The 72,089-nt window shown below is 36.6% G+C and overlaps 3 protein-coding genes across 3 annotated transcripts; all 3 read left to right on the forward strand.

Moving 5' to 3' along the window:
• Positions 1-1,850: 1,850 nt before the first annotated feature.
• On the forward strand, positions 1,851-21,224 carry LOC107015633 (AP-1 complex subunit mu-2). Its single transcript, XM_015215961.2, has 11 exons — positions 1,851-2,177; positions 2,854-2,994; positions 6,210-6,272; positions 6,368-6,544; positions 6,615-6,718; positions 18,652-18,759; positions 19,128-19,224; positions 19,320-19,417; positions 19,549-19,690; positions 19,794-19,916; positions 20,854-21,224. The coding sequence occupies exons 1-11, from the start codon at positions 2,049-2,051 to the stop codon at positions 20,950-20,952; spliced, it is 1,281 nt and encodes a 426-aa protein (XP_015071447.1). The 5' UTR covers positions 1,851-2,048; the 3' UTR covers positions 20,953-21,224.
• Positions 21,225-32,088: 10,864 nt separating this feature from the next.
• LOC107016671 (uncharacterized mitochondrial protein AtMg00860-like) lies at positions 32,089-32,583 on the forward strand. The gene has a single exon (XM_015217071.1). It carries the CDS (start codon positions 32,089-32,091, stop codon positions 32,581-32,583), a length of 495 nt encoding a protein of 164 aa, XP_015072557.1.
• A 755-nt stretch (positions 32,584-33,338) lies between these two features.
• LOC114076877 lies at positions 33,339-40,370 on the forward strand. Its single transcript, XM_027916576.1, has 2 exons — positions 33,339-33,654; positions 40,270-40,370. The coding sequence occupies exons 1-2, from the start codon at positions 33,339-33,341 to the stop codon at positions 40,368-40,370; spliced, it is 417 nt and encodes a 138-aa protein (XP_027772377.1).
• Positions 40,371-72,089: the final 31,719 nt, after the last annotated feature.

Raw genomic sequence — 72,089 nt, forward strand, 5'->3', positions numbered from 1 at the left:
TGGATTTACCTCATCATTCCAGCACCTACTGGGTTGGGACATTACGTAGAATCAGTCCTTATTCATTGAAAATGCAACTACTAAATCAAGTTGGTCAAATTCAAGTTTTGAGCAATTGGCTAAGTAGTGATCCTCCTTGTTTCCTCTACAATTGTGTAGTCATTATAAATCATTATTTATTGAACAACAAGAAGAAATTCTAATAATATTTGAACGGCCTTACTTTACTTACTTTTTTGCATGATGCTTGTAAAGACCCCCCNGTTTATCCATTGCGAGAAGGATGACATTAGTTCAGTTGGACCCTCGCCGTCAATGTTAAAACCTTCAAATGAATATTGTAGCTTCATATCACAACTGACAACTTCAAGTTTCTTCCGTTTCTTTTTCGCTTTCGCTTTTTCTTTTTACTTCACCTTCTCCTTCTCCTTCTCCTTCTCCATCTCCTCTGCCTTCTTCTTCTTCTCCTTCTCATGTTTTGTCTTCTTTTCCTTCTCCTTCTCTTCATTTGCCTTCTTCTTTTTCTCCTTCTCCTTCACCTGTTTTGCCTTCTTCTCCTTCTCCTTCTCTTTATTTGCCTTCTTCTCCCTCTCCTTCTCCTTCTCTTTATTTGCCTTCTTCTCCTTCTCCATTCTTCTCCATTTACTTCTCCTCCTTCTCCCTCTCCTCCTTTGCCTTCTTCTCCTTTTCTTTCTTCTCAATAATCATAGAAAGTGTTTGAGAAATAGATTTTTTCAGCCTCCTACATTTCAAAGGTTGTGAAGTCTTATTGGATCTTTGCACATCAATATTATAAGATATTTCCTTAAAAATATCAGTGAGTTTTTTTACACGCCTAATAAAATAATCATGTTGCTGCTCACATTCTTCGCATAAACAAAAAAAGCATTTCATGTTAGAAGAATTAGTTGTTGTCACAGATGAAACTTCTTGTATCATTTCATCTACAAGGTAAATAAAAAAAATTGAGATTTTACAATTCATTATAAAATAATAATAACAGTGTGTTGCAACCGATGGATAGTCTGTTGCGATAGATTATCATTATGTTGCCACATATGTACCTGCTGTTGCCCAACATATACATCTTATGTAGCAACAAATGCATCATATGTTGATACATCTGTACAAATTATTGCAACATTTGAATCTTATGTGGCAACAAATGACGAACATATCACTAATTTAGTGGCAACATACGCTAAATATATTTTGAATGTCTGAACAACACTATATTTCAAAAATCATATCAATAAAATGGCCAAAAAAAGAACAACAACAGCAACAAAAAACGACTTTTCACTTAATAATAACATTACAGATACAAATTCATTTCCTCAAAATAAGGATTTTTTGAGTTGACTGATTTTCTTTAAAAAATGATAAATAATACACACTATTAAGTCGATTATTCATTTTTACACCTGCATAATATTTTATTGTTCATTAATCCAAGATAAAAAATTCGAAAATTGTAAAGTATTTAAAAAAAATAACTTATCCATTTCTAGTAGAACACAATTACAGTTCAGAAAGATGAGAGAGTAATGGAGGATTGGAGAGGAAGAGTAACAACTACAGAGGAAGAGTAACGATGAATTTTCGAATTTTTAAGGAAGAAGATGAACAATACCCTAAGAGAGGAAAAAAAGAAGAGAGAGAAGAGAGGAAGGAAGATGAATTTTTTTTTTCTTTTAAATGATTTGGTTTGAATTATAAAATAATTTTTTTTTGTATTTTATAAAACATTAAATTTTATTCAAAATATTAATTTGATCCTATAATTAATTAATTACATTTTAAAGAAAATTTAACTTCTTTGATCAATCCGTCACCAAAAACAAAAACACACTTATTTGACACATTTTCTCAAATGAGTTCACTTACAATGAATCAATAATGTGAAAAATTGAGTTAGCTGGTTGGAAAATCCATCTGGAACTATAGTTCAATCCTAACAAATTACAAAATCAATTCTCAATCACCTCCAGATCTCATCGGAGATCGCTATATTCGCCGCGAATTCTGATTCGAGATTGTTACATCACATGGCAGGGGCGGCATCGGCGCTGTTCCTACTTGACATCAAAGGCAGAGTACTGGTTTGGCGTGATTTCCGTGGAGATGTCTCGTCCGTCCAGGCCGAACGATTCTTCACCAAGCTCCTTGAGAAAGAGGTTTTCTCTTGCTCTTTTTTCTGTTATCTCCAGATTTATTTGTCAACAAATAGTAAAGACAGATTTAGAATGTACAAGACTCAGTTGGTTCGGAATTGTAACTCGACAAAGAAGGAAATGCCACTGCTCGCTTGAAGCAGTATCTTTTCACTTTTCTTACTTTATAATATTGCCAATTGTATTTAACTTGGAAATGTAAGTTTTCCCCCGAGACTAGAATTATGCAAATCAATGCTTTTACTGGAGATGCTACATTTTAAGTCTAAATAGACTTTATCTAAGTCAATGCCTTTTAGTGGGAATGCTGCATTTTAATACTAAATAGAGTAAACAGGAATGAAAGACCGTTTTATAAGTGGTTTGGCCCGTTTGAAATCTTGTAGTTTGGTGTGCTCGTTGAAGCTTCTATCTGAGTTTTTATGCAAGCATGTGTGTGAATGACTTTCCATTGGTTAGGATGCCTCTTTTCTAGATGATGAAAATGTTGTGGAAAGAGAATCAAGTTAGGAAGTTATAGTTGAGTTGATACAGATTTCAATAGTTTCTTCGCATTCTGCAGGTTTATATTGATCTTCTTCTTGTTTCTTTCTTAGACAGCTGACTATGAACACTTAGTTGGAGAAGATGAGTTTACTTTTTCTGTCTAATTTAAGTGCTAAATTTTGATCACTTGCAGGGTGACCCTCAAGATCCTGTTGCATATGATAATGGCGTGACATATATGTTTATACAGCACAATAATGTATACCTCATGACCGCATCAAGGCAGAATTGTAATGCTGCTAGTATTCTTCTGTTTCTACACCGTGTTGTTGACGTAAGTGACATTGACATTTGCTTGCTTCACCTGATTTAGCGTAATTTCTATGCATGCAAATACTTCAATCACCAGATCTAAAATTCTAGTACATTAAGTTTTATTGTGAAGAAGAGAGAATAAAAAGTTTTAATCATCTATGCCAAAATTACCTTGCACTAATACATTTACAAAGCCTATTAAACTGCTCTTCTACCCCCCCAACTAACCAACTGTCACCAAAATTTGGCGTTGTGACCTTCGTATTTGAAGCCACAGAGGTCATCCAAAAGAGAGGTACTGTAGTATGAAGAGACAATAGATAGTAACAAAAACAATGGATAGTAGCAGAATACTAGTACCCCTATTTAATACTATGATCAAATAACACGAAACTACAAATATAACATAAATTGAAGAACAAAAAACTACAAGAGTAGTATTACAACTATTAGTAAGGGAAACAAGACAATGCACTCCTACCTACTAGTATGGACGCACTACTACTCCCTCTATACCATTTTATGTGGCACCGTTCAATTTGGCATGGTGTTTAAGGAAAAAAGAAAGACTTTAGAAACTTGTGGTGTAAAAGAATCTTTAAATATTTATGTGGTGGTAAATCATTTCATTAAGGATAAAGTTAAAAGAAATTTGGAAGTTACTAGTTTCTAATTATAGTATTTTTGGATGGACTAACAAGGAAAGGGTGCCACATAAAATCGGACGGAGGGAGTACTTACGAACCCTTCTGCCCTAGTTCATGTCCTTCACACCTTTCCATCCATGGTCATGTTCTCGGTATGCTGCAATTGCACCATGTCGTGTCTAATCGCCTTTCTCCAATATTTTTTCGGTTTACCTCTACCTTTCTTGAATCCATCCATAGACAACCTCTCACCATCTGCACTGGGTAATCATGCATCTCCTCATCACATGGCCGAGCCATCTCAACCTCGCTTCCCACGTCTTGTCTACGACCGAAGTCACTCCCACCTTATCTCAGATATTCTCAGTTTTAATTCTATCTCTCCTAGTATACTAACACATCCATCGCAACATCCTCATTTGTAATGTGAGAGTTCTTGATTGACAAACACCCTGCACCATACAACATAGTTGGTCTAATCACCACTCTATTAAACTTGTTCTTAAGTTTAGGTGACATCTTCTTATCACATTGGACTTCGGATGCAAGCCTTTATTTCATCCCGTGCACCAATATGGTGAGTGACATCCTTCTCTATCTCTCTATTTCCTTGGATAATAAACCCAAGATACTTGAAACTATGTCTCTTATGGATGGCCTATGCATCAAGCCTCACTTCCACGTTAGCTGCATGTATCACATCATTGAACTTACAGTTTAAGTATTCAATCTTGGTTTATGTTGCGTGTACTCTTCATTTTTCCAACCGACCCATCTCGATGTGAGTGGTGTGGGTGTGGGTACGGGGTGCGTGTCGGATTCGGTCAATCCAATTTGGATACTTTGACCAGATCCGAGAAAGAAAATGGGGCAGAAGAGATCAATTTCATGGCCGGCGAAAGTTGACAACTTCTCTCCTTTGAAGTTGTCACAAGGTTTGGTTGCTCCATGGAAAAGAATAGTGAAGAGGCAAAGCTTACAAGAATAGAGTGAGAGAGCAGGCAAAGTTTTTTTTGTACATGAATAGAGAGGACGCGAAGGCTCCATGGAAAGAATAAAGAATTTAAAGTCTTTTCTTGATTAAGAAGAGAGAGCTTTTTTTCTTGAAAAAGAACAGAGCATGTTTAGGGATCTTGGGAGAAGAAAGGACAACATACAACAGTTTAATGAATTGTACTATCCAATTAAAGTTAGACTATATATATATTATATATACATATATATATATATAAATGACTATTTCTTTTTTATGATAAATAAAAGGAATTATAATTTTTTAAAAATTAATTAGTAACAAGTGATAATTAATTTATGTTTTTGAATTTGTACATCTATAATTGATATGCTTTTAAGTATAGATTTTACAAGATATTTATTATTATTATTATTATTATTATTATTATTGTTATTATTATTATTATAATAATAATAATAATTATAATAATAATAATATTGACTAATTTTAGCCGAATCCCCGCACCCGTATCCATACTCGGATTCACACCCCCAAATCTTTAAATTTAAATTTTGCCAAATTTGACTCTTGGATTCGCATCCGTCTCGAATACCCGCACCCAAGTCCGAGCAACTTAGGTCTTGGTTTTGCTGAACCTGAACCCTTTAGATATTGTCTCCACACCTCCAACTTAGCATTAACTCTGTTGTGAGCCTCTTCAATAAAAACTACATCATCCACAAAATAACATACACCATGACACCTCACCTCTTGACTCAATATATCCATCACCAAGGCAGGTAAACACGGGCTAAGGGTTGATCCCTAGTGCAACCCCATCAAAACAAGAAAGTGATCCAAGTCTCCTCTCACTGTGAGTCTTAGCTCCATCGTACATGTTCTCAAAGTGACCTAGTGTACAACATTGGTACACATCTAGCCTCCAATCACCTCCATAGAACCTCCTTGGCATCCTCCATGTGTAAGTCCTTCCTCTCCCTATACTGCTCCACACTCTCTTTACGAGATGAATGACTTTTGTAGTCAAGCGTCCTAGCATAAGTCCGAACTGGTTCTCGGAAAAAGTCACGACCCTCCTCACCCTCATGTGCACCACCCTTTCTGAAACCTTCATAGTGTGGCTTAGCAACTTGATACCCTATAGTTGCAGTTTTGAATGTTACCATTGTTCTTGTATAGTAGAATAATCATACTCCATCTGCATGCTTCAGGCATCTTTGCTGTCTTAAAAATGAAATTAAACAACTCAGTCAATTTCTATGCATGAAGTAAATTGAATCATCAGATTTGAACTTCTGGTAAATGAAGCTTTACAAAGAAGAGAAGAGGAGATTTTTATTATCCGATCCATAATGAATTACCTCACACTAAAACATTCATAGAGCCTATGTAAGCGTTCTTCTGAGTTCTAACCACCTGCCTGACCAACACCCATGCCAGTCACATGACCCTTTAACTATCTTTAACAAATCAACTATCATTATACAGAAAATATCTACTTATTTCAATTGCATTTAAAAACACGTGCTCTTAGTATGCTGGGTTGAGATGAATTTATTTGTTGAGTAGTTTGGGAGAATTATTCATTTGTTTTTATTTGGTTTGTTGCAGGTCTTTAAGCATTACTTTGAAGAGCTAGAAGAGGAATCCCTACGAGATAATTTTGTTGTAGTGGTACAAGGGACATTTGATTTCTTTTTAAAAAAAAAGTGTGGCTGGAAAAGAATCATTAGTACTGGATGTGACTGGAATTATGTTGTCTTGTGCAGTATGAATTACTTGATGAAATGATGGACTTTGGTTATCCTCAATATACCGAAGCAAAAATTCTCAGTGAGTTTATAAAAACTGATGCATATAGAATGGAGGTTACACAAAGGCCTCCAATGGCAGTTACAAATGCTGTGTCCTGGCGCAGTGAAGGGATCCAATACAAGAAGAATGAAGTAAGTTTTGTGTTATATTTAATAGACAACTTTTTTTAGTGGCCTATATTTAGTTTTGTTTTTCTTTCAGGTATTTTTGGATGTTGTGGAGAGTGTTAATATACTTGTTAATAGCAATGGGCAAATAGTGAGGTCAGATGTTGTCGGTGCATTGAAGATGCGGACATACTTGAGGTATGCTTTTCTCCTTGATATAGCTGTATTTATGCATGTATGTGTCACTCTTTGCTTATTCGTACTTGTATCGGTAAAAGGGAAATGTCAGCGTATGATTCCCTAGCATGGGTGGGTGATAAATATTTATTTCATGTCTATAGGTGGTAAAAGATTTTTGACTTTATCCTGTCATGGTAATAAAAAAATCATATTTGCATTCGATCTTAATCCAAGCCAGCCCCAGAAAATTCTACATCAACTGCTTACTTTTCTCTCTATGAATCACCCCAAAAAAAATCAAGTTCCGTACTGGCTTCTTCTCGCCATCATAACCAGCAATGTTCTAGGGTGTGTTGGGCATGGAGGAAAACATTTTCCAAAAAACGTTTTGGAATTTTCTCATGTTTGGTTGGCCAACTTTTTTAGAAAATATTTTCTCTTGGTAAACAAGTTCCTTAAAATTGAAAAATTGGTGAGGCTGTACTCTGGACTATCAATACTATTAAGGTGGAAGTACTGTTTTTAAAAGAACTTTTGCACTATTTTTTCTTGATATGGAAAGTGGTGTTGATTTCCTATACGACGAATAGCACTAAGACAGTGTTAAGATTACATTCGAATTCTGTGCAAGAAAGGGTTGGGGAGAAAAATTTGGGTCAAAATAATAATGAAAACCCCAGGGAAGAACTGTAGTATACAAAAGTTTCTATCACCTAATGTTATCTTCTCTCTCAAAAAAAAGTTTGTATGATCTGTAGCAGGGGTTCAACATCATCTATTTACTCCAATTTACAACAAAAAGAAATCAAAAGTAGATAGTCCAATCTGGTCTTCAGAATGGAGTTGTTACAAACTTCAAAACATTTATTGTTCCTTCTCTCCTGATGCACCACCAAATATGGGCAGGTGTAATTTTCCGTGCCTTCTTCAATCTCTTAAATAGGTACTTTTTATGCCAACGGAACATCATATCAGAGTTCAACATTGGCATGACCTATTCAAGGCCTAAATAATATAAAACATCTACCATATCTGTCAAGTGAAATAACATTGAAGGAAATGATGGTTACTAGACTCTTCCTTTACACACAAATAACATCTATTGACTAGTTGGATGCCCCTCCTTTGTAGATTATCTTGGAATGAAGCAGCTTCTCTGTTCACTAACCACACAAAGCACATTACTTCCACTGGTGCTTTGGAGTTCCACACTTGCTTCCATGGGCCATGTGTGTATTGGTTCTTGATAGCAAAGAGTGATGGGACTTCTCTATGAAACGACCATGTCGTTGCCCCTTCCATATCAAGCTATCCTAACTGTTGTCAAGCTCTTTAAATAAGTTAGAAGACCAACAACTTCTACTGAACTCTCCTTTTCCCTTTCATTTGGATTCCCTCTTAGAAGTATGTTCCAGTTCTCTCCTTCCTTGCTTTGTGCTTCAGTGAGGTTTGTATCTCGTGTTATACTAAAACAAATAGGAAATTGATCTTTGAGAGGGAAATGGCGAATCTTGGTGTCCGTCCAGAAAGAGACTTTTCTGCCATTGCCCACTTTGATACCAATGTTAGCTGAGAAAGCAGGCCTAGAGTCCTGATATTTCTCCATATACCTACTCCTTGTGGTGGACATCCCATATAAGGGGACCATTCATTTAGGAGATCATGTTTTTCTGTTGTAACTTTCCTCCAAAAAGAACTAAGAAGTACGTTCAAAGTTGATTCTCCATAACCATTTTATTTAGGGCCTGTTTGGAAGGACCCCCTGGTAATTGAATTTCGTCTAAATGATTGGGAGGTTGAATGAGTAGCAGACTTACTTCAGGCCTTGAACCTGTTCCTTGGCACCAATGCAGAGTCCGACAAACCAATTTGGAAATTGCATAGTAGGGGAGTTTTTACAGGAAAGTCTTGTTACTGGGAAAGGAACACCAACCACTCTTTGACAATAGGTTGGCCCTGGAAATTAATATGGAAGATCAAGATCCTTTTAAAACTTGCTTGCTTCACTTGGATGGTAATTTGAAGCGCTTGTCTAACCCATGAAGTGCTACAAAGAAGTGGTATACATATCTGCTCAAGGTGCTATATGTGTGAACAAGAGGCTGAAGTAAATGACCATTTATTTTTGCATGGCTACAGATTTGTGGAACATGTTCATTTGTAAACTCGGGATTAATTGGACAATGCCCAGAACCACCTTTGAGGTACTAACACACTGACTAGGAATTGGGAAGAGAGGATCAAAGGAAGATTGGTGGAAAAATGTACCTGCTTGCATTTGGTGGACACTATGGCAAGAAAGGAATGAAATGTGCTTTGAAGGGAGGACTAGCAGTTCCTAGATGATCAAACATGAGATGCCTTAGTCTTTTGGTTTCTTGGTATAAGCAAGACTTAGTGGGGAAGTAGACAGTTTAGTGGAGTTTATAGGCTAACTGTAAATTTTTGAAAATTTGTTTTTGGATTGGAGAGTGATGGCACCCCCAGGGGTTTGTAAATCCCGTCTCATCAATTTCTTGATGAGTTCTTTTGTGTGAATACAAACTTACCTATTTCCAAAACAAAATAAAAATAGGAGAGTGCCATGGCAAGAACCGATAGAGCTGAAGCATAACATTGACGAGTCTTAGGTAGTGTGTTGTGACTTCAATGCACTAGATATCCGTCAGAGAGAACAACTTGTCACAGACTGACCGGTGAGCCGGTGCTATGTCAAATTTCTCATCCTGCATTGAAGAAATGGAGATGTTGATCCTCCTTTATGTGGAGGCTCTTTCACCTGGAGAAAGGGAGAGAATAATATTTGTGCTTCTAGAATTGAAAGATTTGTATATTGTGCAAAGTGGGGAGAGAATTTTACACAGATAAATTTAAAGCAGTCTTCCCAAAATTGCTTTAGATCATAATCCTATTGTGTTTTCCTGTGGAGATGAAGGGTGGAAAAAGTCTTATTTTAAATTTGATACATGGTTATTAGAGGTGGAGGGTTTCTAAGAGAAGGTGAAAGATTGGTGGGAGTCATTTAGTGTGCCTGACAGACCAGGTTATAATTTGGCTGAAAAGTTAAAAATGTTGAAAGTGAAGCTTGAGGAGTGGAGCAAAAATAATAAGGGGAACTGGAAAAAAAGGAAGGAAGAAATTCTCAATCAAATTTCTAATTTGAAAACAATTCAGGAACAAAGGCCCCTCCCTTACAGATGATGAACTGCTGCAAAAGACAGACCTGGGCATGAAATTTGAAGAAGTAGCAAGGAAGGAAGAATTAGCTTGGAAGCAAAGAACAAGAATCCATTGGCTAAAACAAGGTGACAAAAACACAGGACTTTTTCATAGAATTGCTACTTCTCATAAAAGATTCAACTGTGTATGCCAATTGGAAGTGGATGGAGCTGTTCCTAAGGATCAAGTTGTGATCAAAGAGGCCGTGCATAATTTCTATAAAAACCTATACACAGAGGAAAAACAAGTGGGACCTGAGTTGATATTGCAGGAGGCTACAATGACCACTAAAGAAGAAAAAATATGGCTGCAGAGACCTTTTGAGGAAGAAGAGATAAAGGGTATCTTTGAACTTATGTGCAAAGGAGAAAGCCCTAGGTCCTGATGGATATCCAATTTCAGACTGCTTTTTGGGCCCTGTTGAAGGAAGACATCACCAATGCACTTCAATTTTTTTCATTCTAATTAGATTTTTGAGAAGAGCTTTAATGCATCTTTTATTGCTTTAATCCCAAAGAAATCTGGAGCATCAGAGTTGAAGGATTTTAGGCCAATCAGCGTGGTTGGGGGAGTCTACAAGATCATTGCTAGATTGTTGGTTGAAAGACTAAAAAAAGATGGTGTCGAAATTGATCAACAAACATCAAATGACTTTTGTTAAAGGGAGGCAAATCATGGATGCAACACTCATTGCTAGTGAATGCATTGACTAAGTGGTGAAAGGAGGAGCCCCTGGTCTAATGTGCAAATGAGATATTCAGAAAGCCTATGACCATGTGAATTGGTCTTTCCTCTTGAATACTCCCAGGCAAATGGGATTTGGCAGCAAATGGATGAAGTAGATTGAGGTATGTATAAAAGAAGTCAAGTTTTTTGTCCTTGTGAATGGGGAGCCCAGGGGCTTTTTGAATAAAAAAGAGGGCTGAGACAGGGTGATCCTCTTTCCCCTTTCTTATTCTTTTTGGCAATGGAAGATTTTGATAGTATGATGAGGATTGCAACACAAAACAGATAGATTAGAGGCTTTCAGGTCAGAGATAGAGTGGGGGAAGAAAAAGAAGTGTCATATGCTTTATGCAGAGCATATTTTGATTAGCTACATTAGTAGTCTCTTTCTGGTAAATGAGGTCCCTCAGATCCAACAACTAGCAAATATATTGGGATGCAGAGTGGAGCATTTGCCAACCATATACATGGGAATGCCCCTGGGTAGTAAACACAAAACAATGGAGATACGGAATGGTATTTTGGTGAAAACGGAAAGAAACTTGTTAGATGGAAGGTACAATACCTATCCCTAGGGGGTAGATTGATTCTTATAAACTTTGTTCTGGACTCTTTGCCAACCTATGTGATGTCCTTGTTTCTAATCCCAACAAAGGTGGTGAAAAAACTAGACAAGTTTAGAAGGAATTTCCTATGGAAAAGCAATAAGGAGGGGAAGGGTTATAACTTAGTTAACTAGAAGAATGTTCTTAGCAAAGAAAGAGGGGGTTTAGGGATCAGAAATTTGAGGCTGCGAAATGAAAGCCTTTTGATGAAATGGCTGTGGAGATACACTGAGGAAGATGCAACTCTTTGGAAGGAGGTTATAGTAGCAAAATATAGAGAACTAAATCCCCGGTGTACAAAAATCACCTATGAACCATATGGGGTAGGGGTATGGAGGACAATTAGGAACCTATGGTCACAAATGAAAGGGAATATGTATCTTAAGGTGGGTAATGAAAACAAAACTAAATTTTGGAAAGATGGCTAGATAGACCATACCTCTCTTAGAGAACTTTTTCCAGATTTGTTTCTAATATGAGAGAACTCTGATGCTAGAGTCGGTAATTGTTGGACAGACATTGATGGGACATATCTTTAAGAAGACTACTTAATGAGTGGGAGATGTAGAGGGTGACAGCGCTACTGGAAAAACTAGCTGGAATGATTATAACTACAACAACAGACAAGATCCTGTCGAAACATAGTAAGGATGGAGTCTTCTTAGTCAACAATGCCTCAAAAGAAAACTACTGGGATGACAGGGGCCCAAAATATAATTGGAACTACTTTTGGAAGAGTGACATTCCTACAAAAGTAAAGTGTTTCACCTTATTAGTGATAAAGAGAGCATGCTTAACAGGAGAAGTTCTACAAAAGAAAGGCAGACAATTGGTCCCTAGGTGTTTTTTTGCGCAACGGGACAGGGAAACAATAATCATCTCTTCATGCATTGTAAGTTTACTGCTCAAATTTGGAACTTGTTTCTCAACATCACAAGCATGAACTGGATAATGCCAAGAACGTACATCAGATATATTGAGCTGCTGGATTAGGAGGGAGGCAGTAAGAGTCAAAAGAGATGGTGGAAGCTAATACCATCGTCATGTGATAGGAAAATCTGTAATTATCCTTTTTTGGAGGTAGCCAACATACCCATAATGCTGAAGAATTCAACCTTACCAGTTAAAAAAAAAAGAAGATCCAACTCTGGTTTACAGGAAAGTTAAGCGATTTGCTTATGTGAATATTCACCAGCAAGAACAAAAATGGAAAAAATTGGATCACCTTGCCCAATGCCCTTGTGAGTAGTTAGCAATTTTGTGGAGATCCATTAATGAGAACTGAGGATCTGACTGTGCCGATGCAGTACCAAATCTCCATTTTTGTTCTTGCTAGCAAATAAACTCTGTGGAGAGCCATTAATGAGAACTGAGAATCTGATTGTGCTGATGTAGTACCAAATCCGTGGTGCGGCTTCCTATCAAACCTGTTAGAAATATGCATAAGAACTGCATCAGTCCAAATTGTATGTATTGTAGGGTAGTTATTTACTGTGTAGTAGTTAAATTCTATCTTATCCTTATCCTTAGTTTTATAATCTTATCCTTAGGAGTTGGTTTACTTGTAAAAACAATAAATATCTATGTTATAATGAAGTAAGTAGTTTTGCTTTTCATAAATTTTTTCTTCACTAATATTCTTACTTGTTCAATAACAAAAGAAGATTATATTATTATGTTTTTCCTTCCCTGAAAACTAACAATTGGTATCAGAGCATTTATTTCTTGAGGGATCCGTGGATGTTTTGATTGTAATCAACAAGACAAGTTTATCAATCATGGAAGCAAAATCAAGTTTTTCTGTAATAGCACCACCTGTTTTAATGGTGATAACTATCAGATTTGGGCGGTAAGGATGGAAACATATCTAGATGCCATGGATATGTGAGAGGCAGTCGAAGAGGATTATGAGGTTCCTCTATTGCCTAACAATCCTACTATGGCCCAAATCAAAAACCATAAAGACAGGAAAACCAAAATCAAAGGCAAAGACCTGTTTATTTTCAGCAGTATTTTCTTCAATCTTCACTCGAATTATGTCTCTAAAGTCAGCAAAAGCCATCTGGGATTATCACAAGGCAGAATACAAAGGGGATGAAAGGATCAGAGGTATGCAAGTGCTAAATCTTACAAGAGATTTAGAGATACAGAAGATGAAAGAAACTGAAACCATCAAAGATTACTCTAAAAGGCTATTAAACATAGCAAACAAGGTAAGATTGCTTGGTTCCGTGTTTAATGATTCACGTATTGGTGAAAAGATTTTGGTAACTATGCCAGAAAGATTTGAAGCAACCATAACTACTTTGAAAGACACGAAGGATCTGTCCAAGATCACCTTCACAGAGTTATTGAATGCTTTGGAAGCACAAGAACAACGAAGAGTCATGAGAGAAGAAGGAAATACAGAGGGAGCATTGTCTGACAAGCCTCAAGATGGAGGCAAAAACAAAAAGAAGAAGAACAAGAATAATGGTGAAGGCATTTCAACAAGTACTACCAAAGGAAAAACTGGTCACTCAAAGAAAAGTTATCCTCCTTGTAAGCATTGTAACAAGAAAGGTCATCCACCATATAAATGTTGGAGAAGGCGTGATGCTAAATGTAGTAAATGCAATCAACTTGGGCATGAAGCTATAATTTGCAAGAACAATAGTCAGCAACAAGAAGAGGCTAAAATTGTTGAGGGTGAGGAGGAAGATCAACTCTTTGTTGCTACATGTTTTTCAAGTAGATCATCTAGTGAGTGTTGGCTGATAAATAGTGGATGCACTAATCATATGACAAATGACATGTCTCTCTTTAAGGAATTGAAGCCCACGACCATTATTAAAGTCATAATAGGTAATGGTCACCATCTTTCTGTAAAAGGGAAAGGAACCATTGCTATTCCAAGTAATTCAGGTACTAAAACAATTTCTAATAAGCTTCATGGACCTGACATAGATCAAAACTTGCTTAGTGTTGGTTAATTGATGGAAAAAGGCTATAAGTTAAATTTTGAAGATAATCGTTGCTTGATCAAGGATGCTTCAGATCAAGAAATGTTTAAAGTAAGAATGAGAGGCAAAAGTTTTTCATTAGATCCATTTGAGGAGGAGCGTGTTGTTTTTTCAGCAAAAGAAAGTATTGCAGAAGTATGGCACAAGAGACTCGGACACTGTCACTATGAAGGGTTGGTTAAATGCAAAAAATGAAAATAGTTAAGGACTTGCCTGTTTTAGAAGTAAATTCTTAAAATTGTCTTGCGTGTCAATATGGAAAACAAAACAGACTTTCATTTTCAAAGACAACTTGGAGAGCCTCGAACAAATTGCAATTAATTCATACTGATATAGCAGGATCACAAAGGACTCCTTCACTAAAAGGTAGTCTTTACTATATCATTTTTGTAGATGATCTAACCCGCATGTGCTGGATTTATTTTTTCAAGCATAAGTCAGAGGCTTCTAATGTTTTTCGGAAGTTCAAAGCAGAAGTAGAAAATGAAGCCAACGGTAAAATTCAGTCCGTAAGAACAGATAATGGAAAGGAATACACTTCTTACCAGTTCGACATGTTATGTGAGGACGCAGGGATTCATCATTAGCTTACTACTCCCTATACTCAACAACAAAATAGAGTAAGCGAGAGAAGAAACAGATACATTATGGAGATGACCAGATGCATGTTGCACGAGAAGAACTTGCCAAAGAAATTTTGGGTAGAGGCAGCAAATACATCAGTTTTTCTTCAAAATAGGCTTCCCACAGAGGCAGTGAAAGACCAAACTCCATTTGAAGCTTGGTATGGATTTAAACCATCATTAAATTTTCTTAAAGTGTTTGGTTGTCTCTGTTTTTCCTTCATTCTTCAGGTTAAACGAGATAAACTAGATAAAAAATCTTTCCCAAATATTTTTATTGGATATTGTTCAGTTTCAAAGGCATATAAAGTCTTCCAACCACAAACTGAAAATATAATCTTTAGTAGAGATGTGAATTTTATTAAAAATGAAGAGTGGTGTTGGGAAGACTCGAAGAAATTTGTCGTTAACACTTCTGACAAAGCAAAAAAGTCTCCTACCCAGTTTTTTAAGAAGAAATATCACTCTCATGGCAGGATGAAATAATGGATCATTTACCATTCAATGGTACTCGACAACTCAGTGATATATATCAGAGATGCAATGTAGCAGTATGGGAACCTGCTGGGTATAATGAAGCCAAAAATGATGAAAAATGGGTTGCTGCAATGAAAGAAGAGTTGTTTATGATTGAGAAAAACATGACTTGGTAGCTTGTTGATCAACCTGAAGACAGAAAGATAATTGGGTTGAAATAGGTATTTAGAACCAAGCTAAATGTCGATGGTTCAATGAATAAGCATAAAGCAAGACTTGTAGTTAAGGGGTATGCTCAAATTTTTGGTGTGGATTATTTTGATACATTTGCACCAGTAGCTAGGCTTGACACGATCAGGTTATTTCTTGCTCTTGCTGCACAGTTGGGTTGGAAAGTGTATAAGATGGATGTCAAATCAGCATTCCTTATTGGCTTTCTACAGGAAGAAATTTATGTTGAGCAACCTGAAGGCTTTGTGAAGAAAGGAAATGAAGACAAAGTTTATAGGTTAAGAAAGGCACTTTATGGACTTAAACAGGCACCAAGGGCCTGGTATGGTCGAATAGATGGCCATTCTTGGCTTAGGCTTTGAAAAGAGTCGATCATAATCTACTCTTTATGTTAAACATCATGGCATTAATATTCTTGTTGTGTCTATATATGTGGATGATGTACTAATTACAGGAAGCAATACAAGGCATATCGAGGATTTCAAGCAAGAAATGATGCAAGCCTTTGAGATGACTGATCTTGGTCTAATGTCTTATTTTCTTGGTATGGAAATCAAGCAGGGACAAGATGAAGTTTTCATTTGCCAGAAGAAATATGCTAAGGAAATTCTCAAGAAATTCAACATAGAAGATTGCAAGGAGATGAATACTCCTATGAACAAAAAAGAGAAACTAAGCAAGAATGACGGAGCAAAGAAAGTGGAGGAAACGTACTTCAGAGGCTTAGTCGGTTGTTTGATGTATCTCACAGCTACAAGACATGATATTTTGTATGCTGTAAGCATTCTATCGAGGTTCATGCATTGTGCTATTGAGGTGCATCTATAAGCAGCAAAACGAGTTGTTAGATACATCAAAGGAACCATCAATTATGGTGTCAAGTTTCAAAAAAAATAAATTTGGAACTACTTTGGGTATTCTGATAGTGATTGGGCTGGATCCGCAGATGACATGATGAGCATGTGGTTATTGTTTCAATCTTGGCTTAGGAATGTTTTCGTATTGCTCAAAGAAGCAGGACATTGTGGCTCAATCCACTGCAGAGACGGAATTTGTGGCTGCAACAACAGCTTTAAATCAAGCATTGTGGTTCAGGAAAATTTTTGGTGATCTACACATGAATCAGACAAAAGGAACTGAAGTATTTGTGGACAATCAATCTGCAATAGCAATTTTTCATAATCCTGTATTTCATGGGAAAACAAAACACTTCAACATCAAGCTTTTCTTGTTGAGGGAAGTGCAAAATAATGCTTACATGATTCTCCTCTATTGCAAAACTGAAGAGCAGCTGACTGATATCTTCACCAAACCATTGTCAGGCAATAAATTTCAACTTCTCAGGCAAAAACTTGGAGTTTGCAGCTCTTAAAGCAAGGAGGAGTGTTAGAAATATGCATAAGAACTGCATCAGTCCAAATTGTCTGTATTGTAGGTTAGTTATTTACTAGGGTAGTTATTTACTGTTTAGTAGCTAAATTCTATCTTATCCTTATCCTTAGTTTTTTAATCTTATCCTTAGGAGTTGGTTTACTTTATAACTCCTATAAATATTTTTGTTATAATGAAGTAAGTAGTTTTGCTTTTCATATATTTTTTCTTCACTAATATTCCTACTTGTTCAATAACAAAAGAAGATTATATTGTTATGTTTTTCCTTCTCTGAAAACTAACAAAACCTCATGTCTTTTAGTATGTCTAAAAGGAAACCCCAATTAACAGGATTGTACACCTTCTCAATGTCGAGCTAGCACATGTTACCTGTATTTTTCTCCCTTTGTGTGAAATCAATGCATTCATTTGCAATAAGTGCCTCATCCATACTCTGTCTCCCTGTCAAAAAGGCCATCTGAGAGTTGGAAATTAGCTTTGGCAAACTCTTTTCAACCTTTCTGTGAGCAATTTTCAGTTTTTTTTTTTGGACAGAATGAAATCAGGCCTCCCCTGAATTACAAATGAATGCAACTATCCACCAATCATTTCCTCAAAGCCTTCTTTCTCGAGCCACCAATTTTCAAATTTGAAGTACGTGTTGTTGCTTCCCATTTCCGTCATTGTAAAAGTAGAGGTGTATAGTCAGAAATAATTTTTGGCAAGGTTAGCTGCTTCATAGAATTAAACAACTGTTCTCTCTTAATTGTATTTAGCTTATATAATTGTTAAAGTAAACTTCAATCAAAGAAAATTCCTATCATTACTATAGGTGGAAAAGGTGAGATCTTTGGAGCTAATTTTGAGCTTAGAACATCAGCTGGGGACAGTGAAAACAGGTAGGTACAGTTAATGTTATAAGGTGCAGAGCAACTGTACCTGTATAGCCAACATATATGGCTTTGCCAACAGACTTTTGGCCATTAATGTGTTAGATGGAGTATAATTTTCTCAACAGAAAGGGCTTGACCCTGTTGCATATAAGATTGATGATTGTAAGAACTCTGTTATTTATGGGGACATTTGTAGTGGTTCTTGTTTATGAAATTATACATCAGAAGTGTTAACTTCAGTAAAAGTTGAGAGTGATGCCCCTTTTCTGAAGATTAAAACAGTTTGTTCAGAAACCAAGATAAAGCCTAAAACCTCTGGGATGTTTCTAAATATAGTGTCCTGTCTGATCTTAAATTTTTTATTTATATGCTTTGAAATATTTCTAGCAGCGTGAAAAATATTCTATACTCATTATGATTTCTGCAATCACTAAGGTCGTATTCACATGTAAGTTGCAACCTTGTTCTCAGAGTCTTTCACTTGAGATCCACATAATTGAGTTGATGGAGTTCTTTCTTGCTGCATTTCCTCCTCATTTTTCTAATGAGCTGCCTCAATAGTACATCACTAGTGCATGTCTATGAAAACATCTTGGATTTAAATGTTAACTCGAGGACTGCATGCCTTTTCATATCCCTAAGGTTTTCACTAGTTTAAATGCAATCTAATTCCTGCTAAATGTAAACCAGCTGCAAAATGCCACCACGTCACTTTTCTTTAGTCTCAATTTTGAGATCTTGTTCTTTACCCAGCCATTTAATCCAGTGGTACTTCTCTGAAGCCATAATGTTTTTCTCTTGCAGTGGTATGCCGGAGTGTAAGCTTGGTCTGAATGATAGAGTATTGCTGGAAGCACAAGGACGTAATGCTAAGGGGAAGGCTATTGATCTAGATGATATCAAGTTTCATCAGTATGTGATTCAACTATATCTTTTGTTGTGTGTTATAACATATTTTTGCATATATTCTTTATGCAAGAATTGGCCCAATCTGGGTGTGGGAGTAGGGGGACAAATTATGATATTTTGGGAAATGTAGTATAATATTTTAAAACTTCCGATAAAGTAAGCAAGTGGGGGGAGAGTGGGTGGTCCTCAATTTTAACTGGAAAATCCTTGTTGCCCTTTTTAAAATGAAAAAATCTGAATGCTTTTCTATAGTATAACTTGACCACGTTAAAGTTGTAACCCATATCTCTCCCACTCAACCAATCTCCCTTCCACCTTACTTACTTCCTATTATGCTTGTCTCTCATTCTATAACTTCTACTTTAACTTAGGTGTGTGCGTTTGGCCCGATTTGAGAATGATCGTACTATATCATTCATACCTCCTGATGGAGCTTTCGAAGTTATGACCTACAGACTCAGTACACAGGTACAATAATGTTTTGGTGCTCTCTATCTGACTGAGATCTTTTTAGTGCCTTCATTGATTCAATAGGTTAAAACGTGAGTACTACTTACTATCAGGTAAAGCCTCTTGTGTGGGTAGAAGCCCAAGTGGAAAGACATTCTAAGAGCCGCGTGGAAATTCTGGTTAAAGCACGAAGCCAGTTCAAGGAGAGAAGGTATGTCCATTTGTACTATGCTACACACCTAATTGTAGCTGCATCATTTAATCTGTAGGAACTTGGATGACATGCATTATGATATTACAATGTGTTGCTGGTTAAGTTTTGAGTTTATTTGACAATTTCAGCACTGCAACTAACGTTGAAATTGAGTTGCCCGTTCCAACTGATGCAACTAATCCAGATGTTCGTACATCAATGGGATCATCTACTTATGCACCTGAAAAGGATGCATTGATTTGGAAGATAAAATCTTTTCCAGGTGGTAAGGTAAGCGTGCGCTTAGTCATAGCTGAAGGTTTAACTCGGTTATTTTTTGCCGTTTGTTCTCTCACTGAGATCTCTTTTATACTAATTCTTATTTCATTTTCAGGAATATATGTTGAGAGCAGAGTTTAGACTTCCCAGCATTTCAGCAGAAGAAGCAGTTCCTGAAAGAAAAGCTCCTATACGTGTGAAATTTGAGATACCATATTTTACAGTTTCGGGTATACAGGTGAGTCTTAAATAGCTGTAGTTCAGTTGGATTATTCAGTATTTTCCTTTTGTCAAATTCCTACAGCACTCTAGTAACATGTACACATTTACTCCATCGTATTGAGACACCATTATGAGTCGAGGATTCAATGCGTGAAGAGAAAATTAATTTAGAAATTAACTACTAATTACTGCCTGCTGGAAAAAAAGAAAAATAAAGAACTGAAAAAGCTAATACAATTAAATTAATAAACTGGAAAAATAAGAACAACAAGAGTCGGCTGAAGAAGAAAAAAATAAGAGGAAAAAAAGGGGAAAAGCTGAAAAAACTGAAAAAGAGTAAATAAGAGAAGCCAAAGGGTAAAAGCTGAAGAAAAAAAACTTACGCAGCACAGGGAAGAAAGACAGAAAGAATGGGGGGAAAATCCGCAGGAGGAATAATTCCACTTTGAAATAATTCAAGGGGTCATAGGTTGCCTGCAAAGTTGAAGTGTTCTTTGGGATTAACTGGACAAGTCCAGGGGAAAAAGTGTATTATCCCTATTTACTGTCCTTAAGAGGGAGCATGGTTTGGAGGCAGGTAGTAGTACAGTTGATAAGCTGAGGAACTCTAAAGGAGTTTTGTTTATAGTGACGTATGAGGTGATGAAGTCAACATAACCAACTTAAATGTGTAGGCCTGATTGTCCCTGCATCCTAAAGAAGAGAACCAACAATTGTTTGAGTCTTAACTCTTGAACTTAGTATTTAACGTCTCTGTCTGATCTTGTTCTTCTGGTTGGTGGCGGAAAATGTGATACAATATCATGCCTTTTATGACCTTCTTTGTGGGCTTAGTTTGGCGAATTTACCGCATCGACAGCCTAAATGTAATTTTGTTTTTTAGCTTTCCTTTTAGCTGGAACCGGTTATTTGCAAAAGTTGTGACCAATGTGGGATCCTCTAATGCATGCTAGGTTCGCTACTTGAAGATAATTGAAAAAAGTGGTTATCAGGCTCTTCCTTGGGTGCGATATATTACCATGGCTGGTGAATATGAGTTGAGACTTGCGTAAAACCACACCGAGATGATGATCCAATGCAATTAAGTTTGCCCGAGGCTCGGATAAGTCACGAGTTCCAATGCTTTGAGCTGTTTTGCAGGAGATGAACTGGTTTAGCTCATAGAGTTTAAGCAAATTGTTTTGTTGTGCCAATTTGTTATTTATTTGACTTTATTGCTTGTATGCTAGCCACATTTTCTTGTATAAAGATGTCTGCTGATTAAGTTCATGTTATTCCATATACTGCTGGAAGAAACGGTTTCAATGCTGTTTATTTGCTTAAACCCTAGACGAGTCACGACTGCTGGTACAGGCGGTCGTTTGTATGGTTTTTTCTGTTTTATCCTTGTTTATAGTAGCTTTGATTTGACGTCACATAGCAAGAATTTTTGGCAAATAGGTTTATACAGATTATTATTGTGATAGTATTAAGCTAGGATTCCATTTCTAGAGTGTTGGTCTTGTCATGGGATTACGAAGTACTGCTACTGGATACGTTTGATGGGAATTAGGGGTGTCAAAATGAACCCAAATATAGGTAATTCGTCCAATCTGCCTAGAAATTTATGAGTTGGTTTTAAGATACTTTGAATTGGGTTCAATCTCAAATCGTTCAAGCCTTAACCCATTTTAAGAGAATCTTTGGTTGAGCTCAATTTAATTTCCAATTTTACTTGTTTCAAGACTCTTTATTTGCATTGATGTAATTAATGTATGTTCCTACATTGACAATATGAATTACTATCTGCATCATCATCATTTGAAATTTAAGTTGTGATTATAAAAGTTAAATAATATGTCAAAAGTATTGAGATTGAGCGGATCAAATTAGGCGAGTCATGCATGACCCAAGCTATTTTTTAGTCTGCTTGAATCTAATGTATACTTGGGCTAGGGGTGTTCGTGGTTCGGTTTGGATCGGTTATTGGTTAAAACCTAAACCAAATCAATCTAGTCGGTTTTTTAAATTTCTAAAACCAAACCAAACCAAACCAAATGAAAAAAAATAACTATCGGTTTGGTTATTGACGGTTTGGTTCAGTATTTCTGTTTTTTTCGGTTTGAAAGTAATTAATTTTTAAGGACATATGTATCTTGATTAAAAAAACATCTAGTACATGAACAGTCCACATACGAGCTATTGTTGGTTCAATAAAGTAATTAAACAATACTAAAGTTATCATTACATGAACAAAGTTATTAAGTGTGTGACTATCTTATGAAAGATGTGGTAGGTAATAAATTTTGATGGAATTGAAATTAGGATGGTAATTGAGCAAAAATGTAAGTGTTAGGCTTGAGAAAATTGTAAAGTTAAAGACTTAAGTTATTTAAAATTTAACAAAATATTTATATTTATTTATAAATAATATATAAATAATTAAAAAATTATATTTCTAATTTATCGGTTTGATTTGGTTGTTTTTGCAGTTAGTTTTTAGTAAAACCAAAACCAAACCAAATAGTATCGGTTTTAAAAATTTAAAAATTAAACCTAACCAAATCAAACAAAATATCAATTTTTCTAATCGATTTGGTTCGGATTACGGTTCGATTTGGTTGTTTTACCATAACCATGAACAACCCTACAGTTAAGCAGATCATGATCAAATTCAATCCATTTTAATATGAGTAAATTTCTCCAATTTCAATTCAATTCACCCATTTGACATCCCACGAGGAAATATTGTTTTTGGGAGATGGATTATGATGATGGCTGTTATAACTAGGTAGTTTGTGAAATGGAAGACGTATTTGGAACACCCACCGCAGAAATGTATGAAAATACTACTGTTTGATGTGAAATTAATGAAGGTCATGTTGTATAATGGAAAATGGATTGACAAATTGGAGAGAAACATGCTACAACAAGTTATATTTTTTTTACACTAATGATGCAAATATTTCCTACTTGACCAAAAAAAAAAACATTGTCATTAGCATCGAATGCATGAGGTCGAAAATTTGTATCTTTCAAAAAAGTTGTTTAAAAAATGAGACATAAATCTCATGGTTAACAATCATGGAATACAAGTATGTACACGATTAAAAGAAGAATCTAACTGTATGATTTTCATGTCTTCGTTTTGAAAATTTATCAGTCCACTTGAGCCAAGAAAATATTGTATTGTAAAAGAAAGAAACTACAAAAGCATATTCACTATTTCCTTTAAATAAATAAAAAAACATGTAACTGATCGATAAAATATTAAAAAAATAAATCCTCCTTTCTTAGTTAAAATTTGGAAATTCTTGAAAAGTCATTAGTCAAATCGACGGTCAACCCCGAGTTAGCGGGCATTACGAGGGTGTCACGCCTTCTCGGAATGTATATTTGAACTTCAAATTCTTTTCAATCGATTTTTATCTGTTTTAAATCTTTTCGAAAATAATTTTATGGACTTTTACGAAAAATCAAGTGGCAACTCTGTTAATTTGAGAAATCAACTTCTCTTAAATCATAAGATTAATTGATTTCTCAAAACTTAGTCTTTTTTTCTTTTACTAAATATTTTTCGTAAAATAAAAATGACGACTCTGTTGGGGATTAATTATGTTCTAACCAAAAGGATTTGACTACTTTGACTAATTGCTATTATTAAATTGCTTATATATGATTAACTTGCTTAAATTATATATATACTATTGCATTTCATGGAAAATTCTGTTTATATTGTACAATATATTAAAGGAAGATTTGCGAAACCGCATCCGGACTTTTTTATACTCACCCTTTTTAGGAATTAGAGGCAATTCATTGGTTTGTCATGCGTCCAATAGTTGTTGCGAGTTCCAGCCCAATTTGTCCGTGTAGGTCCTCGTTCTCTTTAATAGCCACTCTTAGTCAACTAGCGTAGAGCCGACCTAAAAACCCGAATTTAGGAGTATTTGAACTACGATGACCCAACACCCAAGGCGTGTTGGGCCCAGTAGAAGCCCACCTTGTGTCTACTTGGCCCATTTGCCAATAAATAAACAATCATGCGTACGTGTTAGTTGAAGGATGTATGTGTTTTCAAAAATGATTTATTGTCTATGGGGGTGGGGGTTAACTAATCTTTGTCTGCTATTCTTGTAGGATGGATTCGAGACGCAAGCCTCTAAAAACAAGAATGGTTACTTTCCTCGATCCCTTCCTCAAAGTATTGTGGAGATTCATGAATAATGATGACAAGATGATAGTTCAGAAACACATAGGCTATCTTCCGTCACTATTAAAAATAAATGTCTAGCCCGGTATAATCGGACCGATGATGAAATTCTGGGATAGTGAGAACATGTATTTCAGTTTGGCGAAGTGGAAATGATGCCAACCATTGAAGAGGTCCTTACGAGATATGAAAGTGTCGCGATGTGCAAGAAGATAAAACCTCATCCAATACAGATCTTCTAAATCTCAAAATATGAGATTTCACCGAAATCAAATAAAAATTATCACTAGTCAAGCTGAGTGGATGGATAAGCTTCCGGGTCCGAACATTCCTTTTAGAAAGCTGTATTATCGATTTGGACGTGCGAGGACCTACGAGAATTCAAAGAAGAGTTCGTATAAGAAGAAAAATGAAATGAGACACGTCCGCTTGCCTTTGCAATATGCTTACTTGGAACAATGGTTTTTCCTCAAAGACAAAAATACACTATTCATCCTAGTGTGTTTATGGTCACTCATGCCATCTTCTATGGAGTGGACTATAAATCGTCAACCAAGTACTACACGTTAGCGCCTATGATCTTGGCCGATATTTAAAAGCTTTAGATAAATGTCAAAGCGGAGACCATTTCTTTCAGGGGTGTAATATAATAATTCATGGTGGATGATGCGACATTTGATTAAGACTCATAATTCGAAAGAACCAGAACCCCTAAGGCGGTCAGACGAGCTACATGGTCATGATTGTTGGTTGTACCAAAATCGTTGCGACAAAACTGGAGAAGAAGGTTTTTGGTATCTAAGACTTCGAGGCCTAAGAGTGGAGGACGTGCAGTGGTCGATAGACAGTCTGGTGGTAACTAAGAATATGGTAGTTCAAAAAGAAAAAGTTCCTCACTTGGTGTTTGCTGGGTTACGAGGCACTAGGCTATATGCTCTCGGTCGAGTCCTAAGGCAACTAGGAAGGAAACAAGAGTTGTCCCAGATCGCACATATGAGAATATTTGCAAATGACCACGAGAATGGACAAGTCGCATGTGTTGAAGACATACGTAGGATGTGGAGGTCTCGAAGAGTGTTGGGTGAACCCGTACTAAACAGGTTTCGTCCAGAATGTTCTAGGGAGTACAAAGAATGGTTGAAAAAGACTCTTGCTGGAAATATTGAGCTTGTTCCGAACGTTCCTCACATTATTGCAGATGTTGGAGCCAAAGACTAAGTCCGACTCCATCGACTTCAACAGAAGTTTGATAAGAATGAATATAAGCATCAACGTCGTCATTCAGAACATGCCAAAGGCATAACTCAATTAAAACAAGAGCTACGAAGATCCAGACAATGCATGATAGAGTTAGATGACAACATGTAACAACAGTTTCAGTTGTTGCATGGGTTTACACATCAAGAAGGAGCTCGATCAGCGATAGATCATCTATGGGCGAACAAATATGCTACGTGGGAAGAGGACAGCATCGCCAAAAGGACCAGACTTGGTGAGGGATTAGAGCAGGCTTGAATTTTATTATCATCCCCTACGTGGGACTACTTTATTTGTACTTTGCTTCGTAATTTATTTTTAGAACTATTTCTTTATTTTATATTTATCAAACATTTTGGATGTTATTAAAGAAGTAATTTGGGGATAATGAATTGGTATAAAAAGGCATATACATCCTTTAATTCGTTAGGTTCACCCTTGGCATAAAATGGTCACAAGCATGTTTAGGACGCGATATTTGTCTGTATACTTGTGTGCTTAACTGTTTATGTGACGTGTTGTTTCGAATGAGGATGTTTCTAACCCATTCCTTCCCAGAAATTTCTAGAAGATATATACAAATCACTACTACAATATGCCTAACCAAATTTTCCGAGTCTTAAGTTTCTCAATCAAAAGCAAAAAAAAAAAAGTCCTATCACAAAATCCTAAAACACTTCTCTATCATCTCAGGAAAAGCAAGATCACTGCTATGGGAAAGGGTAAGAGTGTCAAGATGGAACTTATTGGAGAAGAGTTGCAGATAAAATAGAACATATAACGCAGGAAATTCATGAGGTTAGAGAAAAAAGTACTCAGGGTCGAAATTGCCACAGCGGTCTACAAAGCCGTAACTGCGACGCAGGATGAGGATTTCGGGTCTAAAATGAAAAAAAAAGACATCGAGATAGAGAGAGAAGACTTAAGGAAGAAGTTGGATATACTTTGACTGAGTATTCAGGAAAGGGAGGCAAGAGAAGCAGAGATAGATCAAAAAACCGCCAATGTTCTAGCAAGAAATGTAGCACTTGATGAGGAATTGATGGTGGAGATGGTAGAATCACTACCACGAGGGAAAGAATGATCGAAGTGCAGAAGAAGAACAAGGCTTTCCACAAGGACATGATCGTCAAACTTTAGAAGATGCGTGGGAAATACTTTGTCTGTGACTAAGAAGCTAATGATGGTCTGAGGACACTCACCTTGGAGCAACTGGGGAAGACAGAGACGAAGACATCATCTACAAACCTCCTTTCCGGGGTCGTCTAAAAGGGGCAAACAAGTGGATCACTCTTCCGGCTTATTAAAACTTATGACGTTTGCTCTCGTGTACGAGCATCTTAAGTGGAAACCTCATGAAGGAGTAGCTTCGGACATTGAGAATGAAAAATCTCCAATAGTGTGTGCTTTCCATCTCAACACGCGAGGGCACACTATAGAAGAATGTGTGTAGCTGAAGGAAAGAATTTGCCACCAGACCGACATTGAGCATATCCCGCACATGTTCAGTGATAATACCGTTCTCACCTATGACCAGTTGGAGCCAAATGAGCACACCCGGTTTATTTGTCACTATTTAACACCGTTCAGAAGGTCATTGCTGCAAATCTACAATGATTTGATTCAGAATGGGGTCTTAGACTTTATCCACGAGGATGACAAGAGGTCTCGATCCCGTTGGGGTAGAAATAAGGAAACCTTGTGCTTATCATATTGCTACAGATCATAGCCTCTCAAGGTGCTTCAATTTTTTCTATGGCATAGAAACCCTTATTAACCAGGGAAAGATCCGAGTCGAGTTTGTTTCTTGTGAATGAAGCAGTAACGAGAAGAAGAATGGCCGAGATGGAACCACTATTTATCTGTAAAGCTCTGTTGTATTTTTAAATCTCCTTGTAATCGTAATGAATGAATGTATAAAAGTGATACGTAGGGCCTGAATTCTCCTTGTGAGATACGTAAGCAGCCTTTCAACGCCCGACCCCTATCTTTTAAAATTTTCATTCCCCCCTTTTCATCCTACACTGAAATGTGAAGCTCAGATCACCGGACATCAAAGAGATGCAGCGAGAAGACCCTAGCTCAACGTGATATTACTTTGCTGAGTTAGTTCCAAATTAAAGTTGGAAAATTCCTTCTTGTTTAAAAAATAAATTTCCCCTTACTAGTGGGTCCGCATGTCCTCAAATAAAGAAACTTTGTGTGTTTATCTTCTCTCTATGTGATATCCTGCATTATGTATTCCGAGCTCAAACTAACAAATTTGCTTTTGAGTTATTTTTTCCTCCATAGGTACTTACAAGCCGGTCTATGTCGATTAAAATAGCTCATCATCCCTAATTCACTCGATCTAAAGGGCCTGCAGATTCCTTTCCCAGCCAAAGTTCTGACAAGGGAAAAGCGGTAATGTGGTACAACAACGAAGGAATCAGTCTTACTGACGTTTTGGTGGCTCAACCCACCATAGCGGATCAGAATGAACTGATTATGCAGTTAATGCAGCAGGTCGCTGAGATGAGAGTGGAAACGCAAAGGAGACAAGATCTGCCTCCACCAGGTTTTGCTGTCAATGCCGCTACTGATGGAAGGCCTCCTATATAGTTTCCCTCTTCAAACATGGATCCAGCTCAGATTCCGCCGTCTACTCCTGCTCAAAATCCCTTAGTAATAGACTTGACTACACAAAACCCTCAATACACCTCCGTCTCTTACCAAACCCCACCCCTCCTTAAAACAACAATTCCCAAATACCTTCTCATCCTCAAAATGCCCATCAACAAACCGCTCCGCCACCACAAAACTAGAATCAAAACAAAAACCAAAATGCATTCCACCCCCAAACTTCTCACCACCGCCAAAACCAAAATACTAATCCCCAAACCTATCCGCAAAACTACCAAACTACCCAGAATACCCAAAGTCCCTCTATAGATCTACCTCTACCCAGAAAGATCACTTTCAAAATTCCCATTCCAAATGAGCATGATAGAATGGTTCTAAGCTCGACCATTATGAGGAGAAGGAAAGGGAGTGGAAGGCCAAATAAGAGGCCGCAAAAATAGACATAAAGAAGGAGATTCGAAAAGCAATGAAGGAATTTCAGTTCCTGACGTCGCTGGTTTGAATTACGAGGACTTATGCATTCATCCAAATCTTAACCTCCCAGAAGGGTTCAAGATTCAAAAATTTGATACTTTTGGAGGAATGGGGAATCCCTTAGAAGTTGGTAGAGATGAATATATACTAATGAGGCTTTCAGCCGAGGTTTGAGCGGGGAAGCTTTGGAATGGTTTACGTCTCACGAGACTAGATAGTGGCCCAACTCGAATGCTTTGGCTAAGGACTTCATCTAACAATTCGCCTACAATGTAGAGATCCTCCCTGATCGTTATTCGTTAGAAAAGTTGAAAGAAAAATCCAACAAAAGGTACAGAGAGTTTTCGTACAGGTGGCAAGGAAGCAGCTAGAGTACGCCCCCTATGTCCGAAAAAGAGATAGTTGAAGTGTTTGTTTGGGTGCAAGATCCCGAATACTATGATAGAATTATGTTGCTTGTTGGAGCAAAAAATGCCGAGATAGTCAAGGTTGGCGAGACTATAGAGGATGGGTTGAAAACCTGGAAGATTACCCGTGTTGCTGCATCACCTGGATCATTGGGTTTGTTGAAGAAGAAAAGAGAAGACGTTTCTACTGTCTCTTAAGAGGGAAGGAAGACCCCTAGAAGACCATCATCCTACCAAGGTCGTCCTCGACCCCCCCAGATTTATTACAAGTCTTTCTATATGCAAGCTCGTTATCCAAATACTCCTCCTCCTATCCACTAAAATGCTACTTCCATATAGGCATATACCAAAATGCCCCCTACAAATTATCAAAATCCATCTCCCATTTACCAAAATTCTCCCCCACTTTATCAAATTGCATCCCCCATTTGCCAAAATGTCGTTTCTAACTGTGCCAATGTGCAGTCAAACTACAGAGCACCTCTCTAGTATACAAAGGTCGATTATACCAAAATACCTCCACTAACTAACAAGATCCATCACCAAATTACCAAACAAATCCCTATCCAAGAAACCAAACTCCTCGTCAAAATACCCGAAATTATCAACAGATGCCTCCTCTCCAACAAGGCAACTATGATCCCCCGCGACCCCAATTTGAGAAGAATTCCCCAAAAACTTTACTACACTCGCTAAAAGCCGAACAAAGTTGTACAAGCGACTAGCTGCGGCTGGATACATTCACCTGGTGTGGCCCGAGTCGGTAGATTCTATTTCCAAATTGTACAGACCCGATCAAAGGTACGCGTATAACTCCAATAGCGTTGGAGATGATACTAAGAACTGTATCAACATAAAACTCAAGATTCAAGATCTGATCGACCAAGAAGTGGTGTCTCTTCAAACAGTCGCACCCAATGTCAACACCAATCCTTTGCGGAATCATGGAGGAGTCAATATCAACATATAGAGATGGATGATGAATGGTGCGTGACTAAGGTGATAACTTCAATTGTCCATGATGAGTTAGAAAAGGCTGTGGCCTCGCTGAGCATTAAATAGAAAAAAAAGTTTGTGATCCTGACACCCGCAAAGGCTGTTGCCTTGGTTCCATTAGAAACTCCTGCTAGGCCAAAGTTTGTTATTGAAACCGCTGCCGCTCATGGTTGACCCAGTCTGGGAGGTGTTATACTCCCAAAGAGTTGGATGTTGGAGGACAGAAGAAAGATCAAGGGAAAAGGTCGATAAGTGAGGGTGAAGTGGAGTAATTATGGAGAAAAATGCAGCCAAAGGATTATTCAATTGTAAAACATTTTGAGAAAACCTCGGCTAAGATTTTTGTGTAGGCCTTTTTGATGAGTTCCCAGCTGCATAGGAAGGCCTTGATGAAGGCCCTAAATGAAACATATGTGCTCGTGTCCACACGCCGTGATAATGTAGAGCCTATGATCAACCAAGTTATCCGAGGGCATCAGATTAACTTCTGTGACAAAGAGTTGCCCTTTGATGGGAGGTCGCATAACAAGGCATTGCATATCACTGTCATATGCGGTGAAAGGGTCATAAATCGTGTCCTGGTGGATGATGGGTGTACTCTCAACATTTTTACACTGTCAAATCTTAGGTAGTTATGGTTTGACTTGGGGAAGCTGGAACAAAACGAAGTCAATGTAAGAGCCTTCGACGGGGTACAAAGAGACACATTGGGACCAGTGAATTTGGTCATCCAAATGGGTCTGGCGGAGTTCAGTTCACTGTATTAGCTTTTGGATATTAATTCCAATTATAACCTTCTTCTGGAAATACCTCTAATCCATATGGCTGGGGTTGTGCCTTCACTCTTCACTAGATGATGAAGCTCGTTTGGAAGGACTAAGAATTGATTATTCACGGCGAAGAAAATCACTCTAGAAGGCAAGCACCAATTATTGATGAAGTCTCACGAGGCACTGATTTCTACACGGTGGAGATGGTAAACGCCACCGGCAAAGATTTGCTCCACAGCATCCTATGCCTTCTGTGTACAAGATGATCACCACTGTGATGCTGCAGAATGGGTTCAAGAAAAGTTTCCATATTGGAAAGGAATTCTTAAGGAATTATCAAGCCTATTCAAGTTCCCGTCAAAGGAGCGAGATATGGTTTGGGGTACGCCCCCATAGATGATGAGATGAAGATGAAGAGGAACAACGATCAAGCAGTGGCTAGACCAATACCTCATATGTACCAATCATTTCTAGTCCGTGAGTACACCGATCATGATGGCCTTGGGGAAGGAATCTTTAACCTTTTTGATTGACCGATGATGTCATTGGAGATGAGGTCGAGTTAGCTGGTGTCCGCGATGCTGAGCCATGAGAAAAGCTGTAGAATTGGATTTCTACACCAATCTTGATTCCCCGATCATCTTGTAATTTTAATTTACAACCTACCAATGCAATGTCATGTCACGAGCTGAATGAACAAAATGAGGCAGGTGATGACGAGGATGAAGAATACGAAGAGGAAGATGAGGTATCAGGATATGTCGTTGACAAATTTTGGCAGTTTGAAAATCAGCGTAAGCCAAATTTTGAAGAAACCGAAACCGTGAATCTGGGAGACCAAGAGTGTTTCAAAAAGGTAAAAATCAGTGTCCACTTGAATGAAGATCAAAGAAAGGATATGATATATTTTCTCGCTGAATACATTGATGTGTTCGTCTGGGAAGTCAGCAACATGATAGGGCTGAGTACCAATGTGGTGTCTCACAGGTTGCCGATTAATCCGTGGTCAAATCTAGTAAAGCAGAAGGCTTGAAAGTTCAAGCCCAAGTTAAGTTTGAATATTAAAGAAGAGATCAACAAAAAGATCCAATCTCAATTAGTAAAAGTGATGCAATACCCGACTTGGTTGGCCAATGTTGTTCCGGTTGCCAAAAAAGATGGGAATGTTAGAATTTGTGTTGATTACAGGGATCTCTACAAAGTCATCCAAAAGGATAACTTTCCATTTACAAAGGATAACTGTGCTAAGCATGAATTGCAGTCATTTTTGAATTGTTATGCAGGTTCATCAGATCTTGATGGACGAGGAAGATGCACAAAAGACAGCTTTTATTACGTGTTTGGGTGTGTATCATTACAGGGTGATCCATTTGGCCTCAAGAATGCTGGTGCTACTTATATGAGGGATATGACGACCATATTTTATGACATGATTCATAAGGAGATCGGGTGTATGTAGATGACGTCATAATGAAGTCCCGCGAAAGTTTGGACTACTTGATGCATTTAAAGAAGTTCTTCAACCGTCTGCATCATTACAACTTGAAGCTAAATCCTACTAAATGTGCTTTTGGGGTGCCGTCCATAAAGTTGTTGGGATTTATAGTCAGCAAAAGGGGTATTGAGCTCGAACCTTCCAAGATTAAGGCAATTGAAGAGTTACCTCCTACGAATACGAAGAAGGAAGTGATGAGTTTCTTAGGGAGGTTGAACTATATCAGTCGGTTCATAGCTCAATCCACTGTGGTATGTGATCCTATCTTCAAGCTGTTGAAGAAAGACGCTTTGACAAAGTGGATTGAAGAATGTCAGACTACTTTTGTTGCTATCAAGAACTACTTGTCCAATCCAACGGTGTTGGTGCCTCTGCGAGAAGGATTCCCGCTGTTGCTATATTTTTCCATCTCAGATAATGCATTTGGATGCGTACTTGGTCAAAATGACGAAATAGGAAAGAAGGAATGAGCTATTTATTACATAAGCAAGAAGTTCATTCCATACGAGTCTCGTTATACTCTTCTGGAGAGAATGTGTTGTGCTTTGACTTGGATTACTCAAACTTGAGACATTATTTGTCTTCTTATACTACGTATCTCATTTCCAGAATGGACCCATTGAAGTATATTTTCCAGAAGGTGATGCCGATTGGAAAGTTGGGTAAATTGAAAATGCTTTTAAGTGAATTCGATATTGTGTATGTGACTCAGAAGGCGATAAAAGTACAAGCCTTGGCTAATCATCTTGCAGAAAATCTTGTTGACGAAGAGTATGAACTGCTTAAGACTTATTTCCCCAACGAAGAGGTGTCATTTGTGGGTGAAGATATTTCTGAAGCATACCTTGGTTGGAGAGTATTCTTCGATGGAGCAACTAATGACCAAGGAAGAGGTATTGGAGAATATTTAGTGTCAGAATATTGTCAACACTAATCCCATGGCAGCTAAACTCCGATTTAATTGCACGAATAACATGGATGAATATGAAGCTTGTATTCTTGGTTTGAAATGACCATCGATATGAATGTTTATGAGCTTCTGACTATTGGAAATTTAAATTTGTTGATTCATCAGGTTCAAGGAGAATGTGCTATGAAGAACCCAAAGATCACTCTGTAAGTGCAATATATACAGAAGCTATGCAGAAGATTTCATAAGATTGAGTTCAGACATACTCCTAGAACACAAAATGAGTTAGATGATGCTCTTGCCACCATCATCTCAATGATTCAACATCCAGATACTGATTATATTGATTCTCTGGATATAGAGATAAAGGAGCAGCCAGTTCATTGTTCCCACGTTGAAAATGAACTAGACGGTTTGCCATGGTATTTTGATATAAAGAAGTACTTAGAAACCAAAAATTATCCTGATGATGTAACATCCAACCAGAAGAAGTTGATACACCGTATGTCTCTCAACTTCTTTCTAAGTGGAGAAGTCCTTTACAGGAGGACTCCAGATTTAGATCTTCTCAGATGTATCGATGTTATTGAAGCTGCGAAGCTTATTGAACAAATACATGCTGGAGTTTGTGGTACGCACATGAATGGACTCACTTTGGCGAGGAGGATCCTTCGAGCTGGTTATTTCTGGATGACTATGGGGCATGATTGTCACGACCTGCAAGTACACCCTAGAAGTTTGATCATCCTTATGTCATCACACGGCAAATGAGACTTCAAGAAGTCTCATCTAAGCCTCTCGTATCATTCATTGCATACTAAATATACTAAAATAGGTAAGAATTTAAAACTTTCTTCACACACGAAGGACTCTTTCATAAACATTAATCAAGCGGAAGACTTTCATTTAAAACATTAAATCTTTACAACATTTACTTGAACCATCTAAACTTTAAAGCAAACAACACTTGTGACTAATCCCATACAAGACAATAAAATAAAGATTATGACATACAAGACATGTGGATATTGTCCTCGAATCGATGAGGACTCACCAATACTTTATCTTCAAGCCTTAGAAACCTATCCATCCTCCATGGTACGTAAGGACTTCCAATTCCCTACACTTTAGTCAAAAAGGGAAAAGAAGTGGTTAGCACATTAGATGTACTAAGTATGGAAGTCGTGCGTAAACCATGAAAAAAAGACATTTAGTAAATAACATGCTTTTCATGAATTTCCATGAAAATATCATACGATAATCATGAGAACAACAGTTAACAACACATAAGATAACAATAAACCAAATATCATAATTTTTGAAGTCACTTTACAGTAACCTCAACTCACTGTTACAGTGAATTTCTTCAGTATATAGTGAAGTTGCTTATCTTCACCTTAGACATCTTCTAGCATGTAATTATCTTACTTAAAGCTATCCTAAGACTCACTTAAGCAACACAAAGAGAGACCGCCCATACAACCTCCCTAAGCATGCCTAAATGATACTCAAGACTACTTATAATGAGTCACATACACACTTCAAGACATCAAACATATCAACATATAGAAAATATGACATTTCCTCATCAAAGTCTATCAAAAGACTTACTTAAGTAGATCAAGAAGATAACGTCCATGATTGAACTCTTCAACACTACTTAACTAATCGTTAAGACTTTCTAAGTTTTGATTATGTCCACATAAACAATCATCTTCCTAAGTAGAGTCATTCTTACGACTTATCTAGGTAAGTTAAGAAGTGACAATTCCTATGCCCCCTTCATGCCTTAACTAGACAACCCTTAACTACTCTAGGTATGTACTTATTCATTTAACATACTTTCTTAACTTAAGTCATTACATCTATTAGTTCAGTTAATACTCATTAATCACATAAAGGACATTCATGTAATGGTCTTGGACAAGACCTAGGGACTCCAACTAACACCTTCAAAGCCTATTGTGCAATGTATAGATAGCGTCTCATACCACCACCTAAACTTCATAGAACTTATCTAATTCTAGTAGGTATCCCATATGATGAGAATAGACAATAACCGACATAGACCATGATAGCTAGACATGGAATCTAGAGTTCTAATCTATTCCTATGAGGGTGTTCTACTTGCCAAGGGTAGAACTAGGATACATTCTATGTAGGAACATGGTTGAGGAATATGAAGGGCTTTTATGCACTCTAGTCTCATTCTCAAGCAGAGGTACATTATACTCTAGTCTCATTCTCAAGTAGAGATACTTCCCATAACATATTCACTCGGTATTAGCCTTGGTTCTCATAGAGTAATTGACATTTAAGGATCACATGAAGAGGGTTCCTTATCTATTTCATAACCCGATCACATTCACCTAACCAAAGAGTTCAGCTAGGGTTACCCTTCAATGGCGACTAAGATATCTCATTATGACTTTCCTAAGAATGATATGATGTCGTTCCAACCAATCAACCCTAAGTCCACCATTCCTTTACATGAAGAATACCATTACGGCTCTCAACTTCAACATTCATAACATAACCTTTTCCACGTACATGACCTTCTTAAGAGTGATATACTAATAAGCTCATACTAAACAGCCATCTATGAATAGATTAAACAATTGAAACAAGGAATCATAGTATTAATAATAGTTTGCCAAAGGGCCTTAATACATTGCTTTAAACAACTATTTGAAAGGAAACACTAGGGATAACATCCACTAGCTATGTCTAATGTATTAAATCTAGAAAGCAAATGTAGCATTCTCGAACTCAAGATGACATACCAAAGGTCTGGAGATACTAGTCCGAACCGCTTTAATGAATCTTCAATCCTCTTCAAGAACCTGCATCTATAAAAATAGTAATAGTATAGGGGTTAGTACACACTTGTACAAAGTATGGGTGTATTCACATAAACACATAAGGACTATGCATGATCAAGGAAAGCTCTTCCTATAACAACATACCATTTCTTGAAAGTGAAGTCACTATAGTTTCCTAATTCGTTATTTGTGATTTATGCTATGAATATGACATGTTTTCATGCACACAAATCATTTTCTATATACACATAAGACCTTGGAATCATGAACAATATTAGAACAACTCGAACGAAAATTTATCATTTTGCTCCCTCTTAGGCCGAGAGCTCACTTTCCAGACTTTAGATTATTTTTTCAGTCTTTTCTTCATTTTGTTTTGTAGTTCAATGATATCCTTTAATCCTGTGTTTTACTTAGAATTTCAATGATCATTATAGTCCCATAACTACAATGAATCAAGTAACTAATCCAAGAGACTATGCAAATGATTTAGCTACAATTGGGCATGAAATCTGTATATGTCAATCTTATTGGCTATGCCCATTACTCGTTCATTTGCATAATATAAGAAGTCATTATAAGGCAATATTTATATTTGTTGGCATAAACCAATAACTATTAAAACTTCATTCTTATCAAACACTGATGAATTGATATACTTATGCTTTTGCTTACTTAGTTCACTTGAACTTACAACTCTTCTTCTTTCTTTCTTACTTTCTTAAAGAAATCTTTAGAATTAAGATCATTTGAGCTAACATGAAGTCCAGTGTCTTCCCCACACCGAAAAGTGCTGGTTTACCGGTTAAAGTGAACCTAGATCATGTGAGTTAACATGAAATCCAGTGTCTGCCCCACACTGAAAATGGGTGGTTCACCGGCTCAAGTGAAACCAAGTCCAGTGTATTCCCCACACCTAAAAGAATGGCTAAAGTGAACCGAATACTTTCTTGAGCATTTAACCGACACAGATCATGTAAGCTAAACATGAAATCCAGTATCTGCCCCATACTGAAAAAAGGGTGGTTCACCGGCCAAAGTGAAACCGAATACTACCTAACTCTGTTAGGTGGAATCCACTGCATAGTTCCTATGTTTGAAACATAATTCGAAGACTAGGCGATTTCTGAGACTCTTATCAACCCTAGTGGTAGCCTCATCTCATGAGGCTTACATGTGCTTGCACAAGCTTATTGCTAGTCTATCGGTGCTTTGCTTAATTTCTTATACTTTATAACTTTTATAGTTGACTCATACATTATGGAAGCTTGCTTCTAATATGAGGTATGATTAACTCAATGGATTATTTGACATCCCTTTCTTTCTTGATGAATGTGAACTTAAACCTTACATTATCATCATGGTGTTAATAAGACTTGTATCACGATTTCTAACACACTCTTATGGGAGTATCTTTAACATTAACGTTAAGGTGCAAGTGAGACTTGTCTCATTTCCTTTAACACCCCATTCTGGTCAATTTCATAACTCATAAGCTTTTAGTTATGTTATTACTCACCTTATCTTGCTCCATGTCATTTGGTAGACTTATACCATTCTTTATGAAAGTTACAAACTTATTCAATGTACTACTATATTCATAGTTCATTTGGATAGGATATGTTGTGACTTGTCCCAATGATTGGCCTATCCTTGGTTGTGATTCATTGAGTTACATTGTCATGCTTAATTTGGTATAACTTAGTCATTAGCCAATTTTATATCATATTTTGGAAATAACATTGTAAGCCAATTTATTGGCATAAATCAAACTGTGATATTATCACTAGCCAAGTCAATTATTTCATGAATACATTGTAGTAACCTCATCATGTTAACCAGTCAACTTTTAACCTTTGCTTAGACTATAGGAACAATTCAATGAACAACTTACAACATTCTTTATCTCATATAAATAATACTCTCATCATACGGATCTAGCCTTTAGGCATCATTCGAAATTATCAAACAAAGAAAACTACACATAGTGATCAATTAGCACCACATACCAACAACATGCTCGAGATATACCTTATACATTCACTAGAATCGGAAATAAGGATAAACTAGGAGAGGAACATTCATTATATTGGGAACAACCCTAGTTTCGATTTCTTGAGTTCATACATTTTATAAACCTCTTGGGGAAAGGAATCCAATAGACAACAACCATACCTTATTGTAGAATTGAATCTACGAAGATCACCTTGAACTTTGCACGAAAACCTTGAAAGATCACCTTGAAATCGCCTAAGGATAATTTTCTATTTTTCTTACGTTTGCTTACTATTTTTAGTCGTCAGTTTCTACTGGTTGATCTTGAGAATAAGTCTTAGGAACTGATATTGACTAATTCAATTTAGGTTAATTAACTTAATTAAATAAATCAATTATCTAATTACCAAAACGCCTAAAAATAGGAGAACATTTGACTTAGCCAAATCTTAAAATTTTCTAAGGGTTATGACTTTGATTTTTGATTTTATATTAATAAATTAAGTTTCTAATTTAATTAATTAAGTGAAGTAGGGTAATTACTCAAGTACCCCTAAGTCATTAGGACCATAATCAACCCATTGGACCATCCTAGGTTAGGTACTATAATGCTTCTTGAGTTAGTTACTAGGCTAGTGTCACCCGGTTAGGTCTTAGGTTGGCGGGTGCACTAGTTAGTTTACTTTTGTTTGTCCTAGGTTAGTTAGTTATTAGGTAAGTTAGTTAGAGCCTAGAGTTGTTTAGGAATCTAGGCCCCACATGTCTAAAGACGTGCGCGCGCTTGTCCTCCTACCGCCCTAATCGAATTCGGTTGGGCTTGTCCCTTGGCTGGTTAGCACATGTGCTTGCACATGTGTTGCTTCTCATTTCTTGTTGCCCCAAGGATCCTCACTATATATTTGGGCACTACTTATTCTACATGATCATTTTTAATGATCACGTGCTATGGTACCTAGGCTTGACGCTTGGATGCCTCGTACCTAATTTGTGAGTTAAGGAATTAAGCATTTTAGTTTAGGGTCTTCATTGCAGGTACAATTCCTAAAGAAGCTTGAATTGGGGCATTTGAACATCAAAGTATATTTTAATACATAGAAATTGTATAACACCCTTAAGCCAATATTCTCTAATATGCTCAGTATTACTCAATATTGGGCATTGGAATGCCTATGTACCCCAAAACCTATTCTTAAAACATAATAGACTCTTCAATAGACGAGAACATATTCTGGAATGTTACATTATCCCCCCCCTTAGGAACATTCATCCCCGAATGAAACTGCACATCATTTTGAAACAAAGAGGGTATTTTAGAAAACACATCAACATACTTGAAACTTTATCTTTGTGAATATCCGATTCACAAGTTACTCTGGATGATGCATATCACTCACATCTTATCTGAAGCTTCATATCTGAGATTGAGGAACTTCCTTCCCAATCGTACTTAAACTCAATGCACATCATAACTCATGCAACATAAAATCATGTCAACGCTATACAAAAACAGCAACATGAATACAAGCATGAACTCATATTGACTCATATAGTGCAAGTATAAAACACACAGTTATGAACTTAAAACACCATAATCAACTAATGCACTAAAATTTAGAGTTTCATAAACAAAGTGAGACTTAGGAAGGTATATCTAACCTCAAGAACTGAACAAGTGAGGGTAACGGGATCTCATATCGGCCTCAGACTCCCATGTTGCTCCCTCAAAAAGGTGGTTCCTCCATAACACTTTTACGGTGGGAACCTCCTTGTTCCTTAGCCGCTTCAGTTGGCGATCTAAAATTTCAACTGGAACCTCTTCGTAAGAAAGGTTCTCATCGACTTGTAACCCCTCAACAGGTAGAGTGTATGCTGGATCGCCTAGACACTTTTTAAGCATTGAAACATGAAACAATGGATGAACAGAAGAGAAGTCATTTGGTAATTTCAGTTCATTGGCAACATTCCCTACTCGCTGTAAGATCTCATAAGGACCTGTAATACCTTAGACTCAACTTTCCTTTGTTACCAAACCTTATCACCCCTTTTATTGGTGATATCTTTAGGTAAACTTGATCACCTACCTCAAATTCAAGAGATCTCTTCCTGTTAGCAGCGTAGGATTTTTGACGACTGTAAGTAGTAGCCAATCTATCTGTGATCATTCTCACCTTTTCCACAGCCTCATGTATGATCTCAGGGCCAAGTATGGAAGACTCTCCTACCTCAAATCATCCAAATGGAGAACTACATCTCCTTCCATTTAGTTCTTCGAAAGGTGCCATCCCAATACTGGAATGGTAGCTATTATTACAAAATAACTCAATCTGTGGCAAGTGATCATCCCAAATACCCTTGAAGTTAATAACACATGCTCTCATCATGTCTTCAAGGGTCTAAATGGTATGCTCTGCTTGTCTATCCATTTGCAGATGAAATGCAGACTGAGCTTCACCTGTGTACCCAAGCTCTATTTGAAAGATCTCCAAAAGTGATAAGTGAACTGGGATCCCCTATCCGAAAGGATAGATAAAGGAATCCCATTCCACCTCACTATCTCATCAATATACAACTTGGCATATTCTTCGGCCCATTAAGTAGAATTTACAGGTATGAAGTGAGCAGACTTAGTCATCCTGTCAACAATGACCCAATTGAAATCATGCAGTCTCCTGGTCCTAGACATACCAACCCTAATATCCATATCAATAGCCTCCCAATTCCATGTTGGGATCTCAATCGATTGGGTAAGACCTCCAGGCTTAAGGTGTTCGGCCTTAACCTGTTGGCAATTGGGGTACTCTTCCACAAACTTAGAAATATCTCATTTCATACCTTCCACCAATAGATCTCCTTTAGATCGTGATACATCTTGGTGGAACCTTGATGAATAGAATACCTGGAGCCATGAGCCTCTGCAATAATATTAGTTCTCAGATTATCAATATTTGGCACACAAAATCTGCCCTGGTATCTAAGAACACCATCCTCCCCTAAGGAGAATGGTTCGTTTAGCTTGCTCAACACTGAGTCTTTCAACTCAATGAGCACTTGGTCGATATGGTTCTTATATTTAACATCAATAATGAATGAGGATTCAGAACTTGAATGAACTGAAACACCCCCACTTGGTGTATCTACCAACCGTACACCTAACCTAGCCAATTGGTGTACTTCTTTAACCAACTCCTTCTTTTCATCATCAATATGAGACACAGTGGCCATGGTCAATTGGCTCAACACATCAGCCACTACATTTGCCTTACCTGGGTGATAGTGGCCACTTATGTCATAATCCTAGAGCAGCTGTAGCCATCTTCTCTGTTGAAGATTCAATTCTCTGTGTAAAAACATACTGAAGACTTTTATTGTCAGTAAATACATCAACATGTACACCATATAAGTAACGTCTCAAAAGTTTTAACGCAAATACCATAACAGCTAACTCAAGATCATAGGTAGGGTAATTCTTCTCATGGATTTTCAAATGTCTTGATGCATATGCAATCACCTTGCCATCATGCATGAGAAAACATCACAAACCTACTTGGGGAGCATCATACTATACCACATACTCTACACCATTCCTTGGCAAAGTTAGAACTGGGGCTGAATTGAGTCAGTCTTTGAGCTCATGGAAGATCTTATCACAAGTTTCAGACCATAGAGCTGTCAATGAAGCAACAATAGAGGAAAAGCCCTCAACCAGCCTGCAATAGTAATTAGCCAAGCCCAAGAAAATCCGGATGTTTGTAGGAGTGAGGGGTCTCGGGCAATTCTTTACTTCCTCAATCTTTTTCGGATCAACCTTTACACCCCAGTCGAAACAACATGACCAAAAAAGGTCATTGATCTCAGCAAAAACTCACATTTGCTGAATTTTGCATACAGCTGATGTTCCCTGAGTACCTGCAATGTCATTGTCAAATGTTGTTCGTGCTCTTCTCTGGGGATAGAGTATATGAGGATGTCATCTATGAATACTATGACAAAAGAATCAAGGCACTTCGGATGAGCCTATTGATAAGGTCTATAAACACGGCGTAACACTATAAAAATCCAAGACTCATTGTAAAGCCTAACATACATGTCATAAAATCACTGTTTCTAAGTCCATTTTTAATGAATATAGGTCATTTAGGAGGTTTAAGAACCAAAATGTCTAAAACGTCCAGGAAGTTAGTTCAAAGGGATGTTAGTGTTCCTTAGCCTTTTTGACTAACTTTTAGGTGTCGGAAATGTACAAAAATTGGTGGAAAGGTAGCTAATAGTTGTTTGAGTTGTTCCATGGTTGAAACGTCCAGGTACGATTCCCCAAGGACCAACCCTTGAGGAGGACCCCTGTAGTTTGATGCAGCACTGTCTGGCACTGTGCATCCACGGAATAGGAAACATACTGTGTGTGGATTGACGGGGCGTCGATGCCACCGTCGTCCCAAACTTTGGCTGGTGGAGAAGGTCCTTCACCTTTACAAGATCTATACTCATTGACGGAGTGCAGAGGTGCAGGCTACGGTCTGTGTGTGTGTCGACTGGCTATCGATGCCACTTTAGTTCCACACTTATACAAATTGGAGGAAGCCCTCACCGGAAAAAATATCTGACCGAGATGACGGAGTGCAGGACAGAGGGGGGGTTTCCGTCGACTCAAAGACGGACCGTCGATCGGGGTCTTGTCATTGAGGGTTGAGTTTCACTGTTATATTTTAAATGATTCAATTTAATTAATTAAGTGGTTTAGGGGTTTGTTAGGGATTAAAGGGAGACTAGTTAAGTTGATTAAGTCCTACTGTATATACCTTCAACCCTCATTAACTTAACGACAACTCTCAAAATAAACTCTTTTCTTATTTCTCTCTCCACATGAACTCACCATTGAAGACAAGCAAGAACTCGGGTTTGGGGGCTGGAAAGGGATGAATTCACCATCAAATTGTTGAAAAATCATTAAGGTACGGGTTCTATTCACCTTTGAGATTCTTTTCTCAAAGGGTTCCTTCAAAAAAGATTTGAAAAAGTTGAGTTTACTTATGGGTTTCATTCAATTTCGAAATTAAAGTTATGGATTGAGTTGTTAATGAATTATTAGGGTTATATTGAGTAGATAAAAATGTAATAAAACTTGTTTGTGTTAATTGTTGATGATTTGGTCTAAATTGAAGAGTATGATCCTCTATACCTAACCCTAGGTAATGATCTTGACCTATATTGTATTGTGATCATTCAATTGAGTTGGTTGTTGATTTGATTACCACCTATGGTGCTATTATGATATACTATAAGGAAGACTTGGTAAGTCTTAGAATTTCTATCTTTACTTCCAATTGTGATTAATTATTGTTAAGTCATGATAGTACATTGGAATATGCCTTATACTTGGATTATAGGGTGGTATGATGTTTAATTGAAATGTCTTGACTATGTTGTGAGGTTGATTAAGGTGTATTTGCTATAAGGATGGTGAGAACTATCAATGTGCCTTAATATTTTATGAAATGCTAAAGTGTTAACCTCACTTATATGAATTGTGATGAAAGGACTTATACTCATACAATACTGAGCTATGATGATGATGATTATACAAGGGGTATACCCTTTGGCCTAAATTAAGTTATGATTGATAATTATAGTCTTAAAGACATTTCAAAAATGGACTCTAGCTTAGCACTGAGTGAAATAGATAGAGAAGTATACCTTCCCACAAAGGGAAGGTAAGAACACGACATTTCTCTTGAGACTGGAGACTACAATGCATGGCACATAAAGAGGGTCTTAACTAAATATCCTAGTTCTTGAACTATGTTTCCCCCATAGGAGTACTAGCTAGTGGATCCACGTAGTTGCTATGTTTCATGGTTTGGTACTACCTCGTGTAGGGTTTTATGACACCAGATTCCACACTAACTCATGTGGTCTATGTAGGTTAGGGCAATATGTTCCCGAAAAGGTAAAACGAATTAAAGGACTTGAACTCTAACTCTGATAACCTAAGGGGTCTAGCTTAGTCTAGGTAGGGGTATGGGACTTTACCTAGACATTGCACTAGCTAGTCTTCAGGGGAGTCTTAGGAGGAGGTTCTTATGTATGTTTATGTTATGATAATATATGATGTGTATATATAATGACCATAGCACATTGTTGATACTAGACGTTGATTAGTTCATTATGTGCCTTGGACTATAATGAGAGTATATGATAAAATGCAAATCTAAATGCCATGATATGTAAAGTTGGACATTGGTCATGTTTTCTTGTTGAGGATACTTGATTGAGTAAGGTTATGGGTCTTTGCTTGGTCATTGCACTTGTTCACTTGATAAGGACTTGTGAGTAGTTGTCTTGCTTATTATGATATGTTGAACTCTTATTCCTTCTTGTGATATTTTTCCTTGATGTTAGGGTTGTAGTAAATCATGGTTTCAAGTATGTTGGATAAGTATTACTTTTATGATAGCAAGCATGTTGGTTGATTGATATGACTTACTTGACTTTGCATTAAGTCCCTAAAGGGGTAAACTGGCATTGTTTGATAAAAAGTTCCCTTTAGCATGTTTTGCTTGTGTATGTGCATAAGATCTCACACTTAGTACATGTTTAGTACTAACCCCATTTTCTTCCCTTTTCCCCGAACATTTTAGCTTCCGTTCGTTGAAGAGTTTTGGGAGGCGTCATTGTTGAAGGCTTGGATTCTTCCTTTCATTTAAGTAGGGCAGGTCCTCAACTCTTGAGGGCAATGCCCTCTTCAACATTTGGATTTTGTTATTAGCTTATTGACTCTATGATTCCTTTCCTTGTTATTTGAATACTGTACTTTGTACGACCTATAAATGGTCTTGTTGAATTGATGTAAGGGCTATGCCTATATTGTGACATTCGTTTAGATGGTATGAGATAAGACAATCATTGAGACTATTTCCATATTCTTATATATGTATGTGTAATAAAAGTAGAAGGCTATGTAACTTCCTATATGAAGGGTCTATGTATACTCGATATGAATATATATTATATGTATGTAGAGGTCTATGTAAACCTACAAGTAGTGATAATGATAGTTCTAAATTTTTACGCATTTTTCAACCTATGAATTTAATGACATGAAACTAAGATGCTAGTCTTAGTCCTTCAAAAGGACAACGACGCTGGTTACGTCTAGGGGGTAAACCCGGATGTGACAAACTTGGTATTAGAGCATGAGGTTGAATATCGTTGAGTTATGTCTCTCTCTCTACCACATCTATATAGGTATGTATTCATAATTGTGAAGTGCGCCACACTTATGAGTAAAAACCTATATCTTGCTTAGGAATTGCTCTTTTTCTTGGAAATTGTATATGGTGCCAATAGAGTATACTTATGGTGTGCTTTTGCATCTAATCCTATTGTTGTGATTATAGTAATCATGAACACTAGAAGGAATGCGGCTCAAAGACTTGAGGAGGAAGTTGCTAATGCTGGAGTTCCTCCCCTTGATGAGCAAGTTCCTCCACTTGAGAATAATGGTAATGTTGATCAAGCCCCAGCTAACCCTCCACCTATGACAGAGGTGGAGATGAGGGCTATTCTTGCTCAAATGGCCCAAGCCATGACTACTCAAACACAAGCTGCGACAATTCAAGCCCAATCTATGATGGCCCAAGCTAATTGGGATATTGCTCCCCGTCCTCATCAACAAGTAACTACTATGGCTTATTGTGTAAGGGACTTCTCTCGAATGAACCCTCCTACTTTCTATGGGTTTAAGGTTGATGAATACCCCCAAGAGTTCATTAATGAGATCTACAAGATACTATAGGCTGTGGGGGTGTCTTCAAGTGAGAAGGCGAGTTGGCCACATACCAACTCAAGGATGTGGATCAAACTTGGTATGTGCAATGGAGGGATAATAAGCCATTGAGGGGTGGTCCGGTGACTTGGGAGATATTTAAGGCGGCTTTTCTATATCGATTCTTCCCTAGAGTGATGAGGGAGAAGAAAGTGATGGATTTCATCAATCTTCGCCAAAGAGGGAAGAGTGTCCATGAGTAATCCTTAGAATTCATTAAGTTGTCCAAATATGCTCCTTCTTTGGTCTCCGATCCTAGAGACCAAATGAGCCATTTTTTGACGGGGGTGTCGGAGAACTTATAAGAGGAGTGCCAATAAGCCATGCTACATGACAACATGGACATTTCCCATCTTATGGTTTATGAAAGAAGGGATAAGGAGGAAAGGGCTAAGCGAAAAAGTATAGAGGCTAAGAGGGCAAGGTCATTTGATGGAGGTTCTTCAAAGAATAGGCTTGAGATTCAAGACAAGCTGAAATTTTAGAAGCGGGTTTCTAATCAAGTCCCTTCCAAATTTCCAAGATCTAGTGGTTATAGGGTGTCTAACTCTAAATTCAAGAAGGCAAAAGGTATACCAAATGAGAATCCAACTTGTGGAAAATGTGGTAAGCAACACTATAATGATTGCCTTAAAGGGACAAATAATTGCTTTAATTGTGGAAAGAGTGGTCACAAGATGAGAGATTGTCCAAACATGATTATTCATGACAAGGGTAGTAGCCAAGCTCAACCAAGTGGTTCTAGTGATGCTCCAAAGAAGAACCGCTTCTATGCTCTACTTTCTAGGGGTGAGCAAGAGATCTCTCCCGATATCGTAACCAGTATGTTGAATGTTTTCCCTCTTGATGTATATGCCTTACTTGATCCCGACGCTACTTTATCATTTGTTACACCTCTAGTATCCAAAAAGTTTGAAATTTTAACCGATATTTTGCATGAACCTTTTATAGTGTCTACTCCGGTGGGTGAGTCGGTTGTTGCAAAAAAGAGTGTATAGAAGTTGTAAAATAATGTTGTCTAATAGAGTTTCTTATGTTAATATAATAGAATTAGATATGCTTGATTTTGATATTATATTGTGTATGAGTTTCTTTCATGCATCTTTTGCATCCATTGATTGTAGGAAAAGAGTGGTGAGGTTTAACTTCCCAAATAAACCCGTTGTTGAGTGGAAGGGGGGAAATTCTATTCCTAGAGGTCGTATTATTTCTTCTCTAAAAGCATGCAAAATGATCTCAAGAGGTTGTTTTTATCATATAGTAAGAGTCCAAGATCTAGACTCCGAAATTCCTCCCATTGAGTCGGTACCCGCAGTGAGTGAGTTTCCGAAGGTCTTCCCTAATGACCTTCCCGATATTCCTCCTGAATGGGAAATTGACTTTGACATTGATTTGCTACCTGATACAAATCCCATATCAATTCCTCCTTATCGGATGGCATCGACCGAGTTGAAAGAGTTGAAGGCTCAACTCAAGGATTTACTAGGCCTAGTATTTCACCGTGGGGTTGATGAATAAGTACCCACTTATTCATAAAAGAATTTACTAGGCCTAGTATTCTCTCTACATGAACTCACCATTGAAGGCTAGCAAGAACTAGGGTTTGGGGGCTGGAAAGGGATGAATTGACCATCAAATTGTTGAAAAATCGTTAAGGTATGGGTTTTATTCACCTTTGAGATTCTTTCCTCAAAGGGTTCCTTCAAAATAGATTTGAAAAAGTTGAGTTTTCTTATGGGTTTCATTCAATTATGAAATTGAAGTTATGGATTGAGTTGTTAATTAAATATTAGGGTTATATTGAGTAGATTGACATGTCATTCAACTTGTTTATGGTAACTGTTGATGGTTTGGTCTAAATTGAAGAGTATGATCCTCTATCTCTAACCCTAGGTAGTGATCTTGACCTATATTGTATTGTGATCATTCAATTGAGGTTGTTGTTGATTTGATTACTATCCTATGGTCCTATTATGATTAAATTAAGATGAATTATAGGCCTATCATGCTAATTTCGTGAGACGTGATTTTGGTTATGAATTAATATGTGAAATTAGCCTATGTACCATGTCTCAAGTTGTGATCTAAAGATGAATTGTGTTATATAGATGAAATTGGCCTTGTTTTCTTATTTGTTATCATTGTGTAACAATGTTACTCCCCAAGTTGGGTTGAGTTATGGGTTGATGGTAAGACCTTGATGATAGACTATGAGGAAGACTTGGTAAGTGTTAGAATTTCCATCTTTACTTCCAATTGTGATTAATTTTTGTTAAGGCACGATATTACATTGGAGTATGCCCTATACTAGGATTATAGGGTGGTATGATGTTTAATTGAAATGTCTTGACTATGTTGTGAGGTTGATTAAGGTGTATGTGCTATAAGGACGGTGAAAACTATCAATGTGCCTTAATATGTTCTGAAACGCTAAAGTGTTAACCTCACTTATATGAATTGTGATGAAAGGACTTATACTCATACATTTCTTACTGAGCTATTGATGATGATGATGATACAAGGGGTATACCCTATTGCCTAAATTAAGTTATGACTGATAATTAAAGGCTTAAGGACATTTCAAAAAGGTACTCTATCTTAGCACCGAGTGAACTAGATAGAGAAGTGTCCTTTCCCACATAGGGAAGGTAGGAACACTACATTACTCTTGAGATTGAGACTATAGTGCATGACTCATAAAGAGGGTCCTAACTAAATCTCCTAGTTCTTGAACTATGTTTCCCCCATAGGAATACGAGTTAGTTGATCCATTTAGTTGCTACGTTTCATGTTTTGGAACTACCTTGGCAAGTAGTCCGCCTTCTTTTGGTGTAGGGTTTTATAATACCGGATTTCACACTAGCTCATGTGGTGTATGTTGGTTAGGGCAAGATGTTCCCGAAAAGGTGAAACGAATTAAAGGACTTGAACTCTAACTTGGATAACCTAAGGGTTCTAGCTTAGTCTAGGTAGAGGTATGGGACTTTACCTAGACGTTGCACTATCGATCCTTGAGGGGAGTCTTAGGAGGAGGTTCTTATGTATGTTTATGTTATTATACTATATGATGTATATATATAATAACCGTGGCACATTGTTGATACTATATGTTGATTAGTTCATTTCTGAATATACCTTGGACTATAATGATAGTATATGATGAAATGCAAGCCTAAATGCGTTGATATGTAAAGTTGGACATTAGTCATGTTTTATTGTTGAGGATACTTGATTGAGTAAGGTTATGGGGCTTTGCTTGGTCATTGCACTTGTTGACTTGATAAGGACTTGTGAGTAGTTGTCTTGCTTATTATGATATGTTTAACTCTTAATCATGTTTGTGATATTATTCCTTGATGTTAGGGTTGTAGTAAATCATGGTTTCAAGTATGTTGGGATAAGTATTACTTGTATGATAGCAAGCATGTTTGTTGATTGATAGGACTTACTTGACTTTGCATTAAGTCACTAAAGGGGTAAAATGACATGTTTTGATAAAGATTCCCGTTTAACATGTTTTGCCTGTGTAAGTGCATAACATCTCATACTTAGTACATGTTGAGTACTAACCCCATTTTCTTCCCTTTTCCCCAAACATTTTAGCTTCCAGTTTTTGAAGAGTTTTGGGAGGCGTCATTGTTGAAGGCTTGGATTCTTCATTTCATCCAAGTAGGGCAGGTCCTCATCTCTCGAGGGCAATGCTATCTTCTAGCTTAGGATTTAGTTATGAGCTTATTGACTCTATCATTCCTTTCCTTGTTATTTGAATATTGTACTTTGTAGGACCTAAACATGGTCTTGTTGAATTAATGTAAGGGCTATGCCCATATTGAGATATTCGTTTAGATGGTATGAGATGAGACAATCATTGAGACTTTTTCCATATTCTTATATATGTATGTGCAATAAAAGTAGAAGCTATGTAACCTTCATATATGAAGGTTCTATATATACTCGATATGAATATATATTATGTGTATGTAGAGATTTATGGAAACCTCCAAGAAGTGATAATGAAAGTTCTAATTTTTTCCGTATTTTTCAACCTATGAGTATAATGACATGAAACTAAGAGGCTAGTCTTAGTCCTTCAAAAGGACGCTGACGCCGATTATGTCTAGGGGGTAAACCCGGATGTGACACGCGGCTGCTGCATTAGTGAGACCAAATGACATGACAAGAAACTCGTAATGACCATACATAGTACGGAAGGCAGTCTTAGGAACGTCTCTTGTCTTACTCTAAGCTTGTGATACCCTGACCTGAGGTCTATATTAGAAAAGAAACTTGAAACTTGGAGCTGATCAAATAGACCATCAATTATGGAAAGAGGGTATTTGTTCTTTATAGAGACTTTGTTGAGTTGCTGCTAATCGATACACATTCTAAGAGTTCCATCCATTTTCTTGACGAACAACACTGGAGCATTCCATGGGGATATGCTCGGCTGCATGATGCCCTTTTCAAGTAGATCTTTTAACTGCAACTTCAACTCTTTGAGTTCAGCTGGAGCCATTCTATAGGGAGGAATTGAAATTGGTTTGGTGTTGGGATATAAGTCAACACCAAAACCAATTTCGCGTTCAGGAGCAATTCCTGGTAAATCCTCCGGAAAGACATTGTGATACTCGTTCAGTATGGACACAGAGTCTATGGAAGGAACCTCATGCTCTAAGTCATTGACTCTGACTAAGTGGTCTAAATACCACTTAGGTAACTATCACAACTGGAATCTAGACCCTAGACGAGATCGGCGTCGTTGACCTCTCAGAGGTCGCAGACAAGCCTACATACATCATTCTTACTTCATCTAGGTTAATTTTAGCGGAAAATTTGAACTTTTTATTTTCTTATCACATGATAAACATTTGCACTTAACATCATAGGCGTTCACAAATCAACCATTTAATATAGAGATAGTCAAATGAAAGAATAGTTCGTAGCTGCATTAAATGTGTACTTGCAAAAACGACACCAATACAAAGTCTGAAATGAAATGGGAAAAGAAACACTAGTGGAAAATTCTCCACTATCTAAAGCCTACATCTAAGCTAGTTAATCACAGTAGACAGCCTCGAAAGCATGAGGGCCTACCAAGACCGGATGAAATGTCCATGTCCGGATAGCTACAACGTTGCACTGTATGATCTAACGTCCACTCGTGCCTGCACCTAAAAATACATATTTGTATGGAATTAGTACACACTTGTACAAAATATGGGTATATGCAAGCACACACTAAGGACAGGCATGAGAAAGAATATCTCTTTCCTAACAACATGATTTATGGAAAGTCAAGTCTGTGGACTTTCCCAATTTGGATTAGGAAAGTCATGCCATGAGTGTAACATGCATCATTAAAATCATCATTTTGCAAACAACACATAAAATATTTCACATAGCACATATAATAATTCATATATCACATAACATTGTTCATATCATTCATTCATATGCCATGGGACCTTGGAATCATGGACTTGACATTAAGACTCCCCAAAATGCGGGCTCAACATATGGGACCTTAACAAGGGAGTTTGCTTTAGCAAACAAAGAGTCTGCTTCATTCATTCATACGTACTTCGTTTCATTTCATTCATGGGCCAGTGTTAACACCAGCTATACCTAGGATGTATTTTAAGAATTTTATGGGGTTCATTGTGCAATGTCTAAGATAGACCTAATGTCATTACTTTAATCTAACTCACCTCTTGATTATCCTATCCTAACATCTTTGGTATCATTCGTTTCATTCTGTGCATCATTTGAGGCTGACCTCATTCATTCATAGGGAACTTTAACTTTAACCGACATAGATCATGTGAGCATCATTAAATCCAGTGTCATGAAAACCCACACCAAAAAGAGGTGGAATCAATGGCCAAAGTGACCCAAAACATGCTAGCGTACATGGGAATTGAACCCCACCAGATCCCTATATTGGTAGTATAGGTTCGAAGACTAGAAGATATAAGGAGACCCATACCCGGCATGTCGGACAGTCTCATCTCATGAGACTTACGTGAACCTCTGCCCTTCCTGAAAGAAGGCATCATCGCTCATAGCTAGTCTATCGGTGCTCAGTATAAAGTTCCATTACATTCAACCCATACGTCATCGAAGCTGGCTTCTTGTATGAGGATATCATAGCTTAATAGATGAATTCTAGTATCATCATTAGTATTAAGTGTGTTAATCTCAATACTTTCCTTAGAGTGTTCATAGAGACTGGTCTCTTTATTAACTTTACACTCTCATAGGTGAGTACGTTTTGGTAACATTTACTTAGGCTCATTTGAGATTGCTCTCATCTTTTACATTAGCCTCATATCATGTTGTCACCACATTCATTATCATTAGCACATTTTCTCTTCATAATTACTCACCCCTTTTTACGTGAATGTTCATTTCATCAAATGCCAATGCACTTGGCAATTTAGTGTGTTTCACACTCTTACTTAACCCTTCGAGGGTTTCATCATTTCATTATTTATTTCGTCATAAGCCAATGCACTTTGCCAGTAAGTGTATCTTACACTCATACTTAACCCTTCTAGAGTTTTGTCATTTCATTACATACATCTTAGGTTCACTTATCTTTAGTTGTATGCTAGACTTATGGGTCTATGCATACAAGCCATGAGGCTTCATTCATAGTTCTTTAAGTGACTCATATCTTCCTAAGATTATGCTGTACAAGACTTATGTATCTTTTATGTATGCCAAGATCTAGATTTCTATCTAAGTAGGTTGCATTATTCTTGAACATTTAATTCATGTATGATTTATGTATGAATACAAAAATTTGGGCAAGGGAATCCAAGTTCAAACCCCTCGGACAATACTTACATTTTTCCTTGACATTATTTTTAGTCTTCATGACATTGAGACTCTAGATCGAACCCAAACATTAATATTGTATCTTTAGTTTTCTACTTAATTTTCCTCTTAATTTGGCCGAAAGGTTGTGGGTTCGAACCCCCACAAACCCTTTTTATTTTTCATTAACACCTTATTGTTCCATTTCTCCTAGACCAAGAGGTTGTGGGATCAAACCCCCACATCCTCTTTTATTTTATTCATTATGTTCACTGGGAATTGGGAGGTTGTGGGTTCGAACACCCACAACCTCCTTAATTTAATTTTTAATTCGCTAGCGCTGTGAGGTTATGGGTTCGAACCCCCACAACCTCGTTACTTTTATTTTTATTTTTAAGTCTATTATGTTAGGCGTTTTGGCAGTGAGGTTGTGGGATTAAGCCCCCACAGCCTCACCTCATTTTCTTATTTAATTTGCCTTCCCCTTTCCAGCCTTGAGGTTGTGGGTTCGAGTCCCACGCCTTACATTTTCTTTTCTTTAATTTCTCTTCTTTCACTCGCTGCTTGGAGGTCGTGGGTTTCCCAGGAACCCAATTTAGATTTCCCCCCGACCCCCTTTTTCATTTCTTCTTTTCGCGATACAGTAGCCACACGGGTTCGATTCCCCTTAACCCCATTTTCCTTTTTTTTTTTTACGTTTTTAGCATTCCTTCACATGTGAGGTCTTGGGTTCAATCCCCATTGACCTCACCTATTTCATTATCATTTTAAAACCCAGATTTTGACCTTGTTTTTGACCGAAACTAAAGTACACCCAAGATGGAAATTCCTTAATAATTTTTATCTTCCTTTCACCAACCTTTTCACGTTAGTTCTTAGGCATTTCATGAAACATTTAGTGCATTATTAAGTGTAGTTCAGTAGTTACACTAGTCTAGAGTTTTCACTCAAAATCAATAAGTTCACACCCCATATGAGCATTACATTGTGTACTACCTTTGCACATAAAATACAAGGATTAGACATGCTATTTCACACCTCCAACAATGAGTATATTCATTGCCACACGTTGCACACACACATATTTTTTTTCACATAATTTCGGACAACGTATTAAATATTTACATAATTCTGAACACGCATACATAAACATAAACATCATGAAAACACATTTCATCCCTACTTTTTACCAGCAAACATACCCAACCTATAATTAAATGGGAACAAGTGACATGGACATGCAACGGGCAACAACACTAGTTTTTGCAATGAATATCTTGAATCTTAAAGGGGTCTCTTGGGAAAGGGACCAAGAGAGAATAAACCCATACCTTAATCGATGTTCAAACGTTGATGTTGCTGCCCAGAATCACGTCCAACCCTCTAAATGTGAACACCAATTCGATGGACAAACCTCCATAAGCCTAACGTGTGATTAACGTTGTTTTTCTTTAAAATTTGTGTGAGTTCTTCAAGTGGAAGAACCTTGGTTAAACTTTCTGTTCTTCACGTTATTTATGGCAGAGATATCTTGGAGAGAGTTTGTTTGATCATGTGAGGGTGTGATAGACGTGTTAGGAGAGTGTTGGCTTAGGTTTAGGTGTTTGATTCAAGACTTAGTCAAAATAGGGTTTAATTAAATTAATAAAATCTTATTTATTTCAACTAATACGTGAAAGGACCATTTTTCCCTTACAAAATAAATCATATTTTAAATAAAAAATAAATCACCAATTTGTTGCTTCCATTGGGGCTCGAACTCTGGTGACACCGTTTCGCAAAAATGGGTCATTTTGGGTCGACCCAACCCGAATGGGTTCTTTAATTATATTAATTAATTAATTAATTAATTTCTTAGGGTAATTACGATATTACCCTTGTCCTGGAAAAGACCATTTTACCCCTGGACCCTCAAAACTTAAGATTTCCTCTTCTTATGTTCGTTAAAGAATCCTTTAATAAAATCATTTTCAATAGCCCTATTTGGTTGGTTCCAACCTTTAAAGGCTCAAGAAACTCTCCAAGTTAGTTGGCTTGGCCGTAGTAAGGGTTCTGAGGTCTGGTTTTACGCGTATCAATCCGTGTAAACCTTGGTCTAATCGCAAGCATTCTTGACACATTAAGCATTTATTAACTTATTCATTTTTAGGGTTGTTACATTATCACCCCCCCTTAGGAACATTCGTTCCCGAAAGACACTACCACTACGTCATGCCAGTCAGATCATAACATAATCACTATGCTCAGTCAAGTAATAGCAACGAAATACGGAGAGATAAGGGAACATAAACTTAAGAGTAGGAAGTATAACCTCAAGAGTTGAAAAGATGAGGGTAGCGGGATCTCATATCTGCCTCATCCTCCCACATAGCACCCTAAACAAGATGATTTCTCTAGTGTAAACACCAGATATACCTAGGATGTAGTTTAAGACTTTCATCGGGTTCATTGTGCAATGACCAAGAATGACCTAATCTCATTACTTGAATCTAACTCACCTCTTGATTATCCTATCCTAACATCTTTGGTATCATTCGTTTCATTATGCGCATTATTTGAGGCTGGCATTGTAGTATTTGTCTATTTTTTATGAAGAATGTCCATCATAGGAGTCTTTATGCATGATGTTGATCTTCTTGACTATATGATGAAGGTCTTGACTTAACTATGTCTATGTGGTATTATGCTTCTATGATGGTATGTGTTGTCTTGTGTAGATGATATGTATGAATTTCCTTGTGATCCTATGGTGATATATTGCACCAAGTATCCCTAAAGGATTACTTGGGAGACTAATAAATTAAAAGAAATAGTTCACTGTAACGAGAAATGAGCTCACTGTAAAGTGACCTCAAATTGGACTTAAATTCTATATGTGTTTTTTCTCTATGATGTTTGGCCTTTGATTGTGATTCTATGAATTATGAAAATTATGTAAATGCTATTTTTAAAGGTTTCATAAGGATTTATTAAAAAAGGCATGAAATATGATTTTCAAGAAAAAGGTCCATTTTAAATACATGTTTTTGCATGGTTTCCATACTTAGTGCATTCTTATACTAATCCCATTCTTCTCTACTTTTTACAAAATGTGTAGCTTATGGATGCTTAAAGGATGTCTTGAATGGTAAAGAGTTTGATTGGTTATTCCGAAGCTCAAGGAAAGAAATCCTTCAGTCCAAGGATGTGCTAACATGTATTTATTGTAATGTTTTTAAATGTTGTATAGTTATGTAATGTGTCTTATGCGCCATGTCCGTAATGTATTCTAATGTTGTTGAGTCTAAGATGCAAAGAGACTTAGAGTCTATATGTGTATTACGACCTATATTTTATACGTATATGAAGTATAGTTTCTAGCATATGAGGTGGTATGAAACATTTTTGGTTTTCCACTAAATTTACTATGTGGATGCGATGAATGATAACTATGGGCCTGTATAAGACCTTCGAGAGGTTAAGTATGCCATGTTACTTCTAGGGAGTGCTCCTCAGTTTTGACAAACGGGTATCAGAGCACGAGGTTTTTTAAGGTGGTTTAGGGTCCAAGAAGTCTCATATTGCCACGTCTATTAGAGTCTTCTATCACAGGTTGTGAGTCGCGACACATCAAATGGTACGAGAGGCTATAGGACGATAGAGTTTCCCTTCTTCATCATTCTCATGTCGTGCCATAGAACTTAACTCAATAAGATCTCTCTCTTATGTTTTCTTGTCCGGTGGTCTTTTAGATGTGATTGCTTGGATGAGATTGCTCTATGCTTGAGGGAGAAAAGCTGAGTTTAAAATGCTTATCTTTGTTTTATGGTTTGAATGATTATGTGTGAAGGTGACACTTGTCCTTATTTGATGATGTATAAACTAACTAAGGCGACTTAAATGGTTACCTAGACTTGGTATGAGACTCTACCTATGTCTTGCACTAGTTTTCCTTGACGAAGACCTTAGGAGGTTAATATTATGTATGTGTATGATGATAAATGTTAATGTTTTTATGTGATGATCTCTATGCTTATAAACATGTAAATAGCCTAGTATGCTAAAGATATGGAGTTATGCATGCATGAAGGTTATAGATGAGTGGAGTATGGTGCTAATTGTAGTTTCTATTGGGTTACTTGATTTAGTAGGGTTCTGGGGCTTTACTTGATCATTGCACATGTTAACTCTATGGGTATTATGATTGGTTATCTTACCTTACTATGTATGAAATATCTCTTATTTGATGATGTGATGTCAATTATAGATATATATGAAATCTATGTGGAATAGCAAGATATGTCGGATAATGTATGTCATGATATTGTTAAAGCATGCTACAAGTTATGGTGGTAAAAGTGAATTCTCTTAGCTTGTTGTATTCCTATATGGTTTTCTATGATGCTATCCAAATACTAGGATTTGAACTTGGAGTGTTTAATAACTACCTATGGAACCATGCTATTCTATGAATATATGTGATTAAAAGTGTGCATTGTCTCCTTTTGTATATAAGAGATACTTGATAAGTTGCTACTGTAAATTGGAGTCCCTTGTAGAGACATGATCGTGCTTGTAAATTTATTATGCATGCTTATGAAGGATGAGTTGGTAAATCTTTGTATCTTATATATCCATGCTTGTTCCATCAAATGTCTAAATGTTGCATTTCTAGATATTTGGAAGCATGCTCACTATAAAGACTAGGCAACTTATTGTAACATATTTGGAGAACCAACTAAATTCTCCTTTGGTTGGATGTTATTGAAATATGTGTAGAATTGATGAATATGAACATGCTAATGAATGTGGAAAGGAAATTTGCTATTTAGATTGAAGAATGAGAATCTTATGACATGATGAGTCATAGAGTTATTTCTAAACTTCTTAATTTGTTATGAACCTCCTTGTTGTTTTCCTCAAATGTATGACCTTAGTGAATATTGCATTGTAAGAAGACCTTATGTGAATTGAATAGTATGATCAAAATTGATGGTTGAGGATGATTTGCCTAAAATGATAAGGTTTAGAATGCCTTAGTGTTGCTAAATTGAATAAATGAAAAATTCCCTCTAAAGTAGTAATCACTCTAAGATATGAAAATGAAGGTTGTAGTTGAGATCCTCTTTAGGTTGGGTTAAGTTGGGTTTACCCTAAGTGGGGGATGGTGATTGAGTAGTGAGGTTGTACAAATTGTGTATATTGTCCTTCTATTCTTACTTGAATTGGAAAATAATGAATTCTTAGTAAGCTTGTTTGTAAATATAGTCTTGCATAAAGTGTGAATTGCATGACCTTTATATGATTGGTATGCATTGATTGACATCATTTTGGAGAAATAGTGAATTTTCCAAAGAGCATGAAAGTAAATTTTTGATAATGTTTTCACATGTTGACTTGCAGTTTAATGTGCTAATTGTGAAGTTGACTTCATGAGGTAAGACGAGGAACTTGGTAATAGTCACTTGTAGGGTAAATTATTTAGCCTTGTAAGGGAAGTTGAGTCTCTTTTACAATGAAATATGTTGACTCTCTTGAAAATTAAGTGACTTGATGATTTGGAATGCAAAATTATAGGCTCATTCTTGAAAGGTGAAATCATGTTTAACTAAGTGTCCATGTGTGTGCCTATAATTTGTGTTATTATTTCCAAAATGAGGCTTACTATAAGGGTGAGTATTATGTTAAGAAAAGAAATTTGTGGAATGGCTTCCTATTTTGTTGTGATGTACTTGGTGTGACTTGCCATTTAGACTTCACTAAGAAGAAAAATATATGCATGTCGTGACTTGAAAGTTGAGATTTCTCATTTTTAAGGAAATTAACCCTGTAATTTGCTAAGGTGTTAACTCATGATACATGCAAGTGTGTTGAGGAGCAAGACATTCCTCTATGTACACAACTAAACATGGTATGGTTGAGTATGACCTTCATGGTACAAGGTCTAACTAATGAAGATAATTGTGATTTAACTAACTCAAGTTTATGTGCCTTGAAGTATGAGTGCTTAAGTAACTTTGAGTATGGGTTATGATCTGCCTATGAGTAGCTTTTCAAGATTTTCTTGTAATGAATTAAGATGTAATGATCATGTTATGATTAGGAGAAGGATGTTCTCCTATGAACATGAAAAGGACCTTTGTGTTTGATGCATTAAACAGTGAGTGAGTAATGGTTTTGCTTTCTTGTGTGCATTGAGTTGTAAAATGATTTGATGACATTTTAAATGTTATGAACTACTCTTATATGCATTGAAGTCGTTGTTGTGATTAAAGAGCCCTAAGTGTCATTCGAGGACGAATGTTTTTAAGTGCGGGATAATGTATGACCCCCCCCCCCCTAAAATGAAATAAGTTTTCTAGATCATAACATGTTTTTATTAAACTTGTAATGTCCTAATAATGCTTAAAATATAGTATATAGGCAGTAGCTAAAATATTAGAGGTATTGGAAGTCGAACGTCAAGGGACGACTAAGACGTTTGACGACTAAATCACCTAGATGCCTAATATGTGGTTGTATGTGTTAATGGGTTTTTTCATGATGTTATATGGTTCTAAAATGTCTTATTATATTATATAGAGGCAGTGTGCAAAGTTGAGGTTATTTGGAAGTCGAACGTGAAGGGACGTCCAAGACGTTCGACGATTAGTCACTTATGTGCCACATGTATGCATGCATGCCTAAATTTGTATGAAATGAGTTTAATAAGTCTTGAAATGGTTTAAAATTATGTTTAATGTTGTTATATGAAGTTTCATTAAGTTTGGAGTTCAAACGCCCAAGAATGTCGGAGGCGTTCGAAAGATAGCCCCTAAGACGTTCATCATATGTCATGATGGGGCTTTGACTGTTTGGACGTCTTATAGGTGTTTTTTATGGACGAAATTTATGTTGAAGGTTTATATATTTTTAATGTTCGTAATCACATTGTAAACGTCCAGGTACGACTTCTAAAGGGCCCCAAAAGAGGCCCCAAAAGAAGGACCCAAAGCTGCCTAAGATACTGACTGGGCAATGTCCATTAACGGACCCAACAACGGATTGTTGGTCCACCAACGGCCCGTAGAGCAGTTATAGTGGAGGGATACATGCCTTGGGAAGGTATTAAGCCAATTTCTGCTATGTGTCAGGCGACGGAGGCAAGGCAGGGTCCGTCATGGCCTCGACGCTCCTCATTGCCATCGTTGAAGGTGGCCTGCAACTGGCAGCCTGCGTGCTTTTAATTAAAGGGGTGAATGGGAAATTCACCCCACGTTATAACGTCATTATTATGGGTTTATTTAAGTAATTTTGGTGTATATAAGTCATCAAAAACGTGATCAACCCATTCTGAAATCGATCAACATGTTTTAAGCCTTTCCCTCCCAAAATACTCTCTCTAGAGACCACCATTATTCGTGAAGCTCAAGAACATATTCAAGCTGGGTTTTATATGGATTAATCATAAATTTTATTATGTTTCAAAATAATAAAAGGTATGGAAATCCTTCATCTTCAAGTAACCTTTCACTTGGAGAGTTCTTCTCAATGTTTTTCCAAAGAAATCTTATGATCAAGTTTCCAATCATCCAATCTAGCCATGGGTTCTTTCTCAAAACGTTTTTGATGATTAAATCATGATGAATTGAAGTTAATACAGTTATTTGAACGTGATTTCATTCAAATTTCATGATGAACCCATGGTCCTTCCAAAATTGGTTTAGCTCTTGCACGGGCTTTGTGATTATGGCTTGTTCTTGATTCCATGGGAATTCTCTTACGTTGAATTGCTTGTGTTAATTGTTATTTACGTTAATTGACGGTGAATTTACGATGATCAGTCCATGATGATAAATATATGAATATTTGAACATGAATAGCCTATGTTTCTACATGTTGCCTTGAAGTCGATTGTGAGATCGGTTGTGTAGAGTTTTTATTATGTATAAACTGCTGTAGATACTGTTTTACGGTGATATAATGGATGATTTTTTAGATGTAAATCCTTAATGATCAAATTAATAAAGGTATGCATGAATTGATCTAGATTCCTTTAGGCTATGAAGTCAAAAAGCTTAGTGTGTGATGGATCTCGAATTGTGATTAGATGAAGCATAATTTCGTATTGATTTACTATATAATTAGCTACTTCCTAATGAGTGTATTGTTGATAAAATATGAATGATGATCAAAGCCTTATAGAGTTCATAGTACTGGTAAAGTCTTCTATACTCTAGAAAATCGATAAGCCTAAATGTCTATGTTGTAACCTTAATCTTAAAGGTATGTAATTATGATTTCAATATGGTTAAATGCAGGTTTAGATACCGACTTAGACTTATAATATGTATGAAATATGATCTAAAATCAATGCAAGGGAAATTATATAATGATCTATGTTATTCTACTTTCCTAGTATGTTGATGTGTTGTAGTATTATGTTATAGGATAATCTTGTAGCGACTTGTACATGGTTTCATATATGTTTAAAGTAAATTTAGATACTTCCATATATGTGTTTTATTGATGAATAAGGATTATTGATCAATGATGATCAAAGGGTGGTAAATTGGTAAGAATACTTATTCCATCTACTCTTTTACTTATCTATTTCTTTATAGTAATGTTGATGAAGCCTTGTATGGCATTGTGTGGTATGGTCCACTTATGGTAGAGTTGTTTATATTATTGTCATCATATATGTGTTGATCATGTCCTTGAATACAAATTGATGAATATATGATTTAGATATTTAAATGATCACCTTATGACTAATTATACCTATCTTCCTTTTTTAGTTGTGATCTAGGTTGTGTGGCTATTGTATGCACATGTGTATATTCATGTTAGGGTATTTTATAGGTGTTGCCATTGATGTGCTAAAATGGTTAATAGCCTCTACCCATGTACCCCTTATATAATAGTGTAAATAGCTAAATTTAGGATCTTGATTATAATGTATAAATTGTCTTGTCTCCAATTCTATTATATGTTGTGTGCTATGTGCTTGGAAGTAATGTGGTCTAAGAGGGTGGCTACCTCAAAAATTTATTAATATCCATTATGTGATCATGTTGGTCAATGTACACACACTCTTACTTACATGCATGTTAAAAGTAGTATAGGTCATTGTGTCTAAATGAAAGGTATGTCTCATATTCACTAGTGTCCACTACTATCCATGTAAAGTATATGTATGTGAAGTATGTTGTGCATTCCTTACTAGGATGACTTGATAGGTGTACTAGTATGGTCAAAGGTATGGGACCTTGTCTATACATTTCACATTTGTATCTTGATAGGATAATTCCTAGGTTTGGTTTCTATGTATATGAAATATGAAAATATGAACATTTTATGAATATGATGTATATGAAAGGATGAAGTATAAATGTGCATAGTGTCGTAGTGGGTTTATATGAAAGGATTGCTCATATAGTTATGCCTATAGACTCATGTAATGATATATGAACATGTGTGACATTATGGGTTATGTGAAAGGTTTGCTCACATCTATGTATACACTCATACAAATGAATGATAATCTAGTCAATAGAGGAGCCTTGATAGGTGTGCTCAAGTGTATCCTAAACTAGATAGTACTAATACATATTCTATGTCCATGTGAAAGGATATTCTCACATGATTTAGATTGATGAACTCTCATCTATGACCTATGAGCTAAGTCTATGAAGACATGACTCTCCTAAACCTATGATTTATAAATTAAAAGTATAATAAAAGTGTTCAAGGAAGGGAACTTATCTTAGCACCGAGTGAACTTGAATATGAGTGTGTGTACCTTCATATGGTAGGAAGGTAGGTCACCATAAATCTCATGAGGTGGATAACCACAATGCCTCAATGGACATAAATAGGGTTTCAATAAGTGAATAACTACAATGCCTAATCTTGTCATAAAGAGGGTTTTCACATGTACCTCTGAGTTCCATAACTATGTTGCCACGACATGATACTAGCTAGTCGATCCACCTAAAAGCTATGTCACATTTAGTTATACTTTGGCCGGTATACCACCTCCTTTCGGTGTGGGGTTCTATGACATCGGATTCCATGTTTAGCATCACATGGTCTATGTCAGTTAAGGCTATAGTTTCCCTAAAATAAAATGGACAATGGAAGTAAATGATTAGGACCCTAAATAGAATGACTTAAGAGAGGTTACTTAGGATAGGCGGAAGTAATGAACCCATCTAGACATTGCACAAGTAGCTCCTTAGGAAGTTCTAGGAAGGTATTCTAATGCATGTCTCTATGTATGTGTTCCTTATGCATGACATCGTAGTATTTGTCAACTTGTTATGAAGATGTGCATGATAGGAGTGTTTATGCATGATGTTGATCTTGTTGACTATATGATGAAGGTCTTGACTTAAGTATGTCAATGTGGAATTATACTTCTATGATGGTATGTGTTTTCTTGTGTAGATGGTATGTATGATTTTCCTTGTGGTCCTAAGGTTATAAATTGCACCAAGTATCCCTAAAGGATTACTTGGAAGACTAATGAATTAAAAGAAATAGTTCACTGTAAAGAGAAATGAGCTCACTGTAAAGTGACCTCAAATTGGACTTAAATTCTATATGTGTTTTTCTATGATGTTTGGCGTTTGGTTGTGTTTCCATGAAGTATGAAAACGATGTAAATTCTATTTTTTAAAGGTTTCATAAGGATTTACTCAAAAAGGCATGAAATATGATTTTCAAGAAAAAGGTCCCTTTTAAATGCATGTTTTTGCATGGTTGCCATACTTAGTGCATTATTGTACTAATCCTATTCTTCTCTACTTTTTACACAAAGTATAGGTTATGGATGCTTAAAGGGTGTCTTGGATGTTTAAGAGCTTGATAGGTGATTCCCAAGCTCAAGGAAAGGAATCCTTAAGTCCAAGGATGTCCTAATGTGTATTTACTATAAAATTTTTAAATATTGTATAGTTATGTAATATGTCTTATGGACCGTGTCCCTAATGTATTCTAATGTTGTTGACTCTAAGAATGCAAAGAGACGTAGAGTCTATATGTGTATTACGACTTATATTTTATATGTATATGAAGTATTGTTTCTTGCATATGAGGTGCTATGACAAGTTTTAAATTTTCCGCTAAATTTACTCTGTCGATGCGATGAATGATAACTATGGGCTTGTATTAGACCTCCGAGAGGTCAAGTACGCCATGTTACATCTAGGGGGTGCGCCCCGGTTGTGACACTTTCAAAGATGGATGTCACCGCATGACAGAAACCGATCAATTCAGACGCTATCAAGAGACATTACGTGTGAACCTTCAATTTGTATTTCTGTTATTTCCCTGTAACTGTTCTGTTTGTTCGTAATTTTTTTCTTTAGAATATTATCCCCCTTGTAATGAACTACATCTTCCCAAGAATGAGATATGTAGGCGGCCTATGTCGGCCTTGATCACCCCATTTATCCCTTTTATTATTTCATTGTATTTAAACTATATTCGACCTAAATTCTAAAAAATGATATACGTAGGAGGCCTATGTCGGCCCCAGTCATTTTCTTAGTAAATTTTTTGTTGTTGTTAACCTTGACGAGGAACTACGTTTGATCATATTTCATGTCTGATTTCTACTCCTCTTCACAATAGAAACTAGGACAAAAGTTTATAGAGGGACTCGAAAATTCTTGAGAAGAAGATTTTTCCTCAACAAATCAAAACTGAAGTCACTTTGAAGTTTGCAACTGGGATAGAATTTTTGAGAGGATTTCAAAAATTCCGTGATTTACTTACCAACAGTTAATATGAGACGAGACAGTTATCTAGGAAAGAATTTTGAGGATGACCTCAAAATTTCAACTGGGGTTTATCGACAGTCTAGAGTGACTTTGAATACATCTAACGAATAATCAGATAGACCTCCAAGCATCAGACTCAAAGAAGTTCGCTAAGTCTAACGTGACATGATACTTTGCAGTAATTTGTTTAAAAAAATAATACTTTTCAAAATATTATTTTTGTTAAAATTTTCCCTTAACGATTCATTTGTTTTGGCATAAAATATTTTTTCTTATCTATCAAGAGTCGAGAGATAAGAAAATCAACCGAACATAGAAGGATAAGGAGCAGATGATTGAAGAAATCGACACAGATCAGTTCATTTTAAAACTAACAATTTTTCTTTGGACGCAAGTTTATCGGTTTACCCTGAAATCCGCAAATTCCTCCGATCGATGAATATGGAGAACTCAGAGGTATAGCTCCCCCAAAATTAATAATTTTTGATGGATGCAGGAATATTTTATATTGCATATATCGAAGACTTGGAAAACGTGAAAACCATTGTTTCATCCAACTCCCTACAGCATGAAGTCTATAGCGAAGATACAACCATGTTCAAAGATGAATCAAATGAAAACCCCGAGAAAGATAGTTCACGATTTTTCATCAAAGGCGTCATCTTCATCATATTACAGACATGATAGCATTATTACCCGGAGGGTTGTTTTGTGTTATCGATGAAAATGATACACTACCTGGAGGGTTATTTTACCATATTGTCAATTGAGACGATATTTGTATCAAGAAGGCACGTAGAAGATACTATGTCGCTTGATCGAAGCACTACCACCATTTGGTAGCAAGGATAATCTTGTGGAAAATTATGCATCGTGAGTTAATATTCATGCCTCGTGGAAAATTTCATTCATCGCAAGTCGATATTCATGCATCGCGAGAAGATATTCATGCCTCGCAAAAAAAAAGAATGCAACGCGAGAAGATATTTAAGCCTCGCAGAAATATTCATGCATTGCGAGAAGATATTCATGTTTCGCAGAAGATCATGCATCGTGGAAAGATATTCATACCTCACGGAAAATCATGCATCGCGAGTTGATATTCATGCATCGTGAATTAATAATAATGCATCGCAGAAAATCATGCATCGCGAGTTAATATTCATGCATCGCGAAGAAATCATGCATCACAAGTTGAACTCATAAATCGTGGAAAATCATGCATCGCGAGAAAATTTTCATGCAATACGAGAAAATGTCATGCATCGTGGGAAAATCATGCATTGTAGAGAAGAAGTCATGCATTGCAAGAGAAAATTCATGTATTGCAGAAAAGTCATGCATTGCTAGAGAAAAAATTCATGCATCACAAAAATGTCATGCATAGCAAAAAAGAAATCATGCACTTCAAGAGAAGGAAATTGTGCATCCCAAGAGAAATATTTACCCATCAACATCAACCGCAAATTTTATTTAGCAAGAGTAGACACCAAGAGAATCATCAAAGAAGACATCAAGAGAAATATCAGCACACTGCATCAACTTTTGTTTATTTTGGCAGCAAATTAAAGGTACATCGAAGATTATATAGCAAACATAAGACATAAGCTTTATTTCCTGTACGTCAAACTGATTGAGTTGACGACAAATGCTGAAGGAGAGTAATTAAGTGTCAACACGGTAAAAGACACTATCTCTCATTTGAATTACTTTTTTAATTCTGATGAGTTTTATCTCAGTCTTTGTCTAGAGCATCTGAAAGAAAGAATTCTCCAAAAAAAAATCACAGGTGCGGACGACATAAAAAAAGGGATGCAACACAACATGGAACTATTTCTTAGCAGCGAACTGGGACATAGTATAAATAAGAGTGTCAAACTCTTAGGACGCGAGAAGAGGTGCGACTTCAACCACAATCCAACCACACCCTTATCGAAGGCATGTGGGTTTTCCTTTGTCTTTTGTCAATTTCGGTTTTGCATCGTGAATTTTGGATCTTCCGAAAGCAAGTTTCCAATCTGAGTGATAGTGCACCAAGTGTTTTGGAAATTATGTACGTGTAAGTTCTTAGTTATGGGTGTGAAGTGCACCACATTCATGGATAAGAGGTTACAAGCCTTCTTTCCATACTTAACTTTATTTGTCACTTGTCCAGAACCAAACATTATCTAGTATAATAGATTTCCTTTTCAACTGATCGAGTTGAACTACAAACAACCTCATTCATAGGTTTATGGATGTGTAGGCAGGCTCAAAGTTGAAAACTCAGTTGTATTCCAACATTTGCTCTTAAATCCTATTCCCGAGCATTTCAGTCCCTTCATAACCCGGTATCAAGATGACTTTTCAATTATTTAAATTCGTCCATCAAATCAAGCGTAACGAACTAGAAAAGGCCTGAATTCTCATATAGACTGAGATATGTAGGAAACTCATTTTCCGGGTTAGGCCATAATTCCCAAACTTCGTACCAAATTCTTCTTTCGAGGACGAATATGTGGTCGGTCAAATTGGCTTGGTTAGTTTCATATTCCTCGAATTTATCGCATCAATCAAAGTAAATGAGGGACAGTTATTGACACCCAATTTTGGCCCTTCATGATATAAATTAATTCAGGAGTTTCTTGAATTCTAAGCGAGTTGAAATAGTTGATTCTATCAGATTCAAATATTTTAAGTCATTTTATAGTATATTTAGTCAATTTTTGTAGTTTTGTATGTTTTTATATAATTAGTTTTTTTATGAAATATTCAAAAATTTTCTCTAAAAGACTTTAGTTTTATTTTACGCTTTATTAGATTAGTTTTAGTAGCTTGTAGTTTGGAGACTTAGTTTATAGTTAGATATATTAGTTTATCTTGTTATAGTTTAAGTAATGTATATATTTTATATAATCGTATATATAATTAGCTTATTTTATAAATATTCGAAAATCATCTCAAAAAGGATTTCGGTTTTACTTAACACTTTCTTAAATTGATTTTGTCTAATTGGTTAGTTTACATTTTTTATTCATTACTTTATAATAAGTTATTTATTTTATTTTGTTAAAATTAAGAAGCTCGTAAATCAATTCTATTAATTCGTCTTGCTTGAATTGTAGTCGAATCTTCTAAAATTAATTTTTCGCGGTCATCTTTTAATCCATTTGGCTAAATTAGTAATTAATTGTATTGCAAATTTAGCTAAATCTGACATTTTTCTCCAACCCTATTTCTTAGACCAAGAGAGTTTAGGCTCAGCCCACTATGTTTAGCCTCAAGACCCATTTGGCAGCCCAAATCCTTTAATTCCCCTCAACCAATCATCAGAAAAATCCAGACCCAATTTCCAGAACAGACCCAGCCCCATCTCAATGTAAACCCGACCCATCTTTCCCTCTTTAAACAAAAGAAAACCTAAATAACGTGAGTTCCCACAAATGATACCCAGGATAGATCAATACACGGTGTCTTGCGAGAACATGTTTATCATGATTTTTGACGAAGGAGTTAACGGAAAATTCATGTAAATAGACGGAAGGCGTGAACGGCATGAGCAACAATTTTTGAACTTCGAACCCTTTTCAATAAATTTTTTCATGAGTTTTGCTAAAAATCAAGTGGCGACTCTGTTAATTCGAGAAATTGATTTCTGTTAAATTAGAAGATTAATTGTTTTATCAAAACTTAGTCATCTTTTCTTTTATTAAATATTTTCACAAAAACAAGTATCATTCCTTAATATTTTATTAATCTCAGCACCTACACATAACCCTAACTAATCGTTCTCATGCTCATAACAATAGTAACATAACCTAGATTCACAACTAGACTAGAACATTAGGCACAACTTACACATAAGGTGATCATCATAACCACATATTCATATATTCATCATTTTCCTTCAAGGAAAAGGTAAACATATATAAAATGAAAATATAGTAAACATCGCCTCCATAAGTGGACCATACCACACGATGCCATATAAGGCTTTGTCAACAATACTATAGAAAAGTAGAGAAGTAAAAGAGTAGATCAATTCTTACCAATCCTTTAGTCTTTGGTCATAAATAACCATTACTACTCTTTAATAGACAATTTAAGTATAAGGATGTAGCTAAAGTACAATAATCACATCTGAAGTCATGTATAAGCTACTACAACACCATGCTACAAACTAGTACAACACATCACTAGCATAGTAGAAGGTAGAAGGACATAGACCATTAACCGATTTCACTTGCATGGATCATAAATAATATTTCATGAATAGAATAAATCTAGGGAAGTATCTAAATATACACGTAACATAACAAAATCATGCTTAAATCCTTACAAGATCACAATAACAACATAGGCATTAAACTATCAATTCAATAGAGAGTAGAGAAATAGGCAATGCTGCTAATTCCCTAAAGCCTTGATCATAAATCATATATTAACAATAATATACATATTCGGAAGTATCTAAATAGATCATTAATAAAAAGTAATCATGCTTCATCTAATCTAAAATCGAGATCACATCACATACATACTAGTATCAACGATAGGCTAGAAGAACCTAGATCAATTCATGCCAATCATTCTTTACATTGATTATACGAGATTAATGTCCATAATTCAACCATGGTATTAACATAAGGCAATATCTACAAGCATCTTAACATAATCAAATTCCACTTTTATACATTTAAAGATCAATGTTATAGTGAATACATAGAATTTTAAGCTAGCCTTATTCAAATGTTCATATATTTGTTCACATGGATAATTCATCAGCAATTCACCATCAATATACATACTAGACAGTAGACATAATCATATTAACATAATTGAATGACAAATCGATATGCATAAGATGAAGATCATAAAGTCATACATAGGCTAAAATCGAGTTTGTAAAAGAGCATGGGTTCATCATAAACTTGGATTGAAAATCACATCCAAATAAGTAGATAATGATAAACACATTCATATTATGCTTTTCAAATCAATTTAAGAAAGAACCCATGGCTAGATTAAAGAAGAAGAATTTTGATCATGGAACTTCTTTGAAAACATTGAAGAGGACTCTCTAGATGAAATATTAACTAGAGATTAAGGATCACCATACATTTATTTTGATGAAATATTCTAAAATTTGGTGAAGAATACAGGCAAATCCCATCGACATGCTGATCTTTAACTTCACCTTTAATGGAGGTTTTTAGACAGGATATTTTAGAAGTGGGAGGTTTGATTTTGATTTTAGGATGGGTAAGGGCTATTCACTTGTTAGATCATCTATATATACTTAAAAATAGGTAAATAAACATCCCAGGGTAAGTTTAGCACGTGGGGTGAATGTTAGGCAACATGCATGGTAGTGACTGCAGGCTTGCATCGACGGACACCAACAATGGGGCGTTGGTCCATTGACGGCCATCTTGTGCCTTCCATCGTTAGGGTATGAGGATGTCATGTGTATAAGGCTTCTCTAGGGTAAGTTCCCATCTATGCCTCCCCATCGACGGGGAGTCAGTTGAGCTCGTCAATTGGCACTGCCAAGGCAGTGTCTCCACAATCATTGATCCTTCTTGTGGGCCTCTTGCGGGGCCCTTGGTAAGTTATGCCCAAACATTCCCAACGTAAATAATAGAATTAAAAAGTGAACGACCTTCCACATCATTTTCACCCAAAACAATTGCAAGCACCTCGTCCAAACATGCTAGGCACGATCAAGACACACACACACATGTCTCAAGGGCTAACTTCCGAACGTCTTGGACGTGTGACCTCTAAACTTCATGAAACTTACCATAATAACTAAAAAAATAATTCTTAATAATATAATAACCTCATAAGATCATGACACACACATATGCAAATAAAAACACATAAGGCCCCTTAAGTGACTAGTAGTCGAACGTCTTAGTCGTCCCTTGACGTTGGACTTCCAAATGACTTCAAATCACCCATTCATACGTTAAAACACTCATTTAAAATTTTAACAAGCTTATAGACACAAGTGAGGATCTAGTTACCGTAACTCATTTTGGGGGCCCTACAGTTTTGCTTCAATAGTTGGCAGAACAAGAGTTGTTAAGTTCAATATTCTTAGAATGGAATGGCGAAAATTCTATTCCTAGAGGTCGTATCATTTATTGTATAAAGTATTTTAAGATGATCATTAAAGGGTATTTATGCCATATTATAAGATCCAAAGATTTTGACTCCGAAAATCCTTCCATTGAATTGGTTCCGTAGTAAAGGAAACTCTGGAGGTATTCCCTAATGATCTTCCCCGAATCCCTCCCAAACGAGAAATTGATTTTCGTATTCACTTGCTACTGGATAATAATCCCATTACAATTCCTCCTTATCGGATGGATATGGCCAAATTGAAAGAATTGAAGGCTCAACTCAAGTTTTTACTAGACAAATTGAACCTAGTATTTTTCCATGGGGTGCTCCATTTTTTTTGTGTGAAAAATAAAGATGGGTCACTTAGGATGTGTATCAATTACCGTCAAAACAGTAAATTCACCATAAATAACAAGTATCCTCTCCCTAGGATTGATAACTTGTTTGATCAACTCATAGGTGCGAGTTACTTTTCTAAGATTGATTTAAGGTCGGGATATCACCAACTTAGGATGAAAGGTGAAGATATTCCCAAAACGGATTTTAGAACTTGGTATGGTCACTATGAGTGCCTAGTCATGTCATTTTGCTTAACCAATTCCCCAGTGAATTATATTGACCTAATAGGGTGTTTCAAAATTATCTAGATTCCTTTATTATTGTCTTCTGTAACACTCTGAAAGTCTAAAACCTAATGTAGAGTCTCACATGTGTCTAAGGCTTTTAAAACTTTTAAAGGTCAATAATAATGTATAAAAGTTATTTAGGAAGTTTTAGAGTCAAAACGTCAAGGAAGGTCCATGACGTCCAGAGACTAGTCAAAGAGATGCTAGTGTGCCTTAGCCTATTTCACGGGTTTTAAAAGTCATAAATGGATGAAAGTTTGTGGAAGGTGTATAACACATATTATGGTAGGTTTAGGGTCAAAATGTACGGGTAAAACTCCTCAAAGGCCAACCTAAGGATCCTTGAAGAGGACCCTTTCATTTTGACCCAAACCTACGAAATAAGGCAGTGCAGGCAGTAGCCATCGACAGTTGCAGGAGACGAGGCATAGCCTCATCGATGTGGAATTGAGGCCTCCGGCGATGGTCACATAATTGTTTTCCCCTAAAATGCTAAAATTCCAACTCTCTGATCCAATCTACGATACGCATGACGGTTGGGGAGAGTGCGCGTGGACTGAGCTGTGACCCGTAGGTCAGGGTCTAGTAGGTCAAACCTGTGTTTTTTGTTAAGTCTTTAGTGAGTTCATTTAATTAGTTAGTTAGTTTGGAGCTTAATTAGGTATTAGGTGTGGTTAATTATGTTAGTTAATTCACTATAAAAACTACCCTAAGCCTAACCCACTTTAACACCTCCCAATTCCAATTACAAATTGCTCTTACTTCTCTCTACTTTCTCCCTCCCAAGGAATACTCCATAGAAGAAAAAGGTACAAGGGTTCTAGGGAAGCAAAAGGTCCACTTTTCTTCATTACTCTTCAATAAATAACAAGGTATGGGAACTGTTCACCTTTGGGATTCCTTTACCCAATGGATTCTTCCAATACTGGTTTTCAAAAAGATGATTTCATATGGGTTTCCTCCTAATAAGAATTTGATCGTATAAATTGTATTTTCTATGGTTTATTTTAATTATTATGCTTATATTATGATGTATTATTATTTAACTATGTTATTTCTTTATAATTTAATATAGTATGTGGAATAGATCATGAATTGACCAAAATTCCCTATCCCTAGGTTATGAA

The sequence above is a fragment of the Solanum pennellii genome, chromosome 4 (genome assembly GCF_001406875.1).
Source record: "Solanum pennellii chromosome 4, SPENNV200".
NCBI lineage: Eukaryota > Viridiplantae > Streptophyta > Magnoliopsida > Solanales > Solanaceae > Solanum > Solanum pennellii.

Bases quoted from the DNA above. Each gene is read 5' to 3' on its own strand.
- LOC107015633 (XM_015215961.2), top strand. From the start codon at position 2,049: ATGGCAGGGGCGGCATCGGCGCTGTTCCTACTTGACATCAAAGGCAGA. The intron at 2,178-2,853 runs GTTTTCTCTTGC...GATCACTTGCAG, and splicing joins CCAAGCTCCTTGAGAAAGAG to GGTGACCCTCAAGATCCTGT. The intron at 19,225-19,319 runs GTACAATAATGT...ACTTACTATCAG, and splicing joins CCTACAGACTCAGTACACAG to GTAAAGCCTCTTGTGTGGGT.
- LOC107016671 (XM_015217071.1), top strand. From the start codon at position 32,089: ATGAAGTCCCGCGAAAGTTTGGACTACTTGATGCATTTAAAGAAGTTC.
- LOC114076877 (XM_027916576.1), top strand. From the start codon at position 33,339: ATGATTCAACATCCAGATACTGATTATATTGATTCTCTGGATATAGAG. The intron at 33,655-40,269 runs GTACGCACATGA...ATCCATTTGCAG, and splicing joins AATACATGCTGGAGTTTGTG to ATGAAATGCAGACTGAGCTT.